Source organism: Bombina bombina, chromosome 11, assembly GCF_027579735.1.
Source record: "Bombina bombina isolate aBomBom1 chromosome 11, aBomBom1.pri, whole genome shotgun sequence".
Taxonomy (NCBI): domain Eukaryota; kingdom Metazoa; phylum Chordata; class Amphibia; order Anura; family Bombinatoridae; genus Bombina; species Bombina bombina.
Window position 1 is genome coordinate 36984979 of NC_069509.1, and position 72089 is coordinate 37057067.

General features: G+C 42.4%; 1 long non-coding RNA gene across 1 annotated transcript; it reads right to left on the reverse strand.

The window, feature by feature from the left end:
• Nucleotides 1-9440: 9440 nt before the first annotated feature.
• Nucleotides 9441-35998, reverse strand: LOC128641894 (uncharacterized). The gene is made up of 3 exons (XR_008399594.1): nt 35691-35998; nt 11934-12046; nt 9441-9607 (listed from the first exon to the last, which is right to left on the reverse strand). It is a non-coding gene; the product is annotated as an uncharacterized LOC128641894 (long non-coding RNA).
• Between the last annotated feature and the right edge of the window lie 36091 nt (nt 35999-72089).

The following is a 72089-nucleotide window of genomic DNA, read 5'->3' on the forward strand; positions in this document are numbered from 1 at the left end:
CTGTGACAGGCACACACTGTAACACACACATACTGTAACAGGCTCACACTTTAACACACATACTATGAGAGGCGCACACTGTAACACCACACACATACTGTGACAGGAGCACACTGTAACACACACACACGCTGTGACAGGCGCACACTAACACACATACTGTGACAGGCGCACACTGTAACACAACATACTGTGACAGGCGCACACTGAAACACACACAAACACTGTGACATGCACACACTGTAACACACACACACTGTGACAGGCGCACACTAATACACATACTGTGACAGGCGCACACAGTAACACACACATACTGTGACAGGTGCACACTGAAACACACACACGCACTGTGACATGCACACACTGTAACACACACTCTGTGACAGGCGCACACTGTAACACACACATACTGTGACAGACGCACACTGTAACACACACATACTGTGACAGACGCACACTGTAACACACACACTGTGACAGATGCACACTGTAACACACACACACACTCTGACAGGCGCACACTGTAACACACATACTGTGACAGGCGCACACTGTAACACACACACTGTGACAGGCGCACACTGTAACACACATACTGTGACAGGCGCACACTGTAACACACACACACTGTGACAGGCGCTCACTGTAACACACACACACTGTGACAGGCACACTAACACACATGCTGTGACAGGCGCACACTGTAACACACACTACTGTGACAGGTGCACACTGTAACACACACACATACTGTGACAGGTGCACACTGTAACACACACATACTGTGACAGGCGCACACTAACACACACACACACACACTGTGACAGGCACACACTGTAACACACACACACTGTGACAGGTGCATACTGTAACACACACATACTGTGACAGGCGCACACTGTAACACACACACACTGTGACAGGCACATACTGTAACACACACATACTGTGACAGGTGCACACTAACACACACACACACTGTGACAGGCACACACTGTGACAGGCGCATTCGTGTAACACACACATACTGTTACAGGCGCACACTAACACACACCACACTGTGACAGGCGCACACGTAACACACACAACACTCTGTGACAGGCGCACACTGTAACACACAGATACTGTGACAGGCGCACACTGTAACACACAGATACTGTGACAGAACGCACACTGTAACACACACATACTGGGACAGGCGCACACTGTAACACACGACTACTATGACAGGCGCATACTGTAACACACACATACTGTAACAGCGCACCACTGTAACACACACATACTGTGACAGGCGCACACTGTAACACACACATACTATGACAGGCGCATACTGTAACACACACATACTGTAACAGGCGCACACCTGTAACACACACATACTGTGACAGGCGCACACTGTAACACACACATACTGTGACAGGCGCACACTGTAACACACACATACTGTGACAGGCGCACTCTGTAACACACACACTGTGACAGCCACAACACTGTAACACACACACACACCACTGTGACAGGCGCACACTGTAACACACACAACACTGTGACAGGCGCACACTGTAAACACACACACACTGTGACAGGTGCACACTGTAACACACACTCTGTGACAGGTGCACACTGTAACACACACTACTGTGACAGGCGCACACTGTTACACACACAACTGTGACAGGTGCACACTGTAAAACACCACATACTGTGACAGGCGCACACTAACACACACACACACCTGTGACAAGCACACACTGTAACACCCACATACACACTGTGACTGTGCATACTGTAACACACACATACTGTGACAGGCGCACACTGTAACACACACATACTGTGACATGCACACACTTTTACACAAATGCTGTCACATGGACACTGTTTAACACACAAATACTGTCACATACACACACTGTAAACACAGATACTGTGACAGGCACACACTGCAACACACAATACTGTCACATGCAGCTCAGTGAGGGTGAGAGGCTAAGTGCGGGCTCAGTGTTGAGGTTCAGCTCAGTGAGGGTGAGGCTGAGTGCTGCTCAGTGAGAGTGAGAGGCTTAGTGCTGCTCAGTGAGGGCCTGAGTGCAGCTGAGTTAGGGTGAGGGTTGAGTGTACCTCAGTAAGAGTGAGAGGCTTAGTGCTGCTCAGTGAGGGGCTGAGTGAGGGTGAGGGGCTGAGTGTACCTCAGTGAGGGTATAAGTGCAGCTGGGTGAGAGGCTGAGTGTACCTCAGTGAGACTGAGGAGATCTTAGTGCTGCTCAGTGAGGGGCTGAGTGCGCTGAGTGAGGGTGAGAGGATGAGTGTACCTCAGTGAGAGTGAGAGGCTTAGTGCTGCTCAGTAAGGGGCTGAGTGAGGGTGAGGGGCTGAGTGTACCTCAGCTGAGGGTATAAGTGCAGCTGGGTGAGAGGCTGAGTGTACCTCAGTGAGACTGAGAGGCTTACTGCTGCTCAGTGAGGGGCTGAGTGCACCTTAGTGAGAGTGAGAGGCTTAGTGCTGCTCAGTGAGAGGCTCAGTGCAGGTGAGTGAGGGTGTGGGTCCGATTGTACCTCAGTGAGAGTGAGAAGCTTAGTGCTGCTCAGTGAGGGGCTGAGTGCAGCTGAGTGAGGGTGAGAGGCTGTGTGTACCACAGTGAGAGTGAAAGGCTGTGTGCTGTTCAGTCTGGGTGAGTGGACCCCAGTTAGGGGTGTGAGGCTGAGTACTGCTCAGTGAGGGTGAGATGCTGAGTGCACATTCAGCTAGGTTGTGAGGCTGAGTGCTGCTCGGTGAGGGTGAGAGGCTGAGTGCACTTCAGTGAGGGTGAGAGGCTGACAGCACCTTAGTGAGGGTGAGAGACTGAGTGCTGCTCACTTGAGGGTGAGAGGATGAGTTCACTTCAGTGAGGATAAGAGGCTGAATGCACCTTAGTGTGGGTGAGAGGCTAAGTGCACCTCAGGGAGGGTGAGAGGCAGAGTGCACTTCAGTGAGGGTAAGACGCTGAGTGCTGCTCAGTGAGGGTTAGAGGCTGATTGCACCTCAGTGAGTGTAAGAGGCTGAGTGCAGCTCAGTGAGATTGAGAGGCTGAGTGCAGCTCAGTGAGATTGAGAGGCTGAGTGCAGCTCAGTGAGATTGAGAGGCTGAGTGCACCTTAGTGAGATTGAGAGGCTGAGTGCACCTTAGTGAGATTGAGAAGCTGAGTGCACCTTAGTGAGATTGAGAAGCTGAGTGCACATTAATGGGGGTGAGAGGCTGAGTGTACCTTAGTGAGGGTGAGAGGCTGATTGCACCTCAGTGAGTTAAAGAGGCTGAGTGCAGTTCAGTGAGAGTCAGTGTTGATTGTGACTTAGTAAGATTGAGAGGTTGTGTGCAGCTCAGTGAGGGTGAGAGGCTGAGTGTGGCTTAGTGACTGTAAGAGGTTGAGTGCAGCTCAATGAGTGTAAGAGGCTAAGTGCAGCTCTGTGAGTGTAAGAGGCTGAGTGCAGCTCTGTGAGGGTAAGAAGCTGAGTGCAGCTCTGTGAGGGTAAGAGGCTGAGTGCAGCTCTGTGAGGGTAAGAGGCTGAGTGCAGCTCTGTGAGGGTAAGAGGCTGAGTGCAGCTCTGTGAGGGTAAGAGGCTGAGTGCTGCTCTGTGAGGAGAGAGGCTGAGTGCAGCTCAGTGAGGGAGAGAGGCTGAGTGCTGCTCAGTGAGGGTGAGAGGCTGAGTGCAGCTCAGTGAGGGTGAGAGGCTGAGTGCAGCTCAGTGAGGGTGAGAGGCTGAGTGCTGCTCAGTTAGGGTGAGGCTGAGTGTTGGTTAGAATGTGGATGAGATCAGTGAGGAATGAGACAGTAATTGAGAACGATGTAGTAGAGGGACTGCAGTCATTTGATAAATTTGTTAAAGGGTTAACCTGTCAGCTTTACTCTGTGAAAGAGTTAATGAATCAAGCCCTGCCGCTTTGTTCTGCTTGTGTCTTGGTCATAAGACCATAAGGAGGGCTCAGTCTTCAGGAACACACAGCCAGGGTGTCACGGGAACACACAGGGAGCATTGTGTGTGGATCTCACAGCTCTGCCACTGACTGTGAGTGCCCTGGGGCAATGCAACACCACCTCCACCGAGCTCTGCCAGACTCTGTGTGACCTGTAGCCATGGACATCCCAGCGTGGGTACAGGTCTAGAGACTGGTCCTGGGGATAGCTAGCAAAAGAACCTTATTCCCTGTGCACGAGAAGTCACATGGTGCTCTGGTTGTCACATGTCCAGTGTGAAAATGGCAGTTTTCTATCCTGGTAGATACTAACTAGGGTTACAGTAATTCATATGGGAGGGGGGCCCTGAACCTGAAACACCACTTACTCCTTCATAAGAGGGTCCTCTGTCTAGAGCACGTGGTCAATGTAAACACAGCAATTCCTTGCCACATAATATACTTGGGTTAGCGAAATAAAGTGGGATTGGTCCAGGAGACAAACCGTTCTTTCCAAAAAATAAAACACACACAGCCCTTAACTCAACTGATAAGGAACCGCACCTATCTCTTCAAATGAAAGTTCACAAGACCCTCTGGACATTACAGGGTGATGTATCGATGCCAATTGTTTTTACATTGATTTTGATTACTGGACATTTTTAAGCAGTTTGAAAAAATAAAATAAAGTATAATGTATCCCTGTGTCAGTGTGATAAAAAGTACTGCTGCGCTACTGCTATATATAGTATGTCTGCATTTAATCTATAAAGAGTAATGAATACACAATTAAACCATTTTTAGCCACCATGGGAGGATTTATTATGGTTACTTGTGAAAATATCCAGAAGTTAATCAGACACAGCAGTGATTGCACCCCACATAGATAAGCCTACGACTGCAACAAGGCACTGTTACCTCCACATGGCTATGGCACAACATCACCACTGTGACCCAGTTCTGCCACTTGCTAGTGTGTGACCAGGAGCAGAGCAACAACATCACCACCATCACCCAGGCCTGCCACTTGCTAGTGTGTGACCAGGAGCAGAGCAACAACATCACCACCATCACCCAGTTCTGCCACTTGCTAGTGTGTGACCAGGAGCAGAACAACAACATCACCACCCATCACCCAGGCCTGCCACTTGCTAGTGTGTGACCAGGAGCAGAGCAACAACATCACCACCATCACCCAGTTCTGCCACTTGCTAGTGTGTGACCAGGAGCAGAACAACAACATCACCACCATCACCCAGGCCTGCCACTTGCTAGTGTGTGACCAGGAGCAGAGCAACAACATCACCACCATCACCCAGGTCTGCCACTTGCTAGTGTGTGACCAGGAGCAGAACACCAACATCACCACCATCACCCAGGTCTGCCACTTGCTAGTGTGTGAGCAGGAGCAGAGCAACAACATCACCACCATCACCCAGGTCTGCACTTGCTAGTGTGTGACCAGGAGCAGAGCAACAACATCACCACTGTGACCCAGTTCTGCCACTTGCTAGTGTGTGACCAGGAGCAGAGCAACAACATCATCACCATGACCCAGCTCTACCACTTGCTAGTGTGTGACCAGGAGCAGAGGGACAACATCACCACCGTGACCCAGCTCTGCCACTTGCTAGTGTGTGACCAGGAACAGAGTGACAACATCACCAACGTGACCCAGCTCTGCCACTTGCTAGTGTGTGACCAAGAGCAGAATAAAAACATCACCACTGTGACCCAGCTCTGCTACTTGCTAGTGTGTGACCAGGAACTTAGCAACATCATCCCCACCGAGCTCTGCCACTTGCTAGTGTGTTACCAGGAGCGGAGCAACAACATCACCACTGTGACCCAGCTCTGTCACTTGCTAGTGTGTGACCAGGAGCGGAGCAACACCATCACCACTGTGACCCAGCTCTATCACTTGCTAGTGTGTAACCAGGAGCAGAGCAACAACATCACCACTGTGACCCAGCTCTGCTACTTGCTAGTGTGTGACCAGGAACTTAGTAACATCATCCCCACCAAGCTCTGCCACTTGCTAGTGTGTTACCAGGAGCGGAGCAACAACATCACCACTGTGACCCAGCTCTGTCACTTGCTAGTGTGTGACCAGGAGCAGAGCAACACCATCACCACTGTGACCCAGCTCTATCACTTGCTAGTGTGTGACCACGAGCAGAGCAACAACATCACCACTGTGACCCAGTTCTGCCACTTGCTAGTGTGTGACCAGGAGCAGAGCAACAACATCACCACTGTGACCCAGTTCTGCCACTTGCTAGTGTGTGACCAGGAGCAGAGCAACAACATCATCACCATGACCCAGCTCTACCACTTGCTAGTGTGTGACCAGGAGCAGAGGGACAACATCACCACCGTGACCCAGCTCTGCCACTTGCTAGTGTGTGACCAGGAACAGAGTGACAACATCACCACCATCACCCAGGTCTGCCACTTGCTAGTGTGTGACCAGGAGCAGAGCAACAACATCACCACCATCACCCAGGTCTGCCACTTGCTAGTGTGTGACCAGGAGCAGAGCAACAACATCACCACTGTGACCCAGTTCTGCTACTTGCTAGTGTGTGACCAGGAGCAGAGCAAACAACATCATCACCATGACCCAGCTCTACCACTTGCTAGTGTGTGACCAGGAGCAGAGGGACAACATCACCACCGTGACCCAGCTCTGCCACTTGCTAGTGTGTGACCAGGAACAGAGTGACAACATCACCAACGTGACCCAGCTCTGCCACTTGCTAGTGTGTGACCAAGAGCAGAATAAAAACATCACCACTGTGACCCAGCTCTGCTACTTGCTAGTGTGTTACCAGGAGCGGAGCAACAACATCACCACTGTGACCCAGCTCTGTCACTTGCTAGTGTGTGACCAGGAGTGGAGCAACACCATCACCACTGTGACCCAGCTCTATCACTTGCTAGTGTGTAACCAGGAGCAGAGCAACAACATCACCACTGTAACCCAGCTCTGCTACTTGCTAGTGTGTGACCAGGAACTTAGTAACATCATCCCCACCGAGCTCTGCCACTTGCTAGTGTGTTACCAGGAGCGGAGCAACAACATCACCACTGTGACCCAGCTCTGTCACTTGCTAGTGTGTGACCAGGAGCGGAGCAACACCATCACCACTGTGACCCAGCTCTATCACTTGCTAGTGTGTGACCAGGAGCAGAGCAACAACATCACCACTGTGACCCAGCTCTTCCACTTGCCAGTGTGTGACTAGGAGCAGACTAACAACATCAATACCGTGACCCAGCTCTTCCACTTGCTAGTGTGTGACCAAGAGCTTAGCAACAACACCACCACTCAACTCTGCCACTTGCTAGTGTGTGACCAGGAGCTTAGCAACAACATCAACAGCAAGCTCTGCTACTTGCTAGTGTGGGACCATGAGCAGAGTAGCTCTGCTTCAATGTCCTTTTGTTCTACGGTCTGACTTAAAGGGACAGTAAACATACAAAATAATGTTATATAATTCTGCACATAGTGCAGAATTACCTAACATTATCTTAGCGGCAGCTTTATGAAACTAAAGCATTTTGTGATTTTTTATTTCAAAGTTGGACTCCGCTCAAGGTTCTACTGAGTGGGTCTTGTTGTTCAAAAGTGCTTCGCGGGCGCACTGTCTAGTTGAAGTTAATGTAGCTCGCTCCCGCTACCAGATCAGAGCAGGAGCAAGCTACCTTCACTTCAATGGTACGACTGGGTGGGCTGTGACTAGACAGCGCTCCCGGGAAGCGCTTTTGAACAACAAGACCCGCTCAGTAGAACCTTGAGCAGAGTCCAACTTTAAAATTAAAAATCACGAAATGCTTTAGTTTCATAAAGCTGCCGCTAAGATAATGTTAGATAATTCTGCACTATGTGCAGAATTATATAACATTATTTTGTATGTTTAAAAGGGACATTGAACACTAAATAAATGCTAGATAGAATGATGCATTCAAAGAAAAGATTAGTCTGAGAATAACACGTAGATGTATTTTGTAAGGTTTCATTAGCTGATTAAATACTGACAAAATAAGTGTAACATTTTAGTGTTTTTTAACACAATGGGAGCTGCCATGTTGTAACTTAGGTTACCTTCTTTGCTGTGGCCAATTAGGGACAGTCATAAATAGGTCACTAGTGTGTGCGGCCAATGGCTGTGTGGAATATAACACTTCCATTGCTAACAGGAATTGAAAAGCTCACAATTTCAGAATGGAATTACAGGAAAAGGGGACAAAATATATCAAGAAAATCTATTGCAAAGTTTTTTTTTATATATACATTTTATCATTTTTATATTACCACCTAAAAGTGTTTAATGTCTGCATCTTGGGTCAGAGTGTAGCAACAACATCACCACCTGGCTCTACAGTTTGCATGTCTGTGACCACAAGCAGAGAAACATCGTCACCACCTTCTTGACTATTTTCCTGCAATGTCATCACTAACTGGGCCCTGGCAATTGCCTGTGTGGGACCAGGAGCAGAGCAACTCATGGTGTGTGATCAATATATCTATCTAACTATCTATCATCTATCTATCTATCATCTGTCTATCTATCTTTCTATCTATCATGCTTAAATCTCACAATTTAGATTCCGTCTATCAGCAGATTTTTGAAGTATGAAACGCACTCACTTTATTTGGATAACAATATAATTATAATAAATAGAAATAAAAGCTGCAGATTACAGACACAATGCACTTTTAGCACAAGAATTCTATGTGCACACAACCAGACAGCAACACTTATATCTGTTCTATTTTTCACCTGCAATATTCTCCCCACATCCTGCTACTAACCGCAATATCCTGACACACACACAAAGTCATATATAGTCACATTCATATAGTATAAGCACATACACTGATACGCCTAGAAAAGAAACAGGCACTTGCTCATATGCGCACGTACAGGACAGCACAAACCCTTAGACAATACAGCACACTATTTGCACATGAAAGGGCATAAGACAATCAATGCTGTCTGGCTTAGCACCACGGTGGGCAATAACTTTGTATTCCTCCAGTAGTGCATTGTGCTTTTTGGTCAGAGGGAGCTGGCGATTGGCGAAGGAGGGCAAATGCTTCTGGCGCTAAATCCCATTATAATATTGCTTTAAAGACTAGACTGGTCGTATAAATCAATAGAAAGTATAAGGTGCCAGCTCTCCACATCAGTGTGGGTTGTAGACTTTATGATTTGGGGGTGCTAGAAAGGCTCCCATGACGTCAGTATCAAGGGTGGAGGATACTACTAGTAGGTTGGTTGGGTTTCCATTTCTACTACTTGGTTACTAACATCTTTAAGAATTAGTGGTTTACAGAATAATGGTATGAGGTACATAATACCCCATATCCCATAGTCCTACTGCTGCCCCCGTACAACCAGGAAGCAATGTTCTGTTGCCTACCTGAATAGAACACTGAGATATACTGAGATGAAACTCACCTTAGAGAGCGGTAGCACCATAAAAGCGCCCCCCTCCACTCGCCTCCACTACAATAGCCAGAAATTTGGGGTTGACGGCACAAAAATTGGAGTCCCAGGTATTCTGGGAGACACGGATGTCATCATAACACTGGTCAGCTTTCACAAGGTTGGCCAAAAACATGGCGGAATTTACTGCTGCGGACAACTTTTCTCATGATTGTGGCTAAGAGGGAAACAAAATTGATGGGTGTGAAACATGGGGGGTCAGCAGGAGGTATCAAGATGAGGGGGGAGAAGAGGAGCCAGGAAACAGAGACAGGAAGGGGTAAGAAAAAGGGTAAAACCTGCCAGGGACAGAATAAGGGCAGATGAGTGGCAAATACAAATGGGAAATAACTGGGCACAATAGTTTAAGGGGACATTCTAATGTAAATATATGATTTATTTACACACATTCCTTTACAATGTGTTTAGCGCCTGCAAAAGTGGTTAAATACACAGTAAGGGTTATGCTCCTCAGCTGTCGTGCTACAGCAGATGAGGATATATCTGGTGAGCCAATCAGGAGCAGGCACTCATGTGTATGCTTCTGTCATTGGCTGTATCGTGATCTAGAGCAGGATGGGGGTGCATCAGAAGTACATCTTTGATTAAGGGCACAATTGGCTAAAGCTCTCTTGTTTTCTATAAGATGATTTGTCAGTATTGCTAGAGCCCCCAGGGAATGTTTTAAAGGCAATATTACCTTGGGAACTGTGTGTCTAATTAAGGGGAATTTACTAATATTATTTATGTGGAGAAGAGACACTTACATTATAATACAGTGCTCAGTAAAATAAGCGGATGGTCTCTCCATGTTGGCGAGTTCTTAAGAAATACGCCCTATGTGTGTTTTAAAGGAGTTAAACACATAGTAAAAAAAGGGAATTCATTTAAAAATAAAATGCTCTATTGCATTTTTTACAATAGAAAGTCCCTTTAATGAGATGTATATTGTTAAAAAAAAGAAAGTAAGGAACTAATAAATAAGGAACAAACAGTGAGACAGAAACTATTAGTATAGAGTAATCCGTTCTTATATTCATATACTTCAGTCTGACCTTATACTTCTGCCTGCACGTGCCTAGCTCAAGTCCTGCCACCTCTGCCCCTGAACTCCTCTGTGCCCCAGTGCCAGCTCTGCCCTCTTATGTACCCAGTGTGTTCTGCTTTGTGCCCCAGTGCCAGCTCTGCCCTCTTATGTACCCAGTGTGTTCTGCTTTGTGTGCACCAGTGCCAGCTCTGCCCTCTTATGTACCCAGTGTGTTCTGCTTTATGTGCCCCAGTGACAGCTCTGCCCTCTTATGTACCCAGTGTGTTCTGTTTTGTGTGCACCAGTGCCAGCTCTGCCCTCTTATGTACCCAGTGTGTTCTGCTTTGTGTGCACCAGTGCCAGCTCTGCCCTTTTATGTACCCAGTGTGTTCTGCTTTGTGCCCCAGTGCCAGCTCTGCCCTCTTATGTACCCAGTGTGTTCTGCTTTGTGCCCCAGTGCCAGCTCTGCCCTCTTATGTACCCAGTGTGTTCTGCTTTGTGCCCCAGTGCCATCTCTGCCCTCTTATGTACCCAGTGTGTTCTGCTTTATGTGCCCCAGTGCCAGCTCTGCCCTCTTATGTACCCAGTGTGTTCTGCTTTATGTGCCCCAGTGCCAGCTCTGCCCTCTTATGTACCCAGTGTGTTCTGCTTTGTGTGCACCAGTGCCAGCTCTGCCCTCTTATGTACCCAGTGTGTTCTGCTTTGTGTGCACCAGTGCCAGCTCTGCCCTCTTATGTACCCAGTGTGTTCTGTTTTGTGTGCACCAGTGCCAGCTCTGCCCCTGCCCTCTTATATACCCAGTGTGTTCTGCTTTGTGTGCACCAGTGCCAGCTCTGCCCTCTTATGTACCCAGTGTGTTCTGCTTTGTGTGCACCAGTGCCAGCTCTGCCCCTGCCCTCTTATGTACCCAGTGTGTTCTGCTTTGTGTGCACCAGTGCCAGCTCTGCCCTCTTATGTACCCAGTGTGTTCTGCTTTGTGTGCACCAGGCAAATCTACTCAATGTACCCTAGTCTGATCCACTTCTGGTTCTGCCCCTCCTATGCACCAGCTCTGCTTCTGACCCCTCATGTGTCCCTGTCTGATCCGACTCTTCTTCTGCCTTCTCTATGGACCAGGTCTGCTTAAGTCTCCGTATGTGCCAAGGTCTGACCCAAGTCTGCATGTGCTGCGTCATGTGTGCCAGTATAACTCAGCTCCTTGAGTATCTCACTCTCTGCATACATTGTGTTTTTGCCCAGCTCTGCATCTGCTTCCTTATGTGCCCCACTTTGACTCTTCCCTGACCCTACTCCCCCCGGGTGCTCTGTACCAGCTGTGCCCTTCTGTCTCTACCTACACACTGCTCGGCTCCAGTCGAACAACCACTAAATTCAGGCTTTGCCCTATGACACTCTGCACAATCTGCCCCATAACCCACACTTCATGCCTCTGCCCGGCTGTGCCCTCTAACCAATTCTGTGCCACTCACTGACTTACCTGGTAGTCTGGCTGAGCTGCTGACTGCTAGATGACTTCTGTGCAGCGCGTCTTAGGATGTCAGCTTCCTGCTGTCTCTGTCATAAGTTCTGCTTTTTTTTTTGTAACATCTTCTGCAAGAGAGAAAGGAGGGGGTGGGCAGGAAAGTCACATGAATCTACCCTCCTATACATCAAAAGAGGGGTTAATAAAGAGAGCATATGCAGGTCCTCATCATGTCGGGGTTAATGAAAGAAAATTCTCCAGACCCTAACAAGAAAAGTGGCAAATCACCCAATATAACAGTTCAATGCTCTGCAGATATGAGCAGTGAAGGAGTTACTGAAGCAATATTCTTCATATCACTGGCAATGCAAGGGTTAATAAATGCAGTTATACTAAAGCTGTGCTGATGATAGTGGTGGCGAACAGTTAAGTGAGTAATGTTCTACTACAGTGAAAGCCAGAAGGTTGCACAGAAATGCAAGTTCCTCTATAAACACTGTATTAAATTCACTCTTTTCTCCCATTACTGTTTCTGTCACCTTATCTGTAACGCTTGTGCACACTCTCTTACCTTATCTGTACTGCTTGTGCACACTCTCTCACCTTATATGTACTGCTTGTGCACACTCTCTCACCTTATCTTTACGGCTCGAGCACACTCTGTCACCTTATCTCTACTGTTTGTGCACACTCTCTCACCTTGGCCTCTAGTTATCAACGTGTCTACTTACCTGCCTTCGCCGGCCCCAATACGCCCGCCTAAGCTCGCCTCACATCGCCGCCGCCGCAGACCTGAATATGCTCGCCAAAGTTATCAAAAAAGCCGCGCACCAAGTACGGGGCGATGAGCAGCGGACTGTGATAGTTATCACTCATCCGATCTCGCTGCTCTTCGGCTTTTTCCCAGCTTTATTTATAAGCTGTCACTAAGCACCCACACTAAACTACACTGTTCTACCCCCTATACCGGCGCCCCTGGAGCCCCCACAACTAAATAAAGTTATTAACCCCTAAACCGCCGCTCCTAGACCCTGCCGCAACTATAATAAATGTATTAACCCCTAAACCGCCGCTCCCGGAGCCCACCGCCACTCTAATAAACTGATTAACCCCTAAACCGCCGCTCCCGGACCCCGCCGCCACCTACATAATACCTATTAACCCCTATCCTGCCCCCTATACTGCCGCCACCTATAATAAATTTATTAACCCCTATCCTACCGATCCCGTACCCCGCCACAACTAAATAAATTATTTAACCCCTAAACCGCCGCTCCCGGACCGCGCTGCCACCTATAGTAAATTTATTAACCCCTATCCTGCCCCCCTATACCGCCGCAACCTATAATAAAATTATTAACCCCTATCCTGCCGATCCCGTACCCCGCCGCAACTAAATACATTATTTAACCCCCTAAACCGCCGCTCCCGGACCCCGCCGCCACCTATATTAAACTTTTTAACCCATAATCTGCCCCCCCTACACCGTCGCCACCTATAATAAATTTATTAACCCCTATCCTGCCCCCCCCTATACCGCCGCAACCTATAATAAAATTATTAACCCCTAAACCTAAGTCTAACCCTAACACCCCCTTAACTTAAATATTAATTAAATCTAAATAAATATTACTCTTATTAAATTAGTTATTCCTATTTAAAACTAAATACTTACCTATAAAATAAACCCTAATATAGCTACAATATTACTAATAATTATATTGTATTTTTTTTAGGATTTATTTTTATTTTACAGGCAAAATTCAATTTATTTTAACTAGGCACAATAGCTATTAAATAGTTATTAACTATTTAATAGCTACCTAGTTAAAATAAAGGCAAATTTACCTGTAAAATAAAAACTAACCTAAGTTACAATTACACCTAACACTACACTATAATTAAATAAATTATTCCTATTTAAAACTAAATACTTACCTGTAAAATAAACCCTAAGGCCTAGATTTGGAGTTTGGCGGTAGCCGTGAAAACCAGCGTTAGAGGCTCCTAACGCTGGTTTTAGGCTACCGCCGGTATTTGGAGTCATTAAAAAAAGGGTCTAACGCTCACTTTTCAGCCGCGACTTTTCCATACCGCAGATCCCCTTACGTCAATTGCGTATCCTATCTTTTCAATGGGATCTTTCTAACTCCGGTATTTAGAGTCGTGTCTGAAGTGAGCGTTAGAATTCTAACGACAAAACTCCAGCCACAGAAAAAAGTCAGTAGTTAAGAGCTTTCTGGGCTAACGCCGGTTCATAAAGCTCTTAACTACTGTACTCTAAAGTACACTAACACCCATAAACTACCTATGTACCCCTAAACCGAGGCCCCCCTACATCGCCGACACTCGATTAAATTTTTTTAACCCCTAATCTGCCGACCGCCACCTACGTTATACTTATGTACCCCTAATCTGCTGCCCCTAACACTGCCGACCCCTATGTTATATTTATTAACCCCTAACCTGCCCCCCACAACATCGCAGCCAGCTACCTACAATAATTAACCCCTAATCTGCCGACCGCAAAGAGCCGCCACCTACATTATAGCTATGTACCCCTAATCTGCTGCCCCTAACACCGCCGACCCCTATATTATATTTATTAACCCCTAATCTGCCCCCCTCAATGTCGCCTCCACCTGCCTACACTTATTAACCCCTAATCTGCCGAGCGGACCGCACCGCTACTATAATAAATTTATTAACCCCTAATCCGCCTCACTCCCGCCTCAATAACCCTATAATAAACAGTATTAACCCCTAATCTGCCGACCGCAAAGAGCCGCCACCTACATTATAGCTATGTACCCCTAATCTGCTGCCCCTAACACCGCCGACCCCTATATTATATTTATTAACCCCTAATCTGCCCCCCTCAACGTCGCCTCCACCTGCCTACACTTATTAACCCCTAATCTGCCGAGCGGACCGCACCGCTACTATAATAAAGTTATTAACCCCTAATCCGCCTCACTCCCGCCTCAATAACCCTATAATAAACAGTATTAACCCCTAATCTGCCCTCCCTAACATCGCCGACACCTAACTTCAATTATTAACCCCTAATCTGCCGACTGGAGCTCACCGCTATTCTAATAAATGTATTAACCCCTAAAGCTAAGTCTAACCCTAACACTAACAGCCCCCTAAATTAAATATAATTTTAATCTAACAAAATTAATTAACTCTTCTTAAATAAATTATTCCTATTTAAAGCTAAATACTTACCTGTAAAATAAATCCTAATATAGCTACAATATAAATTATAATGATATTATAACTATTTTAGGATTTATATTTATTTTACAGGTAACTTTGTATTTATTTTAACCAGGTACAATATCTATTAAATAGTTAAGAACTATTTAATAGCTAAAATAGTTAAAATAATTACAAATTTACCTGTAAAATAAATCCTAACCTAAGTTACAATTAAACCTAACACTAGACTATCAATAAATTAATTAAATAAAATACCTACAATTACCTACAATTAAACCTAACACTACACTATCAATACATTAATTAAATACAATATCTACAAATAAATACAATGAAATAAACTAACTAAAGTACAAAAAATAAAAAAGAACTAAGTTACAAAAAATAAAAAAATATTTACAAACATTAGAAATATATTGCAACAATTTTAAACTAATTACACCTACTCTAAGCCCCCTAATAAAATAACAAAGCCCCCCAAAATAAAAAAATGCCCTACCCTATTCTAAATTACTAAAGTTCAAAGCTCTTTTACCTTACCAGCCCTGAACAGGGCCCTTTGCGGGGCATGCCCCAAGAAGTTCAGCTCTTTTGCCTGTAAAAAAAAACATAAAATACCCCCCCCCCAACATTACAACCCACCACCCACATACCCCTAATCTAACCCAAAGCCCCCTTAAATAAACCTAACACTAAGCCCCTGAAGATCTTCCTACCTTATCTTCACCTAACCAGGTATCACCAATCCGTCCTGGCTCCAAAATCTTCATCCAAGACCAAGCGGGGGCTAGACATCCATCATCCGACGGCTGAAGAAGTCCAGAAGAGGGTCCAAAGTCTTCATCCTATCCGGGAAGAAGAGTAGATCCGGACCGGCAACCATCTTCTTCAAAGCGGCATCTTCTATCTTCATCCGATGAGGACCGGCTCCATCTTGAAGACCTCCATCGCGGATCCATCCTTCTTCTCCGACGACTAGACGACGAATGACGGTTCCTTTAAATGACGTCATCCAAGATGGCGTCCCTCGAATTCCGATTGGCTGATAGGATTCTATCAGCCAATCGGAATTAAGGTAGGAATATTCTGATTGGCTGATGGAATCAGCCAATCAGAATCAAGTTCAATCCGATTGGCTGATCCAATCAGCCAATCAGATTGAGCTCGCATTCTATTGGCTGATCGGAACAGCCAATAGAATGCGAGCTCAATCTGATTGGCTGATTGGATCAGCCAATCAGATTGAACTTGATTCTGATTGGCTGATTCCATCAGCCAATCAGAATATTCCTACCTTAATTCCGATAGGCTGATAGAATCCTATCAGCCAATCGGAATTCGAGGGACGCCATCTTGGATGACGTCATTTAAAGGAACCGTCATTCGTCGTTCAGTCGTCGGCCAGGATGGATGTTCCGCGTCGGAGGTCTTCAGGATGCTGCCGCTCCGCTCCGGATGGATGACGATAGAAGATCACGCTTGGATGAAGACTTCAATCGGATGGAAGACCTCTTCTGCCCCGCTTGGATGAAGACTTCTACCGGATGGAGGACCTCTTCTTGCTCCGCTTGGATGAAGAATTTGGCTCGGCTGGGTGAAGACGACTCAAGGTAGGGAGATCTTCAGGGGCTTAGTGTTAGGTTTATTTAAGGGGGGTTTGGGTTAGATTAGGGGTATGTGGGTGGTGGGTTGTAATGTTGGGGGGGGGTATTGTATGTTTTTTTTTACAGGCAAAAGAGCTGAACTTCTTGGGGCATGCCCCGCAAAGGGCCCTGTTCAGGGCTGGTAAGGTAAAAGAGCTTTGAACTTTAGTAATTTAGAATATAATTATAATTTATATTGTAGCTAAATTAGGATTTATTTTACAGGTAAGTATTTAGCTTTAAATAGGAATAATTTATTTAAGAAGAGTTAATTAATTTCGTTAGATTTAAATTATATTTAACTTAGGGGGGGTTAGGGTTAGGGTTAGCTTTAGGGGTTAATACATTAATTAGAATAGCGGTGAGCTCCAGTCGGCAGATTAGGGGTTAATGTTTGAAGTTAGGTGTTGGCGATGTTAGGGAGGGCAGATTAGGGGTTAATACTATTTATTATAGGGTTAGTGAGGCGGATTAGGGGTTAATAACTTTATTATAATAGCGGTGCGGTCCGGTCGGCAGATTAGGGGTTAATAAGTGTAGGCAGGTGGAGGCGACGTTGTGGGGGGCAGATTAGGGGTTAATAAATATAATATAGGGGTCGGCGGTGTTAGGGGCAGCAGATTAGGGGTACATAGGGATAATGTAAGTAGCGGCGGTTTACGGAGCGGCAGATTAGGGGTTAATAATAATATGCAGGGGTCAGCGATAGCGTGGGTGGCAGAATGGGGTTAATAAGTGTAAGGTTAGGGGTGTTTAGACTCGGGGTACATGTTAGGGTGTTAGGTGCAGACGTAGGAAGTGTTTCCCCATAGCAAACAATGGGGCTGCGTTAGGAGCTGAACGCGGCTTTTTTGCAGGTGTTAGGTTTTTTTTTCAGCTCAAACAGCCCCATTGTTTCCTATGGGGGAATCGTGCACGAGCACGTTTTTGAGGCTGGCCGCGTCCATAAGCAACTCTGGTATCGAGAGTTGCAGTGGCGTTAAATATGCTCTATGCTCCTTTTTTGGAGCCTAACGCAGCCATTCTGTGGACTCTCAATACCAGAGTTATTTTAAAGGTGCGGCCAGAAAAAAGCCAGCGTTAGCTACGCGGGTCGTTAATTAATAATTACATTGTAGCTATCTTAGGATTTATATTTATTTTACAGGTAACTTTGTATTTATTTTATAGTTATTAACTATTTAATAACTACCTAGCTAAAAGAAATACAAAATTACCTGTAAAATAAATCCTAACCTAAGTTACAATTAAACCTAACACTACACTATCATTAAATAAATTAAATTAATTAATTAACTACAAATACCTACAATTAAATACAATTAAATAAACTAACTAAAGTACAAAAAATAAAAAAAACTAAGTTACAAAAAATAAAAAAATATTACAAGATTTTTAAGCTAATTACACCTAATCTAAGCCCCCTAATAAAATAACAAAGCCCCCCAAAATAAAAAAATGCCCTACCCTATTCTAAATTTCGAAAGTTAACAGCTCTATTACCTTACCAGCCCTTAAAAGGGCCTTTTGCGGGGCATTCCCCAAAGTATTCAGCTCTTTTGCATGTTAAAAAAATACAACCACCCCAACATTAAAACCCACCACCCACATACCCCTACTCTAACCCACCCAAACCCCCCTTAAAAAAACCTAACACTAACCCCCTGAAGATCATCCTACCTTTAGCCGTCTTCAGCCAGCCGACCACCGATGGAACAGAAGAGGACATTTGCAGCGGCCGAAGTCATCATCCAAATTTGTCTTTATTTTAACTAGGTAGCTATTAAATAGTTATTAACTATTTAATAGCTATTGTACCTAGTTAAAATAAATACAAAGTTTCCTGTAAAATAAAAATAAATCCTAAAATAGCTACAATATAATTATTAGTTATATTGTAGCTATATTAGGGTTTATTTTATAGGTAAGTATTTAGTATTTAGTTTTAAATAGTATTAATTTAGTTAATAATAGTAATTTTATTTAGATTTATTAAAATAATATTTAAGTTAGGGGGTGTTAGGGTTAGTGTTAGACTTATGTTTAGGGGTTAATTAGTTTAATATAGATGGCGGCGGTATAGGGGGGGCAGGATAGGGGTTAATAAATTTATTATAGGTGGCGACGGTGTAGGGGGACAGATTATGGGTTAATAAGTTTAATATAGGTGGCGGCGGGGTCCGGGAGAGGTGGTTTAGGGGTTAAACAATTTATTTAGTTGCGGCGGGGTACGGGATCGGCAGGATAGGGGTTAATACATTTATTATAGGTGGCGGCGGTATAGGGGGGGGCAGGATAGGGGTTAATAGGTATTATGTAGGTGGCGGCGGGGTCCGGAAGTGGCGGTTTAGGGGTTAATCAGTTTATTATAGTGGCGGTGGGCTCCGGGAGCGGCGGTTTAGGAGTTACCATGTTTAATATAGGTGGCGGCAGTGTAGGGGGGCAGATTAGGGGTGTTTAGACTCGGGGGAAAATGTTAGGGTGTTAGGTGCAGACGTTTCCCATAGGAATCAATGGGATGTCGGGCAGCAGCGAACATGAACTTTCGCTATGGTCAGACTCCCATTGATTCCTAAGGGATCCGCTGCCTCCAGGGCGGCGGGTTGAAAACCAGGTACGCTGGGCCGGAAAAGTGCCGAGCGTACCTGGTAGTCATTTGATAACTCCCAAAAGTAGTCAGATTGTGCTGAACTTGCGTTCGGAACATCTGGAGTGACATAAGAATTGATCTGTGTCGGACTGAGTCCGGTGGATCGTAGCTTACGTCACAAAATTCTACTTTTGCCGGGCAGTAGGGCTTGATAACTTAGGCGAATCAGCCTCGCCATAAATACGCTGTGGAATTCCAGCGTATTTGAGGTTGACGGCTTGATAACTAGAGGCCCTTATCTCTACCACTTGTGCACACTCTGTCACCTTATCTGTACTGCTTGTGCAAACTATGTCATCTTACCTCTACTGCTTTTGCATGGTCTGTCACATCATCTGTACTGTTTGTGCACACTCTGTCACATCATCTGTACGGTTTGTGTACACTCTGTCACTGTATCTGTACTGTTTGTGCACACTCTGTCACTGCACCTGTACTGTTTGTGCACATCCTGTTACCTTATCTGTACTGCTTGTGCACTCTCATACCGTATATGTACTGTTTGTGCACACTCTGTCACCGTATCTGTACTGTTTGTGCACACTTGGTCACTGTATCTGTACTGTTTGTGCACACTCTGTCACTATATCTGTACTGTTTGTGCACACTCTGTCACTGTATCTGTACTGTTTGTGCACACTCTGTCACTGTATCTGTACTGTTTGTGCACACTTGGTCACTGTATCTGTACTGTTTGTGCACACTCTGTCACTGTATCTGTACTGTTTGTGCACACTCTGTCACTGTATCTGTACTGTTTGTGCACACTCTGTCACTGTATCTGTACTGTTTGTGCACATCCTGTTACCTTATCTGTACTGCTTGTGCACACTCTCATACTGTATATGCACTGTCTGTGCATAGTCTGTCACTGTATCTGTACTGTTTGTGCACACTCTGTCACCTTATCTGTACTGTTTGTGCACACTCTGTCACTGTATCTGTACTGTTTGTGCACACTCTGTTACCTTATCTGTACTGTTTGTGCACACTCTGTTACCTTATCTGTACTGTTTGTGCACACTCTGTCACCTTATCTGTACTGTTTGTGCACACTCTGTCACCTTATCTGTACTGTTTGTGCACACTCTGTCACCTTATCTGTACTGTCTGTGCATAGTCTGTCACTGTATCTGTACTGTTTGTGCACACTCTGTCACCTTATCTGTACTGTTTGTGCACACTCTGTCACCTTATCTGTACTGTCTGTGCATAGTCTGTCACTGTATCTGTACTGTTTGTGCACACTCTGTCACCTTATCTGTACTGTTTGTGCACACTCTGTCACCTTATCTGTACTGTTTGTGCACACTATGTCACCTTATCTGTACTGTTTGTGCACACTCTGTCACTGTATCTGTTGTGTTTGTGCACACTCTGTCACTGTATCTGTTGTGTTTGTGCACACTCTGTCACTGTATCTGTACTGTTTGTGCACACTCTGTCACCTTATCTGTACTGTTTGTGCACACTCCGTCACCTTATCTGTACTGTCTGTGCATAGTCTGTCACTGTATATGTACTGTTTGTGCACACTCTGTCACCTTTTTTTTTTTATATATTTATTTGTATACCAACGAATGGATACATGTCACAAATCAAATATCAATTTACAATTCATGATTCACAATAATATTAAAGAACATATCAAAAACCATATATTTTGTCCTATATCCATCTCGTTAGCTTATTTTATGCCCAACAAAAAAAGAAGAAAAAATAAATAAATAAATAAATAAAAACAAAACAGGGGGCAAAGAGAACAAAGAATAGGGAAGAAAAAAAAAAAAAAAGGAACAACCCCATCCTTTATCTTGGAGACTCATTGTTTGCCATTGCTGTTTCACTATATATAGAGCATCTAAATGGTGCAATTAACTGTCTCTGACTTTCTTCTGGTAAATCTAGAATTAGACTTTTCCATTTTTTGAAGAACCTGTTGATAAGAGTTTCAGAACTAGCTGAGATGTCCATCTGTTCTAAAATAATTTGGTTTTGAATTTTTGTTTAAGTTCTCTCAGACTTGGGGATTTATAAGACTTCCAATATTTAAGGATCAGGGGCGCGATCAGATATATATGGCGCAGGTTTCGGCGCAAGCGTGGAAACCTGTCGCCGCCCGTAGTTTCACCTCGCACAGCGACCTATCACATATACGGCGCCGACAGTTGCTAAAGTGCCTTAAGTCTGACAAACTAGCAATGTCCAGAAATTAGCGTAAGTACAAATTTCTGGAGTCGCCAGTGACTTACGGCACTTTAGAAACTGCCGCCGCCTAAAAAAAAACTAGCTAAAATATTAAATCTCCCGTTACTGTCTAACACGCCTCCCAAAAATAGCCTGACACGTATACCCCTCTATCCGCAATCCCCCCTCTCACTCCTAACAATAAATGTATTAACCCCTAAACCACCGCTCCCGGACCCCGCCGCCACCTATATTATATGTATTACCTCCTAATCTGACCCCCCTACACCGCCGACAACCTATATTAACTATATTAACCCCTAATCTGAGCCCCCTACACCACCACCACCTATATTAACTATATTAACCCATAATCTGAGCCCCTACACCGCCGCCACCTATATTAAATGTATTACCCCCTAATCTGATCCCTCTACACCGCTGCCACCTATATTATATGTACTACCCCCTAATCTGACCCCCTTACACCGCCGCCACCTATTTTAAATATATTAACCCCTAAACCTAAGTCTAACCCTAACCCCCCCAACTTAATTATTATTTAAACAACTAGAAAAACTAATTGTATAAGGAATACAATAGGATTCACAGCAGAGATTACCACAAATTAGGTATTATATAAACTCCAAAATAAAAATAAATAAATCTAAATAATATTAATATTATTAACTAAATTATTCCTATTTAAAACTAAATACTTACCTATAAAATAAACCCAATCCGCTAGATTTAGAGTTTTGTCGGTAAAGAACCACGTAGCTAATGCTGCTTTTTTTCCCAACGCACCCTTCAAACAACGCTGGTATTTAGAGTTGTCTGAGGGGCTTCATTAGGCTCAAAAAAGGGTGCGTTGAGCCTAATTTAGTTCCACTTCAACCCTCAATACCAGCGTTGCTTACGGTAGCGGTAAGCTGGGAAAACGTGCTCGTGCACGATATCCCCATAGGAAACAATGGGGCAGTTTAGGCCTGCAAAAAAACAGCGTTCAGCTCCTAACGCAGCCCCATTGTTTCCTATGGGGAAACAGTTTCTAAGTCTACACCTAACACCCTAACATGAACCCCGAGTCTAAACACCCCTTATTAACCCCTAATCTGCCTCCCCCACTATCGATGACACCTGCATTATATTATTATCCCCTAATCTGCCGCTCCGGACACTGCCGCAACCTACATTATCCCTATGAACCCCTAATCTGCTGCCCCTAACACCACTGACCCCTATATTATATTTATTAACCCCTAATCTGTCCCCCCCAACGTCGCCGATACCCAACTACACTTATTAAACCCTAATCTACCGACCGGACCTCGCCGCCACTATAATAAATGTATTAACCCCTAAACCGCCGCACTCTCGCCTCGCAAACACTAGAATAAATAAACACTCTATTTCATTCACTCTGAAGACTCCGCATTCTTTTTCCTCATTTCATAAATAGTATTAACCCCTAATCTGCCCTCCCTAACATCGCCACCACCTACCTACAATTATTAACCCCTAATCTCCCGCCCGCAACGTCGCCGCTACTATAATAATAAAGTTACTAACCCCTAAACCTAACTCTAACCTTAACCCTAACACCCCCCTAACATAAATATAATTTAAATGAAACGAAATAATATTCCTAAAATTAACTATATTATTCCTATTTAAACCTAAATACTTTCCTATAAAATAAACCCTAATATAGCTACAATATAACTAATAATTACATTGTAGCTATTTTAGGATTTATATTTATTTTACAGGCAACTTTGTATTTATTTTAACTAGGTACAATAGCTATTAAATAGTTAATAACTATTTAATAGCTACCTAGTTAAAATAAGTACAAAATTACCTGTAAAATAAATCCTAACCTAAGTTACCATTACACCTAACACTACACTATCAATAAATTAATTAAATAAACTACAATTATCTAAACTGAAATACAATTAAATACACTAAACTATATTACAAAAAAATCAAACACTAAATTACAAAAAATAAAAAAGATTACAAGAATTTTAAGATAATTACACCTAATCTAAGCCCCCTAATAAAATAAAAAAGCCCCCCAAAATAATAAAATTTCTCTACCCTAAACTAAATTAAAAAAGTAATCAGCTCTATTACCAGCCCTTAAAAGGGCCTTTTGTGGGGCATTGCCCCAAAGTAATCAGCTCTTTTACCTGTAAAAAAAAGAACAACCCCCCATTACAACCCACCATCCACACACCCCTACTCTAAAACCCACCCGATCCCCCCTTAAAAAACCTAAGTCTAACCCCCAAGTGGTCCTTACCTGTCCTAAAGAGTGGTGGAGAAGGTCCTGTTCCAGGCGGAGAAGTCTTCTTCCAGGCGGCGACCTCTTCTTCTTCCAGGAACCAGCCGGCACGGAGCGGAGGAGTTGAAGACCGATGACCGCGGAGCTGAAGACTGTCCACTCTGGAACTGAAGACCGGCGATGCTAGAACTGAAGATCGGCGATGCTGGAACTGAAGACCAGAGCCATGGAGCGTGGAGGATCCTCTTCATACGATCTCCGCCGTACACTGAATAGGAATTCAAGGTACGCAATTAAAAATGGCGTCCCTTGAATTCCTATTGGCTGATTTGAGCCTTCAAATTCAAATCAGCCAATAGGATGAGAGCTATTTTAATTCTATTGGCTGATTTGAATAGCCAATAGAATAAGAGCTACTGTAATTCTATTGGCTATTCTAAGAGGTCGCCGTCTGGAAGAAGACTTCTCCGTCTGGAACAGGACCTTCTCCGCCGCTCTTCAGTACAGGTAAGGACCACTTGGGGGTTAGACTTAGGTGTCGGAAGGCAGCCTTTCTCCCTGTGTGTGTGGGTAACTACCATGGAATGTGCTTCTACATATTTTAAAGAGATGAAATAAAAGTTTTGTTTTTTACGAAAAGCCAAGACAGTGCAGCCTGCATTTCTTCCTACCCCTTCTGAAGTATTTTAAAACTAGAATTACCTACGAGTGGTAAATATTGCGAGTATGTATAATCAATATCCAATATTTTAACTAGTTTATTTCATGCCACTATCACATTATATATAATTTTCACTTGTTTTTTTTTTTATAGGGAGCTTGTCTATCGGAGTGTGTAGCAAAGCAATGGGAGAATAAGGTTTACTTAAAACTTTGTCTATATCTATTGCCGTATAATAGTCTGCTCTAACTAAAGGAGATAGCTTTTCTTTTTCCTCCCCATAAGAATTGAGTCACCATTTGTTTATATGTCACTATGTCCTTCTTCCTAATAAGGATTGGTAAATTTTGTATAAGATATAAAAGTTTAGGAAATAATATCATTTTTATTAAGTTAACTTTACCCGTTAGAGATAGTTTAAATTTCACCCACTTTTCCATGTCATGCTTAATTTTAAGGAAAACTGGCGGATAGTTAAACTCATACCATTCTTCCATATTTTTAGAAAATTTAATTCCTAGATACATAAATGTATCCTTTGCCTCTTTAAATGGGATAGTCTGTAGGGAATTTTTGTTTTTATATAACCAGTAAATTTCAGTTTTCTGGGTATTTATTTTATATCCTGCAAACCTACCAAAATCCTGTAGGATCTGAAACAGTAGGGGTATGTTTTTCTTGGTGTCAGTTAATAGTACGAGTAAAACATCTGTGTAAAGTAATGTTGTTATTTTCTTTTTGCCTATTTTGATCCCCTCTTTCTTTAATAAAATTGCCAGAGGCTCAAGGGCTAAATTAAATAAATATGTTGAGAGTGGGCAGCCTTGTCTGGATCCCCTAAGAAGGGGAAAGGGATCTGAAGGTGTATCATTAATAATGATAGAAGCTGTAGAAGTTTTGTAAATTTGAGCTACAGAGTGAAGAAAAGGTCCTTCGATTCCAAACTTTCTTAATGCAGTAAACAGATGGTCCCAAGTTAAGGAATCGAAGGCCTTCTCTGCATCTATTGAAATTACAGCTAAGTCTAGGTTAGATCTATTCTTCTTCTTACTATTACAAATTTGTTTTTGTGAATAATTGAGTACTAACTGTAATTTGCGAATATAACGCGTAGAGTTCCTTCCGGGCATAACACTCTCTGTCACCTTATCTGTACTGTTTGTGCACTGTCATACCGTATATGTACTGTTTGTGCACACTCTGTCACCTTATCTGTACTGTTTGTGCACACTGGGTCACTGTATCTGTACTGTTTGCGCACACTCGGTCACTGTATCTGTACTGTTTGTGCACACTCTGTCACTGTATATGTACTGTTTGTGCACACTCTGTCACTGTATCTGTACTGTTTGTGCACACTCGGTCACTGTATCTGTACTGTTTGTGCACACTCTGTCACCTTATCTGTACTGTTTGTGCACATCCTGTTACCATATCTGTACTGCTTGTGCACTCTCATACCGTATATGTACTGTTTGTGCACACTCTGTCACCTTATCTGTACTGTTTGTGCACATCCTGTTACCATATCTGTACTGCTTGTGCACTCTCATACCGTATATGTACTGTTTGTGCACACTCTGTCACCTTATCTGTACTGTTTGTGCACACTCGGTCACTGTATCTGTACTGTTTGCGCACACTCTGTCACCTTTTCTGTACTGCTTGTGCACATTCTGTCACTGTATCTGTACTGTTTGTGCACACTCTGTCACATTATCTGTACTGTTTGTGCACAATCTATCACTGTATCTGTACTGTTTTTGCACACTCTGCCACTGTATCTGTACTGTTTGTGCACAATCTGTTACCTTATCTGTACTGTTTTTGCACACTCTGTCACTGTATCTGTACTGTTTGTGCACACTCTGTCACCTTATCTGTACTGCTTGTGCACATTCTGTCACTGTATCTGTACTGTTTGTGCACACTCTGTCACCTTATCTGTACTGCTTGTGCACATTCTGTCACTGTATCTGTACTGTTTGTGCACACTCTGTCACTGTATCTGTACTGTTTGTGCACACTCTGTCACCTTATCTGTACTGCTTGTGCACATTCTGTCACTGTATCTGTACTGTTTGTGCACACTCTGTCACCTTATCTGTACTGTTTGTGCACACTCTGTCACTGTATCTGTACTGTTTGTGCACACTCTGTCACTGTATCTGTACTGTTTGTGCACACTCTGTCACTGTATCTGTACTGTTTGTGCACATCCTGTTACCTCATCTGTACTGTTTGTGCACACTCTTTCACTGTATCTGTACTGTTTGTGCACACTCCTTTACCTTATCTGTACTGTTTGTGCACACTCCGTCACCGTATCTGTACTGTTTGTGCACACTCTGTCACTTTATCTGTACTGTTTGTGCACACTCTGTCACTGCATCTGTACTGCTTGTGCACACTCTCATACTGTATATGCACTGTCTGTGCATAGTCTGTCACTGTATCTGTACTGTTTGTGCACACTCTGTCACCTTATCTCTACTGTTTGTGCACACTCTGTCACTGTATATGTACTGTTTGTGCATACTCTGTCACTGCATCTGTACTGCTTGTGCACACTCTAATACTGTATATGCACTGTCTGTGCATAGTCTGTCACTGTATCTGTACTGTTTGTGCACACTCTGTCACCTTATCTGTACTGTTTGTGCACACCCTGTCACTATATCTGTACTGTTTGTGCACACTCTGTCACTGTATCTGTACTGTTTGTGCACACTCTGTCACCTTATCTGTACTGTTTGTGCACACTCTGTCACTTTATCTGTACTGTTTGTGCACACTCTGTCACCTTATCTGTACTGTTTGTGCACACTCTCATACTGTATCTGTACTGTTTGTGCACTCTCTGTCACTATATCTGTACTGTTTGTGCACACTCTCATACTGTATCTGTACTGTTTGTGCACACTCTCATACTGTATCTGTACTGTTTGTGCATACTTTGTCACTGTATCTGTACTGTTTGTGCACACTCTGTCACTGTATCTGTTGTGTTTGTGCACTCTCTGTCACTATATCTGTACTGTTTGTGCACACTCTGTCACTGTATCTGTACTGTTTGTGCACACCCTGTCACTATATCTGTACTGTTTGTGCACACTCTGTCACTGTATCTGTACTGTTTGTGCACACTCTGTCACCTTATCTGTACTGTTTGTGCACACTCTGCCACTGTATCTGTACTGTTTGTGCACACTCTGTCACTGTATATGTACTGTTTGTGCACACTCTGTCACTATATCTGTACTGTTTGTGCACACTCTGTCACTGTATATGTACTGTTTGTGCACACTCTGTCACCTTATCTGTACTGTTTGTGCACACTCTGTCACTGTATCTGTACTGTTTGTGCACACTCTGTCACTGTATATGTACTGTTTGTGCACACTCTGTCACTATATCTGTACTGTTTGTGCACACTCTCATACTGTATCTGTACTGTTTGTGCACTCTCTGTCACTATATCTGTACTGTTTGTGCACACTCTCATACTGTATCTGTACTGTTTGTGCACACTCTCATACTGTATCTGTACTGTTTGTGCATACTTTGTCACTGTATCTGTACTGTTTGTGCACACTCTGTCACCTTATCTGTACTATTTGTGCACACTCTGTCACCTTATCTGTACTGTTTGTGCACACTTGGTCACTGTATCTGTACTGTTTGTGCACACTCTGTCACCTTATCTGTACTGTTTGTGCACACTCTGTCACTGTATCTGTACTGTTTGTGCACACTCTGTCACTGTATATGTACTGTTTGTGCACACTCTGTCACTATATCTGTACTGTTTGTGCACACTCTGTCACTGTATATGTACTGTTTGTGCACACTCTGTCACTGTATCTGTACTGTTTGTGCACACTCTGTCACCTTATCTGTACTGTTTGTGCACACTCGGTCACTGTATCTGTACTGTTTGCGCACACTCTGTCACCTTTTCTGTACTGCTTTTGCACATTCTGTCACTGTATCTGTACTGTTTGTGCACACTCTGTCACATTATCTGTACTGTTTGTGCACAATCTATCACTGTATCTGTACTGTTTTTGCACACTCTGCCACTGTATCTGTACTGTTTGTGCACAATCTGTTACCTTATCTGTACTGTTTTTGCACACTCTGTCACTGTATCTGTACTGTTTGTGCACACTCTGTCACCTTATCTGTACTGCTTGTGCACATTCTGTCACTGTATCTGTACTGTTTGTGCACACTCTGTCACCTTATCTGTACTGCTTGTGCACATTCTGTCACTGTATCTGTACTGTTTGTGCACACTCTGTCACTGTATCTGTACTGTTTGTGCACACTCTGTCACCTTATCTGTACTGCTTGTGCACATTCTGTCACTGTATCTGTACTGTTTGTGCACACTCTGTCACCTTATCTGTACTGTTTGTGCACACTCTGTCACTGTATCTGTACTGTTTGTGCACACTCTGTCACTGTATCTGTACTGTTTGTGCACACTCTGTCACTGTATCTGTACTGTTTGTGCACATCCTGTTACCTCATCTGTACTGTTTGTGCACACTCTGTCACTGTATCTGTACTGTTTGTGCACACTCCTTTACCTTATCTGTACTGTTTGTGCACACTCTGTCACTGCATCTGTACTGTTTGTGCACACTCTGTCACTTTATCTGTACTGTTTGTGCACACTCTGTCACTGCATCTGTACTGCTTGTGCACACTCTCATACTGTATATGCACTGTCTGTGCATAGTCTGTCACTGTATCTGTACTGTTTGTGCACACTCTGTCACCTTATCTCTACTGTTTGTGCACACTCTGTCACTGTATATGTACTGTTTGTGCACACTCTGTCACTGCATCTGTACTGCTTGTGCACACTCTAATACTGTATATGCACTGTCTGTGCATAGTCTGTCACTGTATCTGTACTGTTTGTGCACACTCTGTCACCTTATCTGTACTGTTTGTGCACACCCTGTCACTATATCTGTACTGTTTGTGCACACTCTGTCACTGTATCTGTACTGTTTGTGCACACTCTGTCACCTTATCTGTACTGTTTGTGCACACTCTGTCACTGTATCTGTACTGTTTGTGCACACTCTGTCACTGTATATGTACTGTTTGTGCACACTCTGTCACTATATCTGTACTGTTTGTGCACACTCTGTCACTGTATATGTACTGTTTGTGCACACTCTGTCACCTTATCTGTACTGTTTGTGCACACTCTGTCACTGTATCTGTACTGTTTGTGCACACTCTGTCACTGTATATGTACTGTTTGTGCACACTCTGTCACTATATCTGTACTGTTTGTGCACACTCTCATACTGTATCTGTACTGTTTGTGCACTCTCTGTCACTATATCTGTACTGTTTGTGCACACTCTCATACTGTATCTGTACTGTTTGTGCACACTCTCATACTGTATCTGTACTGTTTGTGCATACTTTGTCACTGTATCTGTACTGTTTGTGCACACTCTGTCACTGTATCTGTTGTGTTTGTGCACTCTCTGTCACTATATCTGTACTGTTTGTGCACACTCTGTCACTGTATCTGTACTGTTTGTGCACACCCTGTCACTATATCTGTACTGTTTGTGCACACTCTGTCACTGTATCTGTACTGTTTGTGCACACTCTGTCACCTTATCTGTACTGTTTTTGCACACTCTGCCACTGTATCTGTACTGTTTGTGCACACTCTGTCACTGTATATGTACTGTTTGTGCACACTCTGTCACTATATCTGTACTGTTTGTGCACACTCTGTCACTGTATATGTACTGTTTGTGCACACTCTGTCACCTTATCTGTACTGTTTGTGCACACTCTGTCACTGTATCTGTACTGTTTGTGCACACTCTGTCACTGTATATGTACTGTTTGTGCACACTCTGTCACTATATCTGTACTGTTTGTGCACACTCTCATACTGTATCTGTACTGTTTGTGCACTGTCTGTCACTATATCTGTACTGTTTGTGCACACTCTCATACTGTATCTGTACTGTTTGTGCACACTCTCATACTGTATCTGTACTGTTTGTGCATACTTTGTCACTGTATCTGTACTGTTTGTGCACACTCTGTCACCTTATCTGTACTGTTTGTGCACACTCTGTCACCTTATCTGTACTGTTTGTGCACACTTGGTCACTGTATCTGTACTGTTTGTGCACACTCTGTCACCTTATCTGTACTGTTTGTGCACACTCTGTCACTGTATCTGTACTGTTTGTGCACACTCTGTCACTGTATATGTACTGTTTGTGCACACTCTGTCACTATATCTGTATTGTTTGTGCACACTCTGTCACTGTATATGTACTGTTTGTGCACACTCTGTCACTGTATCTGTACTGTTTGTGCACACTCTGTCACCTTATATGTACTGTTTGTGCACACTCTGTCACTGTATCTGTACTGTTTGTGCACACTCTCATACTGTATCTGTACTGTTTGTGCACACTCTCATACTGTATCTGTACTGTTTGTGCATACTTTGTCACTGTATCTGTACTGTTTGTGCACACTGTGTCACTTTATCTGTACTGTTTGTGCACACCCTATCACCTTATCTGTGCCGCTTATGCACACCCTGTCACCTTATCTTTACTGTTTGTGCACACTGTCACTGTATCTGTACTGTTTGTGCACACCCTGTCACCTTATCTGTGCCACTTGTGCACATTCTCATACTGTATCTGTACTGCTTCCGCGCACTCTGTCACTATATCTGTACTGCTTGTACACACTGTCACCTTATCTGTACTGTTTGTGCACACTCTTATACCGTATATGTATATGTACTGTTTGTGCATATTCTGTCACCTTATCTGTACTGCTTGTGCACACTGTCACCTTATCTGTACTGTTTGTGCACACTCTGTCACTGTATATGTACTGTTTGTGCACACTCTGTCACTATATCTGTACTGTTTGTGCACACTCTCATACTGTATCTGTACTGTTTGTGCACTCTCTGTCACTATATCTGTACTGTTTGTGCACACTCTCATACTGTATCTGTACTGTTTGTGCACACTCTCATACTGTATCTGTACTGTTTGTGCATACTTTGTCACTGTATCTGTACTGTTTGTGCACACTGTGTCACTTTATCTGTACTGTTTGTGCACACCCTATCACCTTATCTGTGCCGCTTATGCACACCCTGTCACCTTATCTTTACTGTTTGTGCACACTGTCACTGTATCTGTACTGTTTGTGCACACCCTGTCACCTTATCTGTGCCACTTGTGCACATTCTCATACTGTATCTGTACTGCTTCCGCGCACTCTGTCACTATATCTGTACTGCTTGTACACACTGTCACCTTATCTGTACTGTTTGTGCACACTCTTATACCGTATATGTATATGTACTGTTTGTGCATATTCTGTCATCTTATCTGTACTGCTTGTGCACACTGTCACCTTATCTGTACTGTTTGTGCACACTCTCATACCGTATATGTACTGTTTGTGCATACTCTGTCATCTTATCTGTACTGCTTGTGCACACTGTCACCTTATCTGTACTGTTTGTACACACTCTCATACCGTATCTGTACTGTTTGTGCACACTCTGTCACTGTATATGTACTGCTTGTGCACACTCTGTCACTGTATCTGTACAGTTACACTTTCTCTCATATCTCAGTCTACTGTATTACTATTTCCTCTTATGCTTCACTCTTCTCCCTGTCTCATTTTTGTTCTCTTTACCACTTATTTTAACAGTCACTTGCTTAACACATTTCCATCCTGTGCAAATATAGACACAACTTCCCTCTAGTGCCGGACACTGAATATCTCTCTAGTTTGTAATCAGACAGCAGTGTCTGCATCTGGACATCGCTATTTATATCTATGGACTCATGCAACCAGGCCTGTGCACTGAATCTGAGGTTGGTGACACTTTATAGCTGATTATAACAATCAAACCAACCCCTGTGTATTAAACTACAAGATACAAACATTCATAGAGAACTAACCTGCCAACCTCAAGCTCCCTGACACACAACTATATGGTAAACGACAAAATATACAACCATCTATAGGTTTGTACTTCCCTCAACTGAGAGCCCTATACAGTAACACAACCTTGCTGTTCATAATTCAACACAACCACCAGCCTCAAGGAAGCATCACAGCCTAATCATTCCATAGTGTAACACAATCACCAGGCATCCATGGTACAACATAAGTGCTGGTCATCTACAGAGATTAGGACAACACAAACAGAATCAGTCTATAAACCTCCTCACATAATGCTATACACTAACACAAGCTCAGACAGACACAACAATCTTTAAACATAGTGTAACACAATCTGTTGCAGAGCAACAAAAGCTCTGCACACAAAAATCTGTGTTCTGCTCCAAGGTGCATTAGGAGCCGCACTATACTTACCCAAGGTTGTACTGTGCTGCGCAGTTGTGAGGATCAGGGCCGGTGCACGTGCTACGAATGGAGAGACTGCTGCGGAGAGAGCCAGGGGCAACACTAAAGTGTCATATAAGCTCAGCTGCCAACCTAGATGTTTATCTGCCTTCTGGATATCATTCATTTAATGAAGTTAGCATTTTTTATACATTTCTTTTCGGAAGTGATCCAGGCCTTGTATCTGACGCTAAACATCTCAGATTCCCATTCAGTACTTGGTTATTTTGTATGAAGACCAAAGCGTTTCTGTTCTTGACCTGTCTTCCTGGACCTGACACTTGCAAAGCTTCTGTCTGACCCCTTTACTAACTATACACAAATTAATTTATTGGCTAAAGACTATTGAAACTGTATCCTGGTTAAATATTTTAGTTTCATCCATCTGTTCTGACACCTGGTTTTGTGCGATTCTTCTGGTATTTATCCCTGACTGTCTACGGATTATTCTACTGTCTCTCTAACACGTTCCATCAGTCCATTCTCTGCTCAATTGGCCCCAGACATAAAACCATAAAGTTCTTATTTACCTTCTGATCTGCATTGGAACATAACCTCCCTCCTTACATAGAAGAACAGAACCTCGGCTCATCCCACAGAGCAACACAACATTCATCCACACAGCAGAAACTTTTTCTGTAGAAAAACACAACCTCCTTCCTTACATAGAGCATCAAAGCCTCCACACATCCTCCAGACCAATACAAACTCTATTTATCTGCAGAGCAATACAACCTCTATTTATATGCAGAGCAATACAACCTCCATTTATCTGCAGAGCAAAACAACCTCCATTTATCTGCAGAGCAATACAACCTCTATTTATATGCAGAGCAATACAACCTCTATTTATATGCAGAGCAATACAACCTCCATTTATCTGCAGAGCAAAACAACCTCCATTTATCTGCAGAGCAATACAACCTCCGTTTATCTGCAGAGCAATACAACCTCTATTTATCTGCAGAGCAATACAACCTCTATTTATCTGCAGAGCAATACAACCTCTATTTATATGCAGAGCAATACAACCTCCATTTATCTGCAGAGCAATACAACCTCTATTTATATGCAGAGCAATACAACCTCCATTTATCTGCAGAGCAAAACAACCTCCATTTATCTGCAGAGCAATACAACCTCCGTTTATCTGCAGAGCAATACAACCTCTATTTATCTGCAGAGCAATACAACCTCTATTTATTTGCAGAGCAATACAACCTCTATTTATCTGCAGAGCAATACAACCTCTATTTGTCTGCAGAACAATACAACCTCTATTTATCTGCAGAGCAATACAACCTCCATTTATCTGCAGAACAATACAACCTCCGTTTATCTACAGAGCAATACAACCTCCATTTATCTGCAGAGCAAAACAACCTCCATTTATCTGCAGAGCAATACAACCTCCATTTATCTGCAGAGCAATACAACCTCTATTTATCTGCAGAGCAATACAACCTCCATTTATCTGCAGAGCAATACAACCTCTATTTATCTGCAGAGCAATACAACCTCCATTTATCTGCAGAGCAATACAACCTCCATTTATCTGCAGAGCAAAACAACCTCCATTTATCTGCAGAGCAATACAACCTCCATTTATCTGCAGAGCAATACAACCTCTATTTATCTGCAGAGCAATACAACCTCCATTTATCTGCAGAGCAATACAACCTCTATTTATCTGCAGAGCAATACAACCTCCATTTATCTGCAGAACAATACAACCTCTATTTATCTGCAGAGCAATACAACCTCTATTTATCTGCAGAGCAATACAACCTCTATTTATCTGCAGAGCAATACAACCTCTATTTATCTGCAGAGCAATACAACCTCTATTTGTCTGCAGAACAATACAACCTCCATTTATCTGCAGAACAATACAACCTCTATTTTATCTACAGAGCAATAAAACCTCCATTTATCTGCAGAGCAATACAACCTCCATTTATCTGCAGAACAATACAACCTCCATTTATCTACAGAGCAATACAACCTCAATTTATCTGCAGAGCAATACAACCTCTATTTATCTGCAGAGCAATACAACCTCCATTTATCTACAGAGCAATAAAACCTCCATTTATCTACAGAGCAATACAACCTCCATTTATCTACAGAGCAATACAACCTCCATTTATCTACAGCGCAATACAACCTCTATTTATCTACAGAACAATACAACCTCCATTTATCTGCAGAACAATACAACCTCTATTTATCTACAGAACAATACAACCTCTATTTATCTGCAGAGCAATACAACCTCCATTTATCTACAGAGCAATACAACCTCTATTTATCTACAGAACAATACAACCTCTATTTATCTGCAGAGCAATACAACCTCCATTTATCTGCAGAGCAATACAACCTCCATACATGTAAAACCAAATAAATTCACACTTCAGTGATGAAAATCAACAAATCTGTAAAACGTTTATAAAATAATTGATATAAAACAACAGTGTGCACTCAAATACCAATATAACCTCTCAGAAAACAATCCAGGATAAAAACGTACAAATATGGCATAAACCATGTTCTTCTTTCAGAGTAAGGAAAAATCAAATAGCGATACTAGAATAAAGTTCCACAGTGTAAAACTGTTATGGTATAACCCCAAACATTTGCAGAATGAAAATCATTGTACCTGTTGCCACCTGTGCTGCACAGAGATTGGTTCAGTCTGCTGTGCCCTGTATGAGCTCTGTATCTTGCCCATCTTTGTGCAGTCTGTCCAGTGCGTGCTTGTATGTCACTCTGAAGGTCATCTTCTCTCAACCTCTTTGTCATCTGCCTGTGTCTCCACTAGTCCAGTTATTAGGCTTGAGGCATAAATTACAGCAAAGTTCTGAAGGAAAAGAACAATGAGCTCCACTAACCAATGTGGCGAAAGGCAGGTTCTGCAAGCTAATAAAGATACAGGTGCAGTTATTACCAAAGGATCTATACTATCTATTGAGTCTCATCCTGTATCTCACTTTAATTAGTGCTCTGACGTTGATGCACTTTGTGTCTGTGTTTGCTAGTTTACCTTTGTCTTTGGATCCTTGACCTTAGCTTGGCCATTTGGACTGCTCTATTTCCTTTCCCTTACCTGCTATGTTTGCTGATTTGACTTATTACTGGCTTTGACCCCTGACATGGCTATCTGTACTGCTCCATTGCCTTGCCCTTACCTGTTCTATTGCTGGACAAACTTATGGTTTAATCCTGACCTGCTCTGTCTTGCTTCCTGCAAACAAAACCCCTCTCCACTACCTCTGCACATAACAAGAAAAAAAGGGTATGTTTACCCCCTGACAAACACTCTATCAAATATGTTTCTTTAGATGTATGATACAATAACTCTCAGTAATGCACCCAGTAATGGAGAAACCCAGGTTCTTTTTGTAAGTTCCACCTCTATACTTCTGCAGAGCAAAACAACTCAAGGAACACAACCTCCATCCATTCTCAGAGCAACACAAGCTCCTTCAATCTGCAGAGGAACATAGCTTTCACCCATGAATACAGCAACAGAACCTCCATCCATCTGTAGAGCAACACAACCTCCATCTATCTGCAAATGTATACAGCCTCCATTCATCTCCAAAGGAACACATCCTCCAGTCACCCATATAGCAACATAACCTCCATCCATCTGCAAAGGAACATAATCTCCACCAATCCATAAAGCAACACGCCCTCCATCCATCTGCAGGAACACAATATCCATCTATTGTAGATGAACACAACTTCCATCCAACAATACTGCAACACAACCTCCATCCATCTGCAGATCAACACAACCTCTATCCATCTGCAGAATAAAACAACCTCCATCTATGTGCAGACAAATACAGCCTCCATCCATGTGGAGAGAAACACAACTTCTATCCATCTGCAGACAACACATCTCTATCTATGTGAAGGGCAACACACAACGTCCATCAATCTGAAGAGGAGCAAAACCTCCACCCATGAATACAGCAACACAACCTCCATCCCAGCTGCAAAGGAACACAACCTCCACCCATGAATACAGCAACACAATCTCCATCCATCTGCAAAGGGATATAACTTCCATCCATCTCCAGAGGAACACAACTTCCACCCATCCATACAGAGACACAACTTCCATCCATCTTCAGACAAAAACAGCCTCCATCCATGTAGAAAGCAACACAACCTCCATCCATCCTCAGAGCAACACAACCTCCATCCATGTGTAAGGGAACAGAACATTCACCAATCCATACAGCAACATAACCTCCATTCCTCTGCAAATGTATACAGCCTCCATTCATCTCCAGAGGAACACAGCCTCCAGCCATTCATACAACAACACAAACTCCATCCATCTGCAGAGGAGCACAATATCCATCTATTGTAGAGGAACGCAACCTCCACCCATTCATACAGCAACACATCCTCTATTCATCTGCAGAGCAACACAACCTCCATCTATCTTCAGACAAACACAGCCTCCATCCATCTGCAGAGGAACACAACCTCCACTCATTCATACAGCAACACAACCTCCATCGATCTGTAGAGGAACACAATATCCATTCCTCTGTGGATAAACACAACCTCCAGCTAACCATACTGCAACACAATCTCCATTCCTCTGTAAATGAACACAAGCTCCAACAATCTGCAGAAGTATATAACCTACAACTATCTGCTTCATTTTAAGACACAAAAGTGCAAATTCACAGTTTTTTTGCATCATCTCTCTTGTGTACACATTTTTGCCTGCATCAGTACCTCTGGAAAAGCACAGGGATATAGTCCTATATATGGGCAAACACAGGAATACAGTCCTATACATGGTCAAACACAGGAATACAGTCCTATATATGGGCAAGCACAGGAATACAGTCCTATACATGGGCAAGCACAGGAATACAGTACTATACATGGTCAAACACAGGGATACAGTCCATACATGGGCAAACACAGGAATACAGTCCTATACATGGACAAGCACAGGAATACAGTCCTATACATGGGCACACACAGGAATACAGTCCTATACATGGGCACACACAGGAATACAGTCCTATACATGAGCACACACAGGAATACAGTCCTATACATGTGCACACACAGGAATACAGCCCTATACATGGGCACACACAGGAATACAGTCCTATACATGGGCAAGCACAGGAATACAGTCCTATACATGGGCACACACAGGAATACAGTCTTATACATGGGCACACACAGGAATACAGTCCTATACATGGGCAAACACAGGAATACAGTCCTATACATGGGCACACACAGGAATACAGTCCTATACATGGGCACACACAGGAATACAGTCCTATACATGGGCACACACAGGAATACAGTCCTATACATGAGCACACACAGGAATACAGTCCTATACATGGGCAAGCACAGGAATACAGTCCTATACATGAGCACACACAGGAATACAGTCCTATACATGGGCACACACAGGAATACAGTCCTATACATGTGCACACACAGGAATACAGTCCTATACATGTGCACACATAGGAATACAGTCCTATACATGGGCACACACAGGAATACAGTCCTATACATGGGCACACACAGGAATACAGTCCTATACATGGGCAAACACAGGAATACAGTCCTATACATGGGCACACACAGGAATACAGTCCTATACATGGGCACACACAGGAATACAGTCCTATACATGATCAAACACAGGAATACAGTCCTCTACATGGGCAAGCACAGGAATACAGTCCTATACATGGGCACACACAGGAATACAGTCCTATACATGAGCACACACAGGAATACAGTCCTATACATGGGCAAGCACAGGAATACAGTCCTATACATGAGCACACACAGGAATACAGTCCTATACATGGGCACACACAGGAATACAGTCCTATACATGAGCACACACAGGAATACAGTCCTATACATGGGCACACACAGGAATACAGTCCTATACATGGGCAAGCACAGGAATACAGTCCTATATGGGCACACACAGGAATACAGTCCTATTCATGGGCACACACAGGAATACAGTCCTCTACATGGGCACACACAGGAATACAGTCCTATACATGGGCAACCACAGGAATACAGTCCTATACATGGGCAAACACAGGAATATAGTCCTATACATGGGCACACACAGGAATACAGTCCTATACATGGGCACACACAGGAATACAGTCCTATACATGGGCACACACAGGAATACAGTCTTATACATGGGCACACACATGAATACAGTCTTATACATGGGCACACACAGGAATACAGTCTTATACATGGGCACACACAGGAATACAGTCCTATACATGGGCACACACAGGAATACAGTCCTATACATGGGCACACACAGGAATACAGTCCTATACATGGGCACACACAGGAATACAGTCCTATACATGGGCACACACAGGAATAAAGTCTTATACATGGGCACACACATGAATACAGTTTTATACATGGGCACACACATGAATACAGTCTTATACATGGGCACACACAGGAATACAGTCCTATACATGGGCAAACACAGGAATACAGTCCTATACATGGGCACACACAGGAATACAGTCCTATACATGGGCACACACAGGAATACAGTCCTATACATGGGCACACACAGGAATACAGTCTTATACATGGGCACACACAGGAATACAGTCCTATACATGGGCACACACAGGAATACAGTCTTATACATGGGCACACACAGGAATACAGTCTTATACATGGGCAAGCACAGGAATACAGTCCTATACATGGGCAAGCACAGGAATACAGTCCTATACATGGGCACACACAGGAATACAGTCCTATACATGGACAAGCACAGGAATACAGTCCTATACATGGGCACACACAGGAAGCAGCTTATGAGATGATTGAGTAACTACCTGCCGCTGACAGGCAGGTGGAGCCAGAGAGCCAGCCAGAGCAGGCAGAAGAATAAGCAAGGCTCTCACTGACTCCTCTAGTGGCTCTGGAGAATTAACTCCTGGTACGGCCCCCAGTTAGACACCTTGTCATATTATATGTACATTAAACATGAGTGTAATAGTTTATTACACACAGGAATACAGTCCTATACATGCGCAAGCACAGAAATACAGTCCTATACATGCGCAAGCACAGGAATACAGTCCTATACATGCGCAAGCACAGGAATACAGTCCTATACATGCGCAAGCACAGGAATACAGTCCTATACATGATAAAACACAGGAATACAGTCCTATACATGAGCACACACAGGAATACAGTCCTATACATGAGCACACACAGGAATACAGTCCTATACATGTGCACACACAGGAATACAGTCCTATACATGGGCACACACAGGAATACAGCCCTATACATGCGCAAGCACAGGAATACAGTCCTATACATGCGCAAGCACAGGAATACAGTCCTATACATGCGCAAGCACAGGAATACAGTCCTATACATGGGCACACACAGGAATATAATCCTATTCATGAGCACACACAGGAATACAGTCCTATACATGGGCACACACAGGAATACAGTCCTATACATGGGCAAGCACAGGAATACAGTCCTATACATGGTCAAGCACAGGAATACAGTCCTATACATGGGCACACACAGGAATACAGTCCTATACATGGGCACACACAGGAATACAGTCCTATACATGGGCACACACAGGAATACAGTCCTATACATGGGCACACACAGGAATACAGTCCTATACATGGGCACACACAGGAATACAGTCCTATACATGGGCACACACAGGAATACAGTCCTATACATGGGCACACACAGGAATACAGTCCTATACATGGGCACACACAGGAATACAGTCCTATACATGGGCACACACAGGAATACAGTCCTATACATGTGCACACACAGGAATACAGTCCTATACATGGGCACACACAGGAATACAGTCCTATACATGGGCACACACAGGAATACAGCCCTATACATGGGCACGCACAGGAATACAGTCCTATACATGTGCACACACAGGAATACAGTCCTATACATGGGCAAACACAGGAATACAGTCCTATACATGGGCACACACAGGAATACAGTCCTATACATGGGCACACACAGGAATACAGTCCTATACATGGGCACACACAGGAATACAGTCCTATACATGGGCAAGCACAGGAATACAGTCCTATACATGGGCACACACAGGAATATAGTCCTATACATGGGCACACACAGGAATACAGTCCTATACATGGTCAAGCACAGGAATACAGTCCTATACATGGGCACACACAGGAATATAATCCTATTCATGGGCACACACAGGAATACAGTCCTATACATGGGCACACACAGGAATACAGTCCTATACATGGTCAAACACAGGAATACAGTCCTATACATGGGCACACACAGGAATACAGTCCTATACATGGGCACACACAGGAATACAGTCCTATACATGGGCACACACAGGAATACAGTCCTATACATGGGCACACACAGGAATACAGTCCTATACATGGGCACACACAGGAATACAGTCCTATACATGGGCACACACAGGAATACAGTCCTATACATGGGCAAACACAGGAATACAGTCCTATACATGGGCACACACAGGAATACAGTCCTATACATGGGCACACACAGGAATACAGTCCTATACATGGTCAAACACAGGAATACAGTCCTATACATGGGCACACACAGGAATACAGTCCTATACATGGGCAAACACAGGAATACAGTCCTATACATGGGCACGCACAGGAATACTGTCCTATACATGGGCACACACAGGAATACAGTCCTATACATGGGCACACACAGGAATACAGTCCTATACATGGTCAAACACAGGAATACAGTCCTATACATGGGCACACACAGGAATACAGTCCTATACATGGGCACACAGAGGAATATAGTCCTATACATAGGCACACACAGGAATACAGTCCTATACATGGGCAAGCACAGGAATACAGTCCTATACATGGGCACACACAGGAATACAGTCCTATACATGGGCACACACAGGAATACAGTCCTATACATGTGCACACACAGGAATACAGTCCTATACATGGGCACACACAGGAATACAGTCCTATACATGGGCACACACAGGAATACAGCCCTATACATGGGCACGCACAGGAATACAGTCCTATACATGTGCACACACAGGAATACAGTCCTATACATGGGCAAACACAGGAATACAGTCCTATACATGGGCACACACAGGAATACAGTCCTATACATGGGCACACACAGGAATACAGTCCTATACATGGGCACACACAGGAATACAGTCCTATACATGGGCAAGCACAGGAATACAGTCCTATACATGGGCACACACAGGAATATAGTCCTATACATGGGCACACACAGGAATACAGTCCTATACATGGTCAAGCACAGGAATACAGTCCTATACATGGGCACACACAGGAATATAATCCTATTCATGGGCACACACAGGAATACAGTCCTATACATGGGCACACACAGGAATACAGTCCTATACATGGTCAAACACAGGAATACAGTCCTATACATGGGCACACACAGGAATACAGTCCTATACATGGGCACACACAGGAATACAGTCCTATACATGGGCACACACAGGAATACAGTCCTATACATGGGCACACACAGGAATACAGTCCTATACATGGGCACACACAGGAATACAGTCCTATACATGGGCACACACAGGAATACAGTCCTATACATGGGCAAACACAGGAATACAGTCCTATACATGGGCACACACAGGAATACAGTCCTATACATGGGCACACACAGGAATACAGTCCTATACATGGTCAAACACAGGAATACAGTCCTATACATGGGCACACACAGGAATACAGTCCTATACATGGGCAAACACAGGAATACAGTCCTATACATGGGCACGCACAGGAATACTGTCCTATACATGGGCACACACAGGAATACAGTCCTATACATGGGCACACACAGGAATACAGTCCTATACATGGTCAAACACAGGAATACAGTCCTATACATGGGCACACACAGGAATACAGTCCTATACATGGGCACACAGAGGAATATAGTCCTATACATAGGCACACACAGGAATACAGTCCTATACATGGGCAAGCACAGGAATACAGTCCTATACATGGGCACACACAGGAATACAGTCCTATACATGGGCACACACAGGAATACAGTCCTATACATGGGCACACACAGGAATACAGTCCTATACATGAGCACACACAGGAATACAGTCCTATACATGGGCACACAGAGGAATATAGTCCTATACATAGGCACACACAGGAATACAGTCCTATACATGGGCACACACAGGAAGCAGCTTATGAGATGATTGAGTTACTACCTGCCGCTGACAGGCAGATGGAGCCAGAGAGCCAGCCAGAGCAGGCAGAAGAATAAGCAAGGCTCTCACTGACTCCTCTAGTGGCTCTGGAGAATTAACTCCTGGTACGGCCCCCAGTCAAACACCTTGTCATATTATATGTACATTAAACATGAGTGTAATAGTTTATTACACACAGGAATACAGTCCTATACATGCGCAAGCACAGGAATACAGTCCTATACATGCGCAAGCACAGGAATACAGTCCTATACATGCGCAAGCACAGGAATACAGTCCTATACATGCGCAAGCACAGGAATACAGTCCTATACATGAGCACACACAGGAATACAGTCCTATACATGAGCACACACAGGAATACAGTCCTATACATGGGCAAGCACAGGAATACAGTCCTATACATGAGCACACACAGGAATACAGTCCTATACATGGGCACACACAGGAATACAGTCCTATACATGTGCACACACAGGAATACAGTCCTATACATGTGCACACACAGGAATACAGTCCTATACATGGACAAGCACAGGAATACAGTCCTATACATGGGCAAACACAGGAATACAGTCCTATACATGGGCAAACACAGGAATACAGTCCTATACATGTGCAAGCACAGGAATACAGTCTTATACATGCGCAAGCACAGGAATACAGTCCTATACATGAGAAAGCACAGGAATACAGTCCTATACATGGTCAAACACAGGAATACAGTCCTATACATGCGCAAGCACAGGAATACAGTCCTATACATGATAAAACACAGGAATACAGTCCTATACATGAGCAAGCACAGGAATACAGTCCTATACATGAGAAAGCACAGGAATACAGTCCTATACATGAGAAAGCACAGGAATACAGTCCTATATATGGTGTTTGTTGTGATATTATAATATATAATGCTTTCTTCCTAGTTTGTGCTCTGACTTGTAAATGTATATAATTGTTGCAAAGAAGCAGGGGCGGGGACAGTGTTGTTGGAGTGAGGAACCAGGAAATAAAGTGTGTAGTTAGTTGCTGTATAAATGGACTCTGTGTTAGATATATTTCTAAACCACCTGGATTTACAAACACTACATTTTGGCGACGAGGATTATGTTTGAACCCTATTGCTTTGTCTCAGCAAACAGTGAGTAACCTGTTGCAATACACACACAAGAATGGCTGCATGTAATGAATACAACTTCCCTGTGTTTAACTCTGATGCAGAACTAAGCTCAGTAGGCCCAAGATGGCTAAAATGGATTCAGAGATTTGAAAATTATCTTATTGCTTTGGATGTTACTGATGCAAACAGAAAAAAGGCTTTACTGCTTCATTTAGCTGGAGAAAAAGTGTATGACATTTATGATACCTTGTCTGCAACCACTGACTCATACAATGATGTTAAAGATAAACTGACAACATATTTTCTCCCCAAAAAGAACACTCAGTATGAAATATACACATTCAGGCAGGCAACACAACAGGGTGATGAACCTTTAGATGCATTTCAAACCAGGTTACGTTTACTAGCAAAGAATTGTGAGTTTTCTAATGTTGAAAATGAGATTAAAGCACAGATAATACAAAGCTGCACTTCTTCAAAACTTAGGAAATATGCACTGAGACAATCTGAACTATATTTAAAAGATTTGCTTGATTATGGCAGAACATTAGAAATTGCTGACAGGCAAGCTGCAAGCATAGAAAATAGATCTACTGAAGATCAGTTTATTACAAATAGAGTTCAAAAAGACAGTTCAACAGTACAGCCCACAAGAAAGAAACAGATCTCATGTGTGTTATGCAGGAACTGTGGGGGTTTCTATCCACATAATGGGACTTGTCCTGCAAGGAATAAGCAATGCAGGGCATGTGGGAAATTTAATCACTTTGCAAAGCAATGTAGAACAAAACTGTATCAAATACCTCAATCACATACTGAGCCACATACATCAGAACAGTGGAAAGTAAATCTAGTCAGATCTCCTGATCAAAAAGGACAATATTCAAACAATGATGACAAATATGTATTTGTAGTAAACAACATGTGTAACCTAACTCAGCCACAAGTTGATGTACTCATTAATGACACTAAAATCACTGCATTGATTGATTCAGGATCTGCTGTCAATTTAGTGGGTGAACAAACATTTCACATGTTAAAACCACAACCACAGTTATTACAGAGTAAAATAAATATATATGCATATGGATCAACTAAACCCCTTAATGTCATTGGTAAATTTACAGCCACATGTGCATTTAAACACAACAAAACAGCAACTATGTTTTATGTTGTAAAGGGTCAAAATTCTTCTCTTCTGAGTTTTGAAACTTCATCCAGTTTGGGACTTATAAAGCTTATGAATGCAATTTCACCTAGAAAGGACACAGGATCTGTAGCAGATCGGTTAGTACAGCAGTATTCCCATTTGTTTAATGGCATTGGTAAATTAAAAGATTTTAAAGTACAGCTGCATATTAACCCACATATAAAACCTGTAATACAACCACATAGAAGAATTCCATTTCATCTAAGGCACAAGGTTGATGCTGAACTCAGGAACCTTGAAACACAAGGAATCATCGAAAGAGTGCAGGGGCCAACTCCATGGGTCTCCCCAATAGTATCAATGCCAAAACCCAAAGACCCAAATAGTGTAAGAATTTGTATAGACATGAGGCAAGCCAACACTGCCATTATCAGGGAGCGCCACATTACTCCAACATTAGATGATATAATTCATGATCTCAACCAGGCAAAAGTTTTCTCCAAACTTGATTTAAAATCAGGCTATCATCAACTGGAATTGGATCCAACAAGTAGATATATAACTACATTCTCAACACACACAGGATTGTGGAGATACAAGCGCCTAAGTTTTGGTGTTTCTTCTGCTGCTGAAGTATTTCAAAATGCAATACAGCAAATATTATCTGGAATTCCAGGAGTTAAAAACTTCAGCGATGATATCATTGTGTTTGGAGCTACTCAAGAGGACCATGATAAAAATCTCACAGCAGTTTTTGAGCGACTTCATGAGAAAGGACTTACCTTAAATTGTAGTAAGTGTGAATTTAACAAAACTAAACTAGAATTTTATGGATTTGTTTTTTCAGCTGAAGGCATATCAGCAGACCCAAAGAAAGTGGAAGCAATTCAGAATGCAAATCCTCCAATAGATGCCAGTGAAGTCAGAAGTTTCCTAGGGATGGTAAACTACTGTTCTCGATTTATCCCTAATTTCTCTACTATTGCCACACCTTTAAGAGAGTTAACAAAGAAAAGTGTGCCATGGCGTTGGACTGAAACTGAACAACAAGCTTTTCAACAACTGAAACAGAGTTTGACCAGTGACAAGACAATGTCCTATTTTAACCCTCAACGGCAAACTATTCTTTTAGTAGATGCTAGCCCTGTTGGTTTAGGTGCTATTCTGGCGCAGAGAGACAAAGGCAAGCATTATATAATTGCTTATGGTAGCCGTTCTTTAAATGATGTGGAAAAACGTTATTCTCAAACAGAACGTGAAGCTCTGGCAATAGTTTGGAGTTGTGAATACTTTCATTTATATTTATATGGTTGTCCATTCACACTGATCACAGATCATAAACCTTTACAGTTGATCTGGAATAATCCAAAATCCAAACCGCCCGCTAGAATAGAAAGATGGGGTTTAAGACTACAACCATATAATTTTACTGTGGTTTACAAATCTAGAAAAGAGAACCCAGCAGACTATATGTCTCGACATCCTATATCAACAGATTCATTCACAAGTTCACCAAGTTCCATGGATGCAGAGGAATATATCAATTTTGTTACTAATCATGCTATACCTAAAGCATTGAGTTTAGAAGAAATACAACAAGCAACATTAGCTGATCCTATACTGCAAAAACTTGCTGTAATAGTTCAGAATGGAAAATGGTACACAGCTGATTCTGACAAAATACATGGAAAAGAATTGAAGTCATTTGCAAGATTTAGCAAAGAACTCTCAGTGAATAATGACAACAGTATTATCTTGCGAGGTAATCGACTAGTCATTCCGACATGTTTACAACAGCAAGTATTATCCTTAGCACATGAAGGTCACCAAGGAATAGTTAAAATGAAAAGATTATTGCGAGAAAAAGTGTGGTTTCCATCAATAGATCAACAAGCAGAAAAGTTGGTGAGAAATTGTATGGTGTGTCAAGCCACAACTCCAGGAGCTCACAAAGAACCTTTAAAAATGTCTGCATTGCCTGAAGCACCATGGTGTAATGTGAGTATAGATTTTTATGGTCCATTACCTACTAGAGATTATTTGATGGTGGTTATAGACGAATATTCAAGATACCCGGTAGTAGAAGTTATCAGCTCAACATCTTCAGTCACTGTTATTCCGGTTTTAGACAAAGTTTTCTCTTTATTGGGAATTCCTAAAATTGTTAAAACAGATAACGGTCCCCCATTTAACAGTACTCAGTTTAATAAATTTGCTTCATATCTTGGATTTAAACATAGACGCATTACTCCTTTGTGGCCACAAGCTAATGCAGAAGCTGAAAGATTCATGCGTTCTATGGGGAAATTTCTAAGGGCAACTACAGCGCAAGGTAGACCATGGAAACAAAATTTATACTCTTTTCTGAGAGACTATCGATCAACTCCCCATTGTACTACTGGCAGATCACCTGCAGAGCTGTTATTCAATCGCAAACTTCGGATCAAAATTCCGGATATAAATGATTCACTAACAGAGACACTCAACAAGGACTTAATACAAAAAGACAGTCATGCCAAAGCCAAGATGAAAGCTTATGCGGATAAATATTATCATACCAAATCTGCTCCTTTTGCTGTTGGAGACAGAGTCCTGTGTAGGCAAGATAGACGACACAAGTTGGATACTTTATATGATGTCATCCCATATACAGTTACAAGAATTCAAGGATCAATGATCACTGCAGTAAGAAATGGACATACAATTACTCGGAATTCTTCTTTCTTCAAGAAACTACACAAAGAACAGGACACTGAAGTATCTGATGCAGAAGATGATGATTCTGATATACCCAAATTATTTCAAGAACATGATGATAATATGAATAACTCAGAGAACAGTGAGGGGGAAGAAAACATAGCATATGATCAGTCCTTAGATGCTAATCGAAAATACCCTCTCAGAGAAAACAGAAGACCTCCTGAATACCTTAAAAACTATGAAAAATAATGTGTTTTCATGTAATGTATTATGTCATCATGCAACTCTTTTATGTGAAATATAGTTGGTCTTATTTCTAGATATTAAGCATAGTATATATATATAGTTATATTTATGTTTAGTTTAATTGTTATGTTTCTAATCTAAAGTAAGGGAGAGATATGGTGTTTGTTGTGATATTATAATATATAATGCTTTCTTCCTAGTTTGTGCTCTGACTTGTAAATGTATATAATTGTTGCAAAGAAGCAGGGGCGGGGACAGTGTTGTTGGAGTGAGGAACCAGGAAATAAAGTGTGTAGTTAGTTGCTGTATAAATGGACTCTGTGTTAGATATATTTCTAAACCACCTGGATTTACAAACACTACACTATACATGAGCAAGCACAGGAATACAGTCCTATACATGGGCAAGCACAGGAATACAGTCCTATACATGGGCAAACACAGGAATTTAGTCCTATACATGGGCAAGCACAGGGATACAGTCCTATACATGGGCACACACAGGAATACATTACTATACATGCGCAAGCACAGGAATACAGTCCTATACATGGGCACACACAGAAATACAGTCCTATACATGGCCACACACAGGAATACAGTCCTATACATGGGCAAGCACAGGGATACAGTCCTATACATGGGCAAACACAGGAATACAGTCCTATACATGGGCAAACACAGGAATACAGTCCTATACATGGGCAAGCACAGGGATACAGTCCTATACATGGGCACACACAGGAATACAGTCCTATACATGCGCAAGCACAGGAATACAGTCCTATACATGATAAAACACAGGAATACAGTCCTATACATGATAAAACACAGGAATACAGTCCTATACATGGACAAGCACAGGAATACAGTCCTATACATGAGCAAGCACAGGAATACAGTACTATACATGAGCAAGCACAGGAATACAGTCCTATACATGAGAAAGCACAGGAATACAGTCCTATACATGGTCAAACACAGGAATACAGTCCTATACATGGGCAAGCACAGGAATACAGTCCTATACATGGGCAAGCACAGGAATACAGTCCTATACATGGTCAAACACAGGAATACAGTCCTATAAATGGTCAAACAGAAGAATACAGTCCTATACATGGGCAAGCACAGGAATACAGCCCTATACATGGGCAACCACAGGAATACAGCCCTATACATGGGCAACCACAGGAATACAGTCCTATACATGGGCAAACACAGGAATACAGTCCTATACATGGGCAAGCACAGGGATACAGTCCTATACATGGGCACACACAGGAATACAGTCCTATACATGCGCAAGCACAGGAATACAGTCCTATACATGATAAAACACAGGAATACAGTCCTATACATGATAAAACACAGGAATACAGTCCTATACATGGACAAGCACAGGAATACAGTCCTATACATGAGCAAGCACAGGAATACAGTACTATACATGAGCAAGCACAGGAATACAGTCCTATACATGGGCAAGCACAGGAATACAGTCCTATACATGGTCAAACACAGGAATACAGTCCTATACATGGGCAAGCACAGGAATACAGTCCTATACATGGGCAAGCACAGGAATACAGTCCTATACATGAGCAAGCACAGGAATACAGTACTATACATGAGCAAGCACAGGAATACAGTCCTATACATGAGAAAGCACAGGAATACAGTCCTATACATGGTCAAACACAGGAATACAGTCCTATACATGGGCAAGCACAGGAATACAGTCCTATACATGGGCAAGCACAGGAATACAGTCCTATACATGGTCAAACACAGGAATACAGTCCTATAAATGGTCAAACAGAAGAATACAGTCCTATACATGCGCAAGCACAGGAATACAGTCCTATACATGAGCACACACAGGAATACAGTCCTATACATGAGCACACACAGGAATACAGTCCTATACATGGGCACACACAGGAATACAGTCCTATACATGTGCACACACAGGAATACAGCCCTATACATGTGCACACACAGGAATACAGTCCTATACATGAGCACACACAGGAATACAGTCCTATACATGGGCAAGCACAGGAATACAGTCCTATACATGAGCACACACAGGAATACAGTCCTATACATGGGCACACACAGGAATACAGTCCTATACATGTGCACACACAGGAATACAGTCCTATACATGTGCACACACAGGAATACAGTCCTATACATGGACAAGCACAGGAATACAGTCCTATACATGGGCAAACACAGGAATACAGTCCTATACATGGGCAAACACAGGAATACAGTCCTATACATGTGCAAGCACAGGAATACAGTCTTATACATGCGCAAGCACAGGAATACAGTCCTATACATGAGAAAGCACAGGAATACAGTCCTATACATGGTCAAACACAGGAATACAGTCCTATACATGCGCAAGCACAGGAATACAGTCCTATACATGATAAAACACAGGAATACAGTCCTATACATGAGCAAGCACAGGAATACAGTCCTATACATGAGAAAGCACAGGAATACAGTCCTATACATGAGCAAGCACAGGAATACAGTCCTATACATGGGCAAGCACAGGAATACAGTCCTATACATGGGCAAACACAGGAATTTAGTCCTATACATGGGCAAGCACAGGGATACAGTCCTATACATGGGCACACACAGGAATACATTACTATACATGCGCAAGCACAGGAATACAGTCCTATACATGGGCACACACAGAAATACAGTCCTATACATGGCCACACACAGGAATACAGTCCTATACATGGGCACACAGAGGAATATAGTCCTATACATAGGCACACACAGGAATACAGTCCTATACATGGGCAAGCACAGGAATACAGTCCTATACATGGGCACACACAGGAATACAGTCCTATACATGGGCACACACAGGAATACAGTCCTATACATGGGCACACACAGGAATACAGTCCTATACATGGGCACACACAGGAATACAGTCCTATACATGAGCACACACAGGAATACAGTCCTATACATGGGCACACAGAGGAATATAGTCCTATACATAGGCACACACAGGAATACAGTCCTATACATGGGCACACACAGGAAGCAGCTTATGAGATGATTGAGTTACTACCTGCCGCTGACAGGCAGATGGAGCCAGAGAGCCAGCCAGAGCAGGCAGAAGAATAAGCAAGGCTCTCACTGACTCCTCTAGTGGCTCTGGAGAATTAACTCCTGGTACGGCCCCCAGTCAAACACCTTGTCATATTATATGTACATTAAACATGAGTGTAATAGTTTATTACACACAGGAATACAGTCCTATACATGCGCAAGCACAGGAATACAGTCCTATACATGCGCAAGCACAGGAATACAGTCCTATACATGCGCAAGCACAGGAATACAGTCCTATACATGCGCAAGCACAGGAATACAGTCCTATACATGAGCACACACAGGAATACAGTCCTATACATGAGCACACACAGGAATACAGTCCTATACATGTGCACACACAGGAATACAGCCCTATACATGTGCACACACAGGAATACAGTCCTATACATGAGCACACACAGGAATACAGTCCTATACATGGGCAAGCACAGGAATACAGTCCTATACATGAGCACGCACAGGAATACAGTCCTATACATGGGCACACACAGGAATACAGTCCTATACATGTGCACACACAGGAATACAGTCCTATACATGTGCACACACAGGAATACAGTCCTATACATGGACAAGCACAGGAATACAGTCCTATACATGGGCAAACACAGGAATACAGTCCTATACATGGGCAAACACAGGAATACAGTCCTATACATGTGCAAGCACAGGAATACAGTCTTATACATGCGCAAGCACAGGAATACAGTCCTATACATGAGAAAGCACAGGAATACAGTCCTATACATGGTCAAACACAGGAATACAGTCCTATACATGCGCAAGCACAGGAATACAGTCCTATACATGATAAAACACAGGAATACAGTCCTATACATGAGCAAGCACAGGAATACAGTCCTATACATGAGAAAGCACAGGAATACAGTCCTATACATGAGAAAGCACAGGAATACAGTCCTATATATGGTGTTTGTTGTGATATTATAATATATAATGCTTTCTTCCTAGTTTGTGCTCTGACTTGTAAATGTATATAATTGTTGCAAAGAAGCAGGGGCGGGGACAGTGTTGTTGGAGTGAGGAACCAGGAAATAAAGTGTGTAGTTAGTTGCTGTATAAATGGACTCTGTGTTAGATATATTTCTAAACCACCTGGATTTACAAACACTACATTTTGGCGACGAGGATTATGTTTGAACCCTATTGCTTTGTCTCAGCAAACAGTGAGTAACCTGTTGCAATACACACACAAGAATGGCTGCATGTAATGAATACAACTTCCCTGTGTTTAACTCTGATGCAGAACTAAGCTCAGTAGGCCCAAGATGGCTAAAATGGATTCAGAGATTTGAAAATTATCTTATTGCTTTGGATGTTACTGATGCAAACAGAAAAAAGGCTTTACTGCTTCATTTAGCTGGAGAAAAAGTGTATGACATTTATGATACCTTGTCTGCAACCACTGACTCATACAATGATGTTAAAGATAAACTGACAACATATTTTCTCCCCAAAAAGAACACTCAGTATGAAATATACACATTCAGGCAGGCAACACAACAGGGTGATGAACCTTTAGATGCATTTCAAACCAGGTTACGTTTACTAGCAAAGAATTGTGAGTTTTCTAATGTTGAAAATGAGATTAAAGCACAGATAATACAAAGCTGCACTTCTTCAAAACTTAGGAAATATGCACTGAGACAATCTGAACTATATTTAAAAGATTTGCTTGATTATGGCAGAACATTAGAAATTGCTGACAGGCAAGCTGCAAGCATAGAAAATAGATCTACTGAAGATCAGTTTATTACAAATAGAGTTCAAAAAGACAGTTCAACAGTACAGCCCACAAGAAAGAAACAGATCTCATGTGTGTTATGCAGGAACTGTGGGGGTTTCTATCCACATAATGGGACTTGTCCTGCAAGGAATAAGCAATGCAGGGCATGTGGGAAATTTAATCACTTTGCAAAGCAATGTAGAACAAAACTGTATCAAATACCTCAATCACATACTGAGCCACATACATCAGAACAGTGGAAAGTAAATCTAGTCAGATCTCCTGATCAAAAAGGACAATATTCAAACAATGATGACAAATATGTATTTGTAGTAAACAACATGTGTAACCTAACTCAGCCACAAGTTGATGTACTCATTAATGACACTAAAATCACTGCATTGATTGATTCAGGATCTGCTGTCAATTTAGTGGGTGAACAAACATTTCACATGTTAAAACCACAACCACAGTTATTACAGAGTAAAATAAATATATATGCATATGGATCAACTAAACCCCTTAATGTCATTGGTAAATTTACAGCCACATGTGCATTTAAACACAACAAAACAGCAACTATGTTTTATGTTGTAAAGGGTCAAAATTCTTCTCTTCTGAGTTTTGAAACTTCATCCAGTTTGGGACTTATAAAGCTTATGAATGCAATTTCACCTAGAAAGGACACAGGATCTGTAGCAGATCGGTTAGTACAGCAGTATTCCCATTTGTTTAATGGCATTGGTAAATTAAAAGATTTTAAAGTACAGCTGCATATTAACCCACATATAAAACCTGTAATACAACCACATAGAAGAATTCCATTTCATCTAAGGCACAAGGTTGATGCTGAACTCAGGAACCTTGAAACACAAGGAATCATCGAAAGAGTGCAGGGGCCAACTCCATGGGTCTCCCCAATAGTATCAATGCCAAAACCCAAAGACCCAAATAGTGTAAGAATTTGTATAGACATGAGGCAAGCCAACACTGCCATTATCAGGGAGCGCCACATTACTCCAACATTAGATGATATAATTCATGATCTCAACCAGGCAAAAGTTTTCTCCAAACTTGATTTAAAATCAGGCTATCATCAACTGGAATTGGATCCAACAAGTAGATATATAACTACATTCTCAACACACACAGGATTGTGGAGATACAAGCGCCTAAGTTTTGGTGTTTCTTCTGCTGCTGAAGTATTTCAAAATGCAATACAGCAAATATTATCTGGAATTCCAGGAGTTAAAAACTTCAGCGATGATATCATTGTGTTTGGAGCTACTCAAGAGGACCATGATAAAAATCTCACAGCAGTTTTTGAGCGACTTCATGAGAAAGGACTTACCTTAAATTGTAGTAAGTGTGAATTTAACAAAACTAAACTAGAATTTTATGGATTTGTTTTTTCAGCTGAAGGCATATCAGCAGACCCAAAGAAAGTGGAAGCAATTCAGAATGCAAATCCTCCAATAGATGCCAGTGAAGTCAGAAGTTTCCTAGGGATGGTAAACTACTGTTCTCGATTTATCCCTAATTTCTCTACTATTGCCACACCTTTAAGAGAGTTAACAAAGAAAAGTGTGCCATGGCGTTGGACTGAAACTGAACAACAAGCTTTTCAACAACTGAAACAGAGTTTGACCAGTGACAAGACAATGTCCTATTTTAACCCTCAACGGCAAACTATTCTTTTAGTAGATGCTAGCCCTGTTGGTTTAGGTGCTATTCTGGCGCAGAGAGACAAAGGCAAGCATTATATAATTGCTTATGGTAGCCGTTCTTTAAATGATGTGGAAAAACGTTATTCTCAAACAGAACGTGAAGCTCTGGCAATAGTTTGGAGTTGTGAATACTTTCATTTATATTTATATGGTTGTCCATTCACACTGATCACAGATCATAAACCTTTACAGTTGATCTGGAATAATCCAAAATCCAAACCGCCCGCTAGAATAGAAAGATGGGGTTTAAGACTACAACCATATAATTTTACTGTGGTTTACAAATCTAGAAAAGAGAACCCAGCAGACTATATGTCTCGACATCCTATATCAACAGATTCATTCACAAGTTCACCAAGTTCCATGGATGCAGAGGAATATATCAATTTTGTTACTAATCATGCTATACCTAAAGCATTGAGTTTAGAAGAAATACAACAAGCAACATTAGCTGATCCTATACTGCAAAAACTTGCTGTAATAGTTCAGAATGGAAAATGGTACACAGCTGATTCTGACAAAATACATGGAAAAGAATTGAAGTCATTTGCAAGATTTAGCAAAGAACTCTCAGTGAATAATGACAACAGTATTATCTTGCGAGGTAATCGACTAGTCATTCCGACATGTTTACAACAGCAAGTATTATCCTTAGCACATGAAGGTCACCAAGGAATAGTTAAAATGAAAAGATTATTGCGAGAAAAAGTGTGGTTTCCATCAATAGATCAACAAGCAGAAAAGTTGGTGAGAAATTGTATGGTGTGTCAAGCCACAACTCCAGGAGCTCACAAAGAACCTTTAAAAATGTCTGCATTGCCTGAAGCACCATGGTGTAATGTGAGTATAGATTTTTATGGTCCATTACCTACTAGAGATTATTTGATGGTGGTTATAGACGAATATTCAAGATACCCGGTAGTAGAAGTTATCAGCTCAACATCTTCAGTCACTGTTATTCCGGTTTTAGACAAAGTTTTCTCTTTATTGGGAATTCCTAAAATTGTTAAAACAGATAACGGTCCCCCATTTAACAGTACTCAGTTTAATAAATTTGCTTCATATCTTGGATTTAAACATAGACGCATTACTCCTTTGTGGCCACAAGCTAATGCAGAAGCTGAAAGATTCATGCGTTCTATGGGGAAATTTCTAAGGGCAACTACAGCGCAAGGTAGACCATGGAAACAAAATTTATACTCTTTTCTGAGAGACTATCGATCAACTCCCCATTGTACTACTGGCAGATCACCTGCAGAGCTGTTATTCAATCGCAAACTTCGGATCAAAATTCCGGATATAAATGATTCACTAACAGAGACACTCAACAAGGACTTAATACAAAAAGACAGTCATGCCAAAGCCAAGATGAAAGCTTATGCGGATAAATATTATCATACCAAATCTGCTCCTTTTGCTGTTGGAGACAGAGTCCTGTGTAGGCAAGATAGACGACACAAGTTGGATACTTTATATGATGTCATCCCATATACAGTTACAAGAATTCAAGGATCAATGATCACTGCAGTAAGAAATGGACATACAATTACTCGGAATTCTTCTTTCTTCAAGAAACTACACAAAGAACAGGACACTGAAGTATCTGATGCAGAAGATGATGATTCTGATATACCCAAATTATTTCAAGAACATGATGATAATATGAATAACTCAGAGAACAGTGAGGGGGAAGAAAACATAGCATATGATCAGTCCTTAGATGCTAATCGAAAATACCCTCTCAGAGAAAACAGAAGACCTCCTGAATACCTTAAAAACTATGAAAAATAATGTGTTTTCATGTAATGTATTATGTCATCATGCAACTCTTTTATGTGAAATATAGTTGGTCTTATTTCTAGATATTAAGCATAGTATATATATATAGTTATATTTATGTTTAGTTTAATTGTTATGTTTCTAATCTAAAGTAAGGGAGAGATATGGTGTTTGTTGTGATATTATAATATATAATGCTTTCTTCCTAGTTTGTGCTCTGACTTGTAAATGTATATAATTGTTGCAAAGAAGCAGGGGCGGGGACAGTGTTGTTGGAGTGAGGAACCAGGAAATAAAGTGTGTAGTTAGTTGCTGTATAAATGGACTCTGTGTTAGATATATTTCTAAACCACCTGGATTTACAAACACTACACTATACATGAGCAAGCACAGGAATACAGTCCTATACATGGGCAAGCACAGGAATACAGTCCTATACATGGGCAAACACAGGAATTTAGTCCTATACATGGGCAAGCACAGGGATACAGTCCTATACATGGGCACACACAGGAATACATTACTATACATGCGCAAGCACAGGAATACAGTCCTATACATGGGCACACACAAAAATACAGTCCTATACATGGCCACACACAGGAATACAGTCCTATACATGGGCAAGCACAGGGATACAGTCCTATACATGGGCAAACACAGGAATACAGTCCTATACATGGGCAAACACAGGAATACAGTCCTATACATGGGCAAGCACAGGGATACAGTCCTATACATGGGCACACACAGGAATACAGTCCTATACATGCGCAAGCACAGGAATACAGTCCTATACATGATAAAACACAGGAATACAGTCCTATACATGATAAAACACAGGAATACAGTCCTATACATGGACAAGCACAGGAATACAGTCCTATACATGAGCAAGCACAGGAATACAGTACTATACATGAGCAAGCACAGGAATACAGTCCTATACATGAGAAAGCACAGGAATACAGTCCTATACATGGTCAAACACAGGAATACAGTCCTATACATGGGCAAGCACAGGAATACAGTCCTATACATGGGCAAGCACAGGAATACAGTCCTATACATGGTCAAACACAGGAATACAGTCCTATAAATGGTCAAACAGAAGAATACAGTCCTATACATGGGCAAGCACAGGAATACAGCCCTATACATGGGCAACCACAGGAATACAGCCCTATACATGGGCAACCACAGGAATACAGTCCTATACATGGGCAAACACAGGAATACAGTCCTATACATGGGCAAGCACAGGGATACAGTCCTATACATGGGCACACACAGGAATACAGTCCTATACATGCGCAAGCACAGGAATACAGTCCTATACATGATAAAACACAGGAATACAGTCCTATACATGATAAAACACAGGAATACAGTCCTATACATGGACAAGCACAGGAATACAGTCCTATACATGAGCAAGCACAGGAATACAGTCCTATACATGAGCAAGCACAGGAATACAGTCCTATACATGAGAAAGCACAGGAATACAGTCCTATACATGGTCAAACACAGGAATACAGTCCTATACATGGGCAAGCACAGGAATACAGTCCTATACATGGGCAAGCACAGGAATACAGTCCTATACATGAGCAAGCACAGGAATACAGTCCTATACATGAGCAAGCACAGGAATACAGTCCTATACATGAGAAAGCACAGGAATACAGTCCTATACATGGTCAAACACAGGAATACAGTCCTATACATGGGCAAGCACAGGAATACAGTCCTATACATGGGCAAGCACAGGAATACAGTCCTATACATGGTCAAACACAGGAATACAGTCCTATAAATGGTCAAACAGAAGAATACAGTCCTATACATGCGCAAGCACAGGAATACAGTCCTATACATGAGCACACACAGGAATACAGTCCTATACATGAGCACACACAGGAATACAGTCCTATACATGGGCACACACAGGAATACAGTCCTATACATGTGCACACACAGGAATACAGCCCTATACATGTGCACACACAGGAATACAGTCCTATACATGAGCACACACAGGAATACAGTCCTATACATGGGCAAGCACAGGAATACAGTCCTATACATGAGCACACACAGGAATACAGTCCTATACATGGGCACACACAGGAATACAGTCCTATACATGTGCACACACAGGAATACAGTCCTATACATGTGCACACACAGGAATACAGTCCTATACATGGACAAGCACAGGAATACAGTCCTATACATGGGCAAACACAGGAATACAGTCCTATACATGGGCAAACACAGGAATACAGTCCTATACATGTGCAAGCACAGGAATACAGTCTTATACATGCGCAAGCACAGGAATACAGTCCTATACATGAGAAAGCACAGGAATACAGTCCTATACATGGTCAAACACAGGAATACAGTCCTATACATGCGCAAGCACAGGAATACAGTCCTATACATGATAAAACACAGGAATACAGTCCTATACATGAGCAAGCACAGGAATACAGTCCTATACATGAGAAAGCACAGGAATACAGTCCTATACATGAGCAAGCACAGGAATACAGTCCTATACATGGGCAAGCACAGGAATACAGTCCTATACATGGGCAAACACAGGAATTTAGTCCTATACATGGGCAAGCACAGGGATACAGTCCTATACATGGGCACACACAGGAATACATTACTATACATGCGCAAGCACAGGAATACAGTCCTATACATGGGCACACACAGAAATACAGTCCTATACATGGCCACACACAGGAATACAGTCCTATACATGGGCAAGCACAGGGATACAGTCCTATACATGGGCAAACACAGGAATACAGTCCTATACATGGGCAAACACAGGAATACAGTCCTATACATGGGCAAGCACAGGGATACAGTCCTATACATGGGCACACACAGGAATACAGTCCTATACATGCGCAAGCACAGGAATACAGTCCTATACATGATAAAACACAGGAATACAGTCCTATACATGATAAAACACAGGAATACAGTCCTATACATGGACAAGCACAGGAATACAGTCCTATACATGAGCAAGCACAGGAATACAGTACTATACATGAGCAAGCACAGGAATACAGTCCTATACATGAGAAAGCACAGGAATACAGTCCTATACATGGTCAAACACAGGAATACAGTCCTGTACATGGGCAAGCACAGGAATACAGTCCTATACATGGGCAAGCACAGGAATACAGTCCTATACATGGTCAAACACAGGAATACAGTCCTATAAATGGTCAAACAGAAGAATACAGTCCTATACATGGGCAAGCACAGGAATACAGCCCTATACATGGGCAACCACAGGAATACAGTCCTATACATGGGCAAACACAGGAATACAGTCCTATACATGGGCAAGCACAGGGATACAGTCCTATACATGGGCACACACAGGAATACAGTCCTATACATGCGCAAGCACAGGAATACAGTCCTATACATGATAAAACACAGGAATACAGTCCTATACATGATAAAACACAGGAATACAGTCCTATACATGGTCAAACACAGGAATACAGTCCTGTACATGGGCAAGCACAGGAATACAGTCCTATACATGGGCAAGCACAGGAATACAGTCCTATACATGGTCAAACACAGGAATACAGTCCTATAAATGGTCAAACAGAAGAATACAGTCCTATACATGGGCAAGCACAGGAATACAGCCCTATACATGGGCAACCACAGGAATACAGCCCTATACATGGGCAACCACAGGAATACAGTCCTATACATGGGCAAACACAGGAATACAGTCCTATACATGGGCAAGCACAGGGATACAGTCCTATACATGGGCACACACAGGAATACAGTCCTATACATGCGCAAGCACAGGAATACAGTCCTATACATGATAAAACACAGGAATACAGTCCTATACATGATAAAACACAGGAATACAGTCCTATACATGGACAAGCACAGGAATACAGTCCTATACATGAGCAAGCACAGGAATACAGTACTATACATGAGCAAGCACAGGAATACAGTCCTATACATGAGAAAGCACAGGAATACAGTCCTATACATGGTCAAACACAGGAATACAGTCCTATACATGGGCAAGCACAGGAATACAGTCCTATACATGGGCAAGCACAGGAATACAGTCCTATACATGAGCAAGCACAGGAATACAGTACTATACATGAGCAAGCACAGGAATACAGTCCTATACATGAGAAAGCACAGGAATACAGTCCTATACATGGTCAAACACAGGAATACAGTCCTATACATGGGCAAGCACAGGAATACAGTCCTATACATGGGCAAGCACAGGAATACAGTCCTATACATGGTCAAACACAGGAATACAGTCCTATAAATGGTCAAACAGAAGAATACAGTCCTATACATGCGCAAGCACAGGAATACAGTCCTATACATGAGCACACACAGGAATACAGTCCTATACATGTGCACACACAGGAATACAGTCCTATACATGAGCACACACAGGAATACAGTCCTATACATGGGCAAGCACAGGAATACAGTCCTATACATGAGCACACACAGGAATACAGTCCTATACATGGGCACACACAGGAATACAGTCCTATACATGTGCACACACAGGAATACAGTCCTATACATGTGCACACACAGGAATACAGTCCTATACATGGACAAGCACAGGAATACAGTCCTATACATGGGCAAACACAGGAATACAGTCCTATACATGGGCAAACACAGGAATACAGTCCTATACATGTGCAAGCACAGGAATACAGTCTTATACATGCGCAAGCACAGGAATACAGTCCTATACATGAGAAAGCACAGGAATACAGTCCTATACATGGTCAAACACAGGAATACAGTCCTATACATGCGCAAGCACAGGAATACAGTCCTATACATGATAAAACACAGGAATACAGTCCTATACATGAGCAAGCACAGGAATACAGTCCTATACATGAGAAAGCACAGGAATACAGTCCTATACATGAGCAAGCACAGGAATACAGTCCTATACATGGGCAAGCACAGGAATACAGTCCTATACATGGGCAAACACAGGAATTTAGTCCTATACATGGGCAAGCACAGGGATACAGTCCTATACATGGGCACACACAGGAATACATTACTATACATGCGCAAGCACAGGAATACAGTCCTATACATGGGCACACACAGAAATACAGTCCTATACATGGCCACACACAGGAATACAGTCCTATACATGGGCAAGCACAGGGATACAGTCCTATACATGGGCAAACACAGGAATACAGTCCTATACATGGGCAAACACAGGAATACAGTCCTATACATGGGCAAGCACAGGGATACAGTCCTATACATGGGCACACACAGGAATACAGTCCTATACATGCGCAAGCACAGGAATACAGTCCTATACATGATAAAACACAGGAATACAGTCCTATACATGATAAAACACAGGAATACAGTCCTATACATGGACAAGCACAGGAATACAGTCCTATACATGAGCAAGCACAGGAATACAGTACTATACATGAGCAAGCACAGGAATACAGTCCTATACATGAGAAAGCACAGGAATACAGTCCTATACATGGTCAAACACAGGAATACAGTCCTGTACATGGGCAAGCACAGGAATACAGTCCTATACATGGGCAAGCACAGGAATACAGTCCTATACATGGTCAAACACAGGAATACAGTCCTATAAATGGTCAAACAGAAGAATACAGTCCTATACATGGGCAAGCACAGGAATACAGCCCTATACATGGGCAACCACAGGAATACAGTCCTATACATGGGCAAACACAGGAATACAGTCCTATACATGGGCAAGCACAGGGATACAGTCCTATACATGGGCACACACAGGAATACAGTCCTATACATGCGCAAGCACAGGAATACAGTCCTATACATGATAAAACACAGGAATACAGTCCTATACATGATAAAACACAGGAATACAGTCCTATACATGGACAAGCACAGGAATACAGTCCTATACATGAGCAAGCACAGGAATACAGTACTATACATGAGCAAGCACAGGAATACAGTCCTATACATGAGAAAGCACAGGAATACAGTCCTATACATGGTCAAACACAGGAATACAGTCCTATACATGGGCAAGCACAGGAATACAGTCCTATACATGGGCAAGCACAGGAATACAGTCCTATACATGGTCAAACACAGGAATACAGTCCTATAAATGGTCAAACAGAAGAATACAGTCCTATACATGGGCAAGCACAGGAATACAGCCCTATACATGGGCAACCACAGGAATACAGTCCTATACATGGGCAAACACAGGAATACAGTCCTATACATGGTCACACACAGGAATACAGTCCTATACATGAGCAAGCACAGGAATACAGTCCTATACATGAGCAAGCACAGGAATACAGTCCTATACATGAGAAAGCACAGGAATACAGTCCTATACATGGTCAAACACAGGAATACAGTCCTATACATGGGCAAGCACAGGGATACAGTCCTATACATGGGCAAGCACAGGAATACAGTCCTATACATGGGCAAACACAGGAATATAGTCCTATACATGGGCAAGCACAGGGATACAGTCCTATACATGGGCACACACAGGAATACAGTCCTATACATGCGCAAGCACAGGAATACAGTCCTATACATGGGCACACACAGGAATACAGTCCTATACATGGCCACACACAGGAATACAGTCCTATACATGAGAAAGCACAGGAATACAGTCCTATACATGGGCAAGCACAGAGATACAGTCCTATACATGGGCACACACAGGAATACAGTCCTATACATGTGCAAGCACAGGAATACAGTCCTATACATGATAAAACACAGGAATACAGTCCTATACATGATAAAACACAGGAATACAGTCCTGTACATGATAAAACACAGGAATACAGTCCTATACATGGACAAGCACAGGAATACAGTCCTATACATGGTCAAACACAGGAATACAGTCCTATACATGAGCAAGCACAGGAATACAGTCCTATACATGAGCAAGCACAGGAATACAGTCCTATACATGAGAGAGTACAGGAATACAGTCCTATACATGGTCAAACACAGGAATTTAGTCCTATACATGGGCAAGCACAGGGATACAGTCCTATACATGGGCACACACAGGAATACATTACTATACATGCGCAAGCACAGGAATACAGTCCTATACATGGGCACACACATAAATACAGTCCTATACATGGCCACACACAGGAATACAGTCCTATACATGGGCAAGCACAGGGATACAGTCCTATACATGGGCAAACACAGGAATACAGTCCTATACATGGGCAAACACAGGAATACAGTCCTATACATGGGAAAACACAGGAATACAGTCCTATACATGGGCAAGCACAGGGATACAGTCCTATACATGGGCACACACAGGAATACAGTCCTATGCATGCGCAAGCACAGGAATACAGTCCTATACATGATAAAACACAGGAATACAGTCCTATACATGATAAAACACAGGAATACAGTCCTATACATGGACAAGCACAGGAATACAGTCCTATACATGAGCAAGCACAGGAATACAGTACTATACATGAGCAAGCACAGGAATACAGTCCTATACATGAGAAAGCACAGGAATACAGTCCTATACATGGTCAAACACAGGAATACAGTCCTATACATGGGCAAGCACAGGAATACAGTCCTATACATGGGCAAGCACAGGAATACAGTCCTATACATGGTCAAACACAGGAATACAGTCCTATAAATGGTCAAACAGAAGAATACAGTCCTATACATGGGCAAGCACAGGAATACATCCCTATACATGGGCAACCACAGGAATACAGTCCTATACATGGGCAAACACAGGAATACAGTCCTATACATGGTCACACACAGGAATACAGTCCTATACATGAGCAAGCACAGGAATACAGTCCTATACATGAGCAAGCACAGGAATACAGTCCTATACATGAGAAAGCACAGGAATACAGTCCTATACATGGTCAAACACAGGAATACAGTCCTATACATGGGCAAGCACAGGGATACAGTCCTATACATGGGCAAGCACAGGAATACAGTCCTATACATGGGCAAACACAGGAATATAGTCCTATACATGGGCAAACACAGGAATATAGTCCTATACATGGGCAAGCACAGGGATACAGTCCTATACATGGGCACACACAGGAATACAGTCCTATACATGCGCAAGCACAGGAATACAGTCCTATACATGGGCACACACAGGAATACAGTCCTATACATGGCCACACACAGGAATACAGTCCTATACATGAGAAAGCACAGGAATACAGTCCTATACATGGGCAAGCACAGGGATACAGTCCTATACATGGGCACACACAGGAATACAGTCCTATACATGTGCAAGCACAGGAATACAGTCCTATACATGATCAAACACAGGAATACAGTCCTATACATGATAAAACACAGGAATACAGTCCTATACATGGACAAGCACAGGAATACAGTCCTATACATGAGCAAGCACAGGAATACAGTCCTATACATGAGAGAGCACAGGAATACAGTCCTATACATGGTCAAACACAGGAATACAGTCCTATACATTGGCAAGCACAGGAATACAGTCCTATACATGGGCAAGCACAGGAATACAGTCCTATACATGGGCAAGAACAGGAATACAGTTTTATACATGAGCACACACAGGAATACAGTCCTATACATGGGCACACACAGGAATACAGTCCTATACATGGGCAATCACAGTAATACAGTCCTATACATGGGCACACACAGGAATACAGTCCTATACATGGGCAAACACAGGAATACAGTCCTATACATGGGCACACACAGGAATACAGTCCTATACATGGGCACACACAGGAATACAGTTCTATACACGGGCACACACAGGAATACAGTCCTATACACGGGCACACACAGGAATACAGCCCTATACATGGGCAAGCACAGGAATACAGTTCTATACATGGGCACACACAGGAATACAGTCCTATACATGGGCACACACAGGAATACAGTCCTATACATGGGCAAGCACAAGAATACAGTCCTATACATGGGCACACACTGGAATACAGTCCTATACATGGGCAAGCACAAGAATACAGTCCTATACATGGGCACACACAGGAATACAGTCCTATACATGGGCACAGACAGGAATACAGTCCTATACATGGGCAAGCACAAGAATACAGCCCTATACATGAGCACACACAGGAATACAGCCCTATACATGGGCAAGCACAGGAATACAGTCCTATACATGGGCACACACAGGAATACAGTCCTATACATGGGTACACACAGGAATACAGTCTTATAGATGGGCAATCACAGGAATACAATCCTATACATGGGGAAACACAGGAATACAGTCCTATACATTGGCACACACAGGAATACAGTCCTATACATGGGCACACACAGGAATACAGTCCTATACATGGGCAAACACAGGAATACAGTCTTATACATGGGCAAACACAGGAATACAGTCCTATACATGGGCAAACACAGGAATACAGTCCTATACATGGGCACACACAGGAATACAGACCTATACATGGGCAAACACAGGAATACAGTCCTATACATGGGCAAGCACAGGAATACAGTCCTATAAATGGGCACACACAGGAATACAGTCCTATACATGGGCACACACAGGAATACAGCCCTATACATGGGCACACACAGGAATACAGTCTTATACATGGGCACACACAGGAATACAGTCTCATACATGGGCACACACAGGAATACAGTCCTATACATGGGCACACACAGGAATACAGTCCTATACATGGGCACACACAGGAATACAGTCCTATACATGGGCACGCACAGGAATACAGTCCTATACATGGGCACGCACAGGAATACTGTCCTATACATGGGCACGCACAGGAATACAGTCCTATACATGGGCACACACAGAAATACAGTCCTATACATGGTCAAACACAGGAATACAGTCCTATACATGGGCACGCACAGGAATACTGTCCTATACATGGGCAAACACAGGAATACAGCCCTATACATGGGCAAACACAGGAATACAGCCCTATACATGGGCACGCACAGGAATACTGTCCTATACATGGGCAAACACAGGAATACAGCCCTATACATGGGCAAACACAGGAATACAGCCCTATACATGGGCACGCACAGGAATACTGTCCTATACATGGGCAAACACAGGAATACAGTCCTATACATGGGCACACACAGGAATACAGTCCTATACATGGTCAAACACAGGAATACAGTCCTATACATGGTCAAACACAGGAATACAGTCCTATACATGGGCAAGCACAGGAATACAGTCCCATACATGGTCAAACACAGGAATACAGTCCTATACATGGTCAAACACAGGAATACAGTCCTATACATGGGCAAACACAGGAATACAGTCCTATACATGGGCACACACAGGAATACAGTCCTATACATGGGCACACACAGGAATACAGTTTTATACATGGGCACACACAGGAATACAGTCCTATTCATGGGCACACACAGGAATACAGTCCTCTACATGGGCACACACAGGTATACAATCCTATACATGGGCAAACACAGGAATACAGTCCTATACATGGGCACACACAGGAATACAGTCCTATACATGGTCAAACACAGGAATACAGTCCTATACATGGTCAAACACAGGAATACAGTCCTATACATGGGCAAGCACAGGAATACAGTCCCATACATGGTCAAACACAGGAATACAGTCCTATACATGGGCACACACAGGAATACAGTTTTATACATGGGCACACACAGGAATACAGTCCTATTCATGGGCACACACAGGAATACAGTCCTCTACATGGGCACACACAGGAATACAGTCCTATACATGGGCAACCACAGGAATACAGTCCTATATGGGCACACACAGGAATACAGTCCTATTCATGGGCACACACAGGAATACAGTCCTCTACATGGGCACACACAGGAATACAGTCCTATACATGGGCAACCACAGGAATACAGTCCTATACATGGGCAACCACAGGAATACAGTCCTATACATGGGCAAACACAGGAATATAGTCCTATACATGGGCACACACAGGAATACAGTCCTATACATGGGCACACACAGGAATACAGTCCTATACATGGGCACACACAGGAATACAGTCTTATACATGGGCACACACATGAATACAGTCTTATACATGGGCACACACAGGAATACAGTCTTATACATGGGCACACACAGGAATACAGTCCTATACATGGGCACACACAGGAATACAGTCCTATACATGGGCACACACAGGAATACAGTCCTATACATGGGCACACACAGGAATAAAGTCTTATACATGGGCACACACATGAATACAGTTTTATACATGGGCACACACATGAATACAGTCTTATACATGGGCACACACAGGAATACAGTCCTATACATGGGCACACACAGGAATACAGTCCTATACATGGGCACACACAGGAATAAAGTCTTATACATGGGCACACACATGAATACAGTTTTATACATGGGCACACACATGAATACAGTCTTATACATGGGCACACACAGGAATACAGTCCTATACATGGGCACACACAGGAATACAGTCTTATACATGGGCACACACAGGAATACAGTCTTATACATGGGCACACACAGGAATACAGTCTTATACATGGGCACACACAGGAATACAGTCTTATACATGGGCACGCACAGGAATACAGTCTTATACATGGGCAAGCACAGGAATACAGTCCTATACATGGGCACACACAGGAATACAGTCCTATACATGGGCACACACAGGAATACAGTCCTATACATGGACAAGCACAGGAATACAGTCCTATACATGGGCACACAGAGGAATATAGTCCTATACATAGGCACACACAGGAATACAGTCCTATACATGGGCAATCACAGTAATACAGTCCTATACATGGACAAGCACAGGAATACAGTCCTATACATGGGCACACACAGGAAGCAGCTTATGAGATGATTGAGTTACTACCTGCCGCTGACAGGCAGGTGGAGCCAGAGAGCCAGCCAGAGCAGGCAGAAGAATAAGCAAGGCTCTCACTGACTCCTCTAGTGGCTCTGGAGAATTAACTCCTGGTACGGCCCCCAGTTAGACACCTTGTCATATTATATGTACATTAAACATGAGTGTAATAGTTTATTTTAATATTTTTTGCATGTGTTTTGTGAAACTTTTATTTTAACCCTTACACTTGACTTCAGATCTTACTAATTATTCTAGGGCTATTGTGGCTTGTGTTTGGCTTGATTTTGTAATATCAGCGCTATTTAAAGCAGATGGGGCGCACTAAAGGGATGTCGGCTTCGCTAAATCTTCTCTGGTTAACCTGTTTTACCATGAATGTGTAATATCAATTGCAGCAGACAGGATGTATAATTGTTTTTAAAATATTTAGACTTGGCTGATATGTTACTCTAGCAAGACAAGAGAAATCTCGAGTTGTGCGTTAGGCTGAAAAAGCAGCGTTAAGAGGTCCTAACGCTGCTTAGGACCTCTTAACGCTGCTTTTTCAGCCTAACGCACAACTCAGAATTAAGGTAGACAAAAATCCTATTGGCTGATCCAATCAGCCAATAGGACTGAGCTCACATTCTATTGGCTGTTCCAATCAGCCAATAGAATGCAAGCTCAATCCTATTGGCTGATTGGATCAGCCAATAGGATTGAACTTTAATCCTTTTGGCTGATGCATTTTTTTCTACCTTAATTCCGATTGGCTGATAGAATCAGCCAATCGGAATGTAAGGGACGCCATCTTGGATGACGTCACTTAAAGGTACCTTCATTCAGCTTTAGTCGTCGGATGAAGAGGATGCTCCGCGTCGGATGTCTTGAAGATGGACCCGCTCCGCACCGGATGGATGAAGATAGAAGATGCCGTCTGGAAGAAAACTTCTGCCCGTCTGGAGGACCACTTCGCCCGGCTTGGATGAAGACTTCTCCCGGCTTCGTTGAGGACTTCGGCCCAGCTTGGATGAAGACGTCTCCCGGTTAGTCGATCTTCAGGGGGTTAGTGTTAGGTGTTTTTTAAGGGTGTATTGGGTGGGTTTTATTTGTAGGTTAGGGTTTGGGCGGCAAAAGAGATAACTGCCCTTTTAAGGGCAATGCCCATTCAAATGCCCTTTTCAGGGCAATGGGGAGCTTAGTTTTTTTTAGATAGTATTTTATTTGGGGGGTTGGTTGTGTGGGTGGTGGGTCTTACTGTTGGGGGTTGTTTGTATTTTTTTTTACAGGTAAAAGAGCTGATTACTTTTGGGCAATGCCCCGCAAAAGGCCCTTTTAAGGGCTATTGGTAGTTTAGTTTAGGCTAGGGTGTTTTTATTTTGGGGGGCTTTTTTTTATTTTAATAGGGCTATTAGATTAGGTGATATTAGTTAAAATATCTGTAATTTGTTTATTATTTTCTGTAATTTAGTGTGGGTTTTTTTTGTACTTTAGCTAATTTAATTTAGGTAATTGTATTTAATTTAGTTAATTTATTTAATTATATTGTAGTGTTTGGTGTTAGTGTAACTTAGGTTAGGTTTTATTTTACAGGTACTTTTGTATTTATTTTAGCTAGGTAGTTAATAAATAGTTAATAACTATTTAATAACTATTCTACCTAGTTAAAATAAATACAAACTTGCCTGTAAAATAAAAATAAACCCTAAGATAGCTACAATGTAACTATTAGTTATGTTGTAGTTAGTTTAGGATTTATTTTATAGGTAAGTATTTAGTTTTAAATAGGAATAATTTAGTTAATGATAGTAATTTTATTTAGATTTATTTAAATTATATTTAAATTTGGGGTGTTAGGGTTAGGGTTAGACTTATGTTTAGGGGTTAATAACTTTAATATAGTGGCGGCGACGTTGGGGGTGGCAGATAAGGGGTTATTAAAGGTAGGTTGCGGCGACATTGGGGAAGGCAGATTAGGGGTTAATAAATATAATGTAGGTGTCAGCGATGTTGGGGGCAGCAGATTAGGGGTTCATAAGTATAATGTAGGTGGCGGTGGTGTCCGGAGCGGCAGATTAAGGGTTAATAATATAATGTAGGTGTCAGCGATGTCGGGGGCGGCAGATTAGGGGTTAATAAGTGAAAGATTAGGGGTGTTTAGACTCGGGTTTCATGTTACGGTGTTAGGTGTAAACATAACTTTTATTTCCCCATAGGAATCAATGGGGCTGAGTTACTGAGTTTTACTCTGCTTTTTTGCAGGTGTTAGACTTTTTTTCAGCCGGCTCTCCCCGTTGATCCCTATGGGGAAATCGTGCACGAGCACGTTACACCAGCTCACCGCTGACTTAAGCAGAGCTGGTATTGAAGTGAGATATGGAGCAAAATTTTGCTCAACGCTCACTTCTTGTCTTTTAACAACGGGTTTCTGAAAACTCGTAATACCAGCGCTGTATGTAAGTGAGCGGTGAGAGAAAACTGCTTGTTAGCACCGCTTAGCCTCTAACGCAAAACTCGTAATCTAGCCGAATGTGTTTAGGGTCGCTAATATCGATAAAATTCCCATACAGCAGAAAGAGAATCTCAAGAGCTGACCAGGTCTGTCTATCAATCAAGCACTCTTTATGCCCATGTAATGGATCTCTCACACAGCCAATCAAGCTCTCTCACTTGATTTCTCTGAAACTAGATCTCCCTTTTGTTAAATGGATCTGTTGATGTCTTACAGCAGGTCTCTTTATCCTTTCATGTCACACTGGATGTCTCTGATAATTCATCGGTCTCTCTCTGTCTTCTCTTCAGGAGTCTGCGGTGATTGGAAAAACCAACTAACAGTTGCACAGAATGAGGCGTTTGATGCGTATTATGAGCGTGAGATGTCTGACAGTGATTTAACCTTCAGGTTCCAGAGCAGATGCAGTCTGTAAAGCCCAGACATCTGTACAATCCTTTTCCAAACACTGCTGTTCTGCCTC